This window comes from Stegostoma tigrinum, chromosome 7 (assembly GCF_030684315.1).
Source record: "Stegostoma tigrinum isolate sSteTig4 chromosome 7, sSteTig4.hap1, whole genome shotgun sequence".
NCBI lineage: Eukaryota > Metazoa > Chordata > Chondrichthyes > Orectolobiformes > Stegostomatidae > Stegostoma > Stegostoma tigrinum.
In genome coordinates, this window is record NC_081360.1 from 2,738,521 (window position 1) to 2,810,609 (window position 72,089).

General features: G+C 44.2%; 1 protein-coding gene across 4 annotated transcripts; it reads right to left on the reverse strand.

The window, feature by feature from the left end:
• Window positions 1–3,315: 3,315 nt before the first annotated feature.
• On the reverse strand, window positions 3,316–28,566 carry LOC125454268 (gastrula zinc finger protein XlCGF8.2DB-like). Of its 4 annotated transcripts, none has more exons than XM_048534866.1 (4): window positions 28,499–28,566; window positions 27,500–27,588; window positions 19,837–19,936; window positions 3,316–4,704 (listed from the first exon to the last, which is right to left on the reverse strand). In XM_048534866.1, the coding sequence occupies exon 4, from the start codon at window positions 4,541–4,543 to the stop codon at window positions 3,638–3,640; it is 906 nt and encodes a 301-aa protein (XP_048390823.1). In that variant the 5' UTR covers window positions 4,544–4,704; window positions 19,837–19,936; window positions 27,500–27,588; window positions 28,499–28,566; the 3' UTR covers window positions 3,316–3,637. The 4 variants fall into 4 exon arrangements, with proteins under 4 accessions (XP_048390823.1, XP_048390826.1, XP_048390824.1 ...); XM_048534869.2 differs by lacking the exon at window positions 28,499–28,566 and adding an exon at window positions 28,434–28,460; XM_048534867.1 differs by lacking the exon at window positions 28,499–28,566 and adding an exon at window positions 27,697–28,009.
• Between the last annotated feature and the right edge of the window lie 43,523 nt (window positions 28,567–72,089).

Below are 72,089 nucleotides of genomic sequence, written 5' to 3' on the forward strand. Positions count from 1 at the left end.
TAGCCAACTGCAGCTTGGCCTTGGCTAGAAGAGCGGCAGCAACGTTGGAGGAGCCCAGTTTCAGAAACAGGCTGATTTTCAGCATCAGGAGACAGAGCCAAAGAGATTGCAGCTGAGTCGGCAAACTGGATCTGAGCCATCGTAAACTGGACTAAACAGGATAAAATTCAAATCTGCTGCTTCAATTTCTTATTTTTGTTTAGAAATCCAGGACAGAATCAGAGAGTGGTGACTTTTTGCACCTTTCGCTATATACCGGTATGCATGGCAATAAAGCTCACCTAATCCTTCCTTTCTTTATGTGCCACCACTTTGCCTGCTCAACTAGCTTAGCAAATCTCTTTTGGACTGCATTTAATCAGCTTATCTTTGTTTAATACAGAGATCACAACTGTGAATAATACACGGGGACTAGCTTCATCAACACTCTGTACAGGGCATAGAACAGTACAGGCCCTTTGGCCCACAATGTTGTGCCAAACTTTTACCCTAATCCTAAGATCTATCTAACCTCCACCCCTACCTTACACGATCATCCATATGCCTATATAACCGCTTAAAAGCCCCTAATGAGGTTGACTCCACTACCCTCTCTGGCAACACATCCCACGCCCCCACCACTCTGAGTAAAGAACCTACCTCTAACGTCTCCCCTGTATCTACCTCCACTCACTTTAAAACTATTCCCCCTCATAATAACTACATCCACAAGTGTCTCTGGCTTTCCACTCTATCTATACCTCTGATCATTTTGTACACCTCTATCAAGTATAGTTGCAACAAGATCTCCCTATTTTTAAGCTCCAACACTCAGCAATTACGGCCACATTCCATTTTCTTTCTTTCATAATTTTTCTGCATCATGAATTAAAACCTGTGTTCGGGGACTTACAAGATAACACTGGAGAGAGCAATGTTTGTTGAGAATTGTCTCGCTACCAATATCCTCATTGACAATGCAGACTGCATCACAGAGTATGTGGAAGGGGAACAAAAATGAGGCTTTCTTCTCTGACTGATCTATGAATCACCAATCTCTTGGTTAACCGGGTTGACCAATTATGCTGTTCAAGCACATCACTTCTGGCTTATCCAATTTGGCTCATCATTGGCAAATGGAATTCAATCTGACCAGCCCATCTGTAATCAAAAGCTGTCCTCATGATTTGCCACCCCATCAGTTTTGCATCATCTGTGAAAATAACTGAGCAATCCTTTCACATTAAAGTCTAAATTATTTTTATAAATAGCGAGGCCCCTAATACTGACCACTGTCAGACCCTACTGGACACAGCTCCAGCTGGAAAAAAAACACTTCTCAACCATTACCCTGTGATTCCTGCCTGTCAGTGAAATGTGCATATAACTTGCCAAATCTCAATGGATCCCATGGGCTTTTAATCTGTTATCAGTCTCCCATGCAGGAACTTATCAAAAGCCTTGTTGAAGTCTATGGAGATTACATTAAAAGTATTGGCCTCATTGGACACCTCTTCAAATTTTTAATCAATTTGGTCAGACGTGATCTCCCCTTCAGAATTCCCTGCTGCCTGTTCTGAACTAATCCCAGCTCTTAACTGCAAGTTAATTCTGTCCCTTAGAATTGTTTCCAATAGTTTCCCCACCATCAAGGTGAGACTGATTGGCCTATAGTTTCTTGATTAATCCCATGTTGAATAAAAGCACTACTTTGGCTGTCCTTCAGAGCTCTGGCACCTCTGTGGCCAGAGAGGAATTGAAAGTTTTTGCATGTGCCTCTGCTATTTCATTCCACAAACCTGGGATATCTTTGATCTGACCCTGGATATTTATCAACTTTTAAGCCTGCCAGGCTACTCAGAACCTCCTCTCTTCTTTAATTTAATCACAGACCTTCTTCCTGATCTCTGCACCAATATTATCTCTCTCAATAGTGGACCCTGCCGCAATGTATTCATTTAGAACACTATCTACATCCTCTGCCTCCACACACAAATTACTGCTGTGAACCCTTAATGGGCTTTACTCTATCCCTCATTATCCTTTAACTATCAATGTACCCAAAACAACCAAAGATTTTCCTTTATTTTGCCCAGCTATCGATTCACGATCCTTTGTAGCTCTCCCTATCTCCCCTTTTAAGTTTCTTCTTGCACATTTATCGGAAGTATTTGCTCTCAGTCCACTCAGACAAAATTGCATTTGTTCTGACTAAATACATCAGTTAAGAGCTGTGATTTCAGGTGCTTCCTTATTCTTTTCCACACAAATGTGAATCAAAGAGTGATAATAATTGTTTGAAAAATGCTCTTACTGATACTTCAACTAATTATTTGCCTTCATTACCAAAACGTCCAGGGCATACCCCTTCTTTGTTGGGGACTTTTGCATACTAGCTTCAAAAGCTGTGCTGGATGTATGTTAAAAATTCCCTTACTTTCATACCATGCTGACCACAACTAATGTTGGGAAAATTCTTCAATATCATGACACATGACTTTTACACTTCCCTGAAATTTAGCTGCTTACCTGCTCCTCTATTTCTCTCAATTTAAAGAGTTTTCTAAGATGTGATCCCTTATCACTGTCACAATGGATTCCCTCAACAGTATTGCAAACCCCCTCCTTTTTGCATTCCTTAGCTGTTTCACATGAAGACCATGTAGCCTGGAGCACTCAGCTGCCAATCCTGCTTCTCTCTTACGGACTGCAATGTCATTGTACCCCCAGGTTTTACTTTGAGCCCTAATCTCTTCTGACCTGTTTGTCAGACTCCTAGTATTAAAATAATTATCATTCAACCTTGTCAAACTCGCTATTACTGTAGTCGTGATGCCTTCCTGACTCGCTTGTTGTTTCTTCTCTTTTTGGCCATCCTCACTCTTTTGAGCATTCTCTCTAGATCCCACACCCCTGCCCTGTTATTTCACACACACCCCAACAGCACTCAAAATGCACACCCACACCCCATCTCTCCAGAAGGATGCTGCTCAAATTCCAGTTCAGGTGCAACCCCATCCACCTTGAATAAAACGTGAACAAAAAGGGAAAAAGAAACTTCTTCCCTGTGCACAGAATACCAATGGTGCACAGCAATTCTAGGATTACAAGCTGTCCCTCAATGTAGATATGTCTTGTCCCACCAGCTCATGTGAAGCGAACTGATTACTGGTGACTCAGAATGAGACAATGTCCACGGGTTCTTTGCATTTGTTGGAGGTGAGGATAGAGGAGGTGGGGAGCCCTTCAAAATAAATGAACCTGATTTAGAGATAAAATAAAGACTTGATGTACAATAGTTTTAACAAAAAGCTGATTTATATCATTTTTCTCCAAAATTGCAAACACCACATGCCTCATTATCCAAGAACATCCGAACCAGGCCCAGAAAACATGGTTTGTGTATAAATAACAATAGGATCAAAAAAACAATTTCAACAGTTCCTCAGAAATTCATTGGTGGTTAACTAGTCTTGATGGACCAGGAAATCACTCTTCACACACTGGGCAGGTGGACAATGTTTACTGAAGATGTGATCATTTCCAAAACCTACCCTACAGATTACAGATATGTTATTACCATTTTAATCAACAATATCAGTGCCTTTCATTGAGCAGGGATTAATAACATCAGTACAAATAGCCCAAAGACCATGGTTCATTCCTTGGTGGGAATAAGATCAAAATCTTTTGGCTGCGGTTTGTGGTGAATTCGCTGGTGCATTAACAGTCCAGATGACCGTGCGAATTCCTTCCCACACTCACAGCAGGTGAATGGTCTCTCCCCAGTGTGGACTCTCTGATGTGTCAGCAAGTTGGATGATCTAGTGAATCCTTTACCACACTCAGAACAGGTGAATGGTCTCTCTCCAGTGTGAACCCGCTGGTGTGCCAGCAGGTTGAATGACCAAGTGAATCTCCTCCCACACTCAGAACAGGTGAATGATTTCTCTCCAGCGTGAACTCGCTGATGTAATAGTAAGTTAGATGAGTGTGTGAATCCTTTCCCACATTCAGAGCAAATGAATGGTCTCTCCCTGGAGTGAACTCGGTGGTGTCTCAGCAGGCCAGATGGCCGAGTGAATCCCTTCCCACACTGGGAGCAGATGAATGGTTTCTCACCAGTGTGAACTCGGTGATGTCTCAGCAGGTTAGATGAATGAGTGAATCCTTTTCCACAATCAGAGCAAGTGAATGGTCTCTCCCCAGTGTGAACGTGCTGATGTTTGAGCAGGCTGGATGACTGAGCAAATCTCATCCCACAATCAGAGCAGATGAAAGGTTTCTCTCCAGTGTGAACTCGCTGGTGTCTCTGTAGGTGAGATGAGTGAATGAATGTTTTCCCACATTCAGAACAGGCAAATGGCCTCTCTCCAGTATGAATTCGTTGGTGTTTGAGCAGGCTGGATGACTGAGTGAATCCCTTCCCACAATCAGAGCAGGTGAATGGCTTCACTCCAGTGTGGCTGCGCTGATGAGTTTCCAGCTGGGATGGGTAAAGAAATCCCTTCCCGCAATCCCCACATTTCCATAGTTTCTCCCCAGTGTGTTGGTGTTTGGACATTTCAGATGAATCTTCACAGACTCTTCCAAACACAGTTTCTTCCCAGTGTGAATTGTGATTTTTCTTTCAACATTCAAAATCTTGAGATAAGTAGGTTGTGATAAATAGTGACTGCCATATCTGGATGCAGTTTCATTTGAATTTGTTCACTGTACATCAAACTGTCAAATAGAAAACAAAAGTAGTGAGAGAAATCAGAAGGACATACACAAATTGTGAAACTGAAAGAAATTAATCAAATTATTTGTGGAGCTGACATTTGGGGAAACCGCTGGATTATCATTAAAACCAAACTGGTTTATAAATGTCCTTCAGGAAAGTGAACAGGTCAGTGTTTGCAAAGAAAAAAACGACAAAAAGAGATAGAGGTGGGGGGAGGATATGCATTTTATAGATCAACAATTCAAACCTGTTCCTGTTTTCTCCTCACAACCTTCGATCCCACCAAAGGAATAAGAGTACATGCAGCAGCAAAATGGTGAATATTTGAAATAAAACAAAATACTGGAGACAAGCAGCAGGTCTGTCAGTATCTGAAATGGTGGTAGATGTAGGAACCTTTGCAATCTTGAAGAATTATTTATATGGCCACATGAACCTCTAAACTATAGGTTACAGGCTAAGTGCCGGAAAATGGGACTACAGTAAATAGCTATTTGATGACATGCATTAGAACACAGAACATAGAAAAAGTACAGCACAGTACAGGCCCGTCGGCCCACGATGTTGTGCCGTGGAATAATCCTAATCCAAAAATAAAATAACCGAACCTACATTCCTCTCAATACACTGCTGTCCATGTGCATGTCCAGCAGTCGCTTAAATGTCACTAATGACTCCACTTCCACGACCACCACTGGTAAACTATTCCATGCGCTCACAACTGTCTGGGTGAAGAACCTCCCTCTGACGTCTCCTCTGTACCTTCCTCCTAACACCTTAAAACTATGACCCCTCGTGGCAGTCAATCCTGCCCTGGGAAAGGTCTCTGGCTATCGAGTCTATCAATGCCTCTCATTACCTTGTACACCTGTTATGATGGAGACATTGTGTTCAACAATTTTGTATCAGAGCTTCTGACCCCATTTTGTTTCATGTTTGTCTTTGACTCTCTTTCAGTAAGCAAGTAGGTGCAGCAAGTAGGGAAGAACGCAAATGATATATTGGCTTCCATAGTGAGAGAATTCAAGTACAGGAGCAAGGATGTCTTAACAAAGGACAAAGAAACCTACAGCACAGGAACAGGCCCTTCGGCCCACAAAGCCTGCACTGATCAAGATCCTCTGTCTTTCCTTAAGGGCCTTGGTAAGCCCAAACCTGGAGTACTGTGTGCACTTCGGTCACCCTTCCTGAAGGAGGATGTCTTGGTGACAGAGAGCACGAAGAAGGTTCACCAGGCTGATTCCGCGGATGTCATAACTGATGTATGAAGAGGATCTCAATCCTTAGTTAATCCTGATTTCTTTTGTCTCTGAGGTACTGACTACATCACTAATATTCTACCTCCCGTTTCCTTATCTGAATCTGACCCATCTAAGCCTACGCTTTGATTCCCAGCCTGTTGCTGTACTAGTTTAAATCCTCATCAACCGAACTAGAGAAAGCTGTGATGAGGATATTTGACCTAGCTCTACTCAGATGCAACCAATCAGGCTTGTACAGGACTCATCTTCCCCAGAAATGCGCCCAATATCTCAAGAACCCAAACTCCTCTCTGGTACACCATTTCTCCAGCCACACATTCACCTGTTCTATTCTCCTATCCCTGCTGTCACTCACACATGGCAGTGGGAGCAACCACTCACTGTTCACCCTTCCTCTCCAGAATTTCCTGCAGCTGCTCCAAAACATCTCTGATCCTGGCACCACAGAGGTAACGTACCATCCTGGATTCATGACTGCAGTCACACAAGAACCCATCTGTACCCCTGACTTTGAATTTCCTATCACCATAGTCCTGCTGCTCTTTTTACTCCCTTTGATGCAGCACAGACACCTGTGGTGCCATGAACCTGGCTCTTGCAGCTTTCCTCTCAGAGGCCACCTCTTCTCCTGCAACCTCCGAAACAATATCCAAGTCAGTATATCTAGGGATGCCCACTGGGGACTTCTGCACTTCATTCCTGAATCTTGTACTTTGTCTAATGGTCACCCATTCCCTTTCTGCCTGAGTAATCCTCACCTGCATTGTAGCTAACCTGTTAAATGTGCTGTCCACAACATACCGATGCTGGACAGTGAGTTTATCCTCAGTCCCAATGCTGAAAATCAGTTAGCCAGTAACCGCAGATGGATACACTTCCTGCAAAAGTAGCCATCAGGGACATTGGAAGAGTCCTTCATTTTTCCCACAGTGTGCAAGAAGAGCACACCACAGGTTTGGGGTCTCCTGTCATGATTTCTCTCTCGACTAGTTAATCCTTTTAAAAGAATTTAATTAAGCTAGGGACCTTACATCTTTTCAAACAGCTGTTTTATAATCAAAAGCCTATACCTTTCTTTAAGTTGATATATTGTACTTCTAAAAACTAAGAAAATACTGTGGGTTTCGCTTGTGAATTGGCTCTCTCTGTGGGGACCATGTCAGTTTCTGAACTGCCCAGACTGAGACTGAGCACTGCATTCACTCTGGGTAGCTTCACTTTCTCCCTGTCTTGCCTCACTCTCCATTTTCCTCCAACTCCAAAGCGCACTCATTGAGCCAAGCAGCGCTCACAGTGCAGTCTTGATATTTTAACTGTCTGCTCACACCCACTGACTTCAACCTCCTGTCCCGTTCCAACGATGCTCAATGGGAGCTCAGGGAACAGCGTCTAATCTTTCAATCCAGCTTTCTACAACCCTCCACACTCGACATGAAACTACCTGGATCAAGAGTTCGCAATGATCTGAAACATTTCATCTGAAGGGGTGCTCGGGCCTGAGACCAGCAGGTATGTTAAAAAGGAGTTTCCTGGTATTTGAAAAAAAATAAGGAATTTATCAGGAACAAAGAACAATGCAGCATAAGAAAAGGCCTTTTGGCCCTCCAAGCCTGCGCCAACATGTTTTGCCTTTCCAAACTAAAAAAGTCTTCAATGGCAGGATCTGCATTCTCTTCCTGTTCATATATCCATCCAGGTGCTTCTTGAATGTTGCTACTGTGTCTACTTATACCACCTCCTCTGGCAGTGTATTTCAGGCACTTAGCACCCCTTGTGTGAAAGACCTGCCTCACACATCTCTTTTAAACTCCCCTCTGCATATTGAACCTGTGTCCCCCTCCACCCTAGGAGAAAGCCTCATACTTTTCATTCTATTCATGCCATTCACAGTCTTATCAAATTCTATCAGGTCACCCCTCAACTTGCTGTGTTCCATTGAAAACAAAGCCAACCTATCCAACCTTTCTTCATAGCTAAAATCCCCAATACCAGGCAACATGCTGGTAAACCTTTTCTGTACCCTTTCCAAAGCATCCATGTTCTTCTGGTAGTGTGGTGACCAGAAATGTACACAGCATTCACGTGGCCTAACTAAAGTTCAATCAAGTGCAGCAAAACGTGCCTATCTTTATACTCAATGTCTCTTCCAATGAACAGAAGTATGCCATAAGCCTTTTTTCACTAACATAGCTACCTGCATTGCCACCTTCAATGATCTGTGGACCTGCACATCTAAATCCCTCTGCATATCAATACCTATACTTAAGGGTTTTGTCTGTACTTATCACGTGTACTTAACCTTCCGAAATGCATCACTCTCATTTGTCTGGATTAAACTTCACCTGCCATTTTTCTGTCCATGCCTTCAACTGACCTACATCCTGCTGTACCCTTTGTCAATACTCCTCAGCATCTGCAATTCCAATCTTTGTACGATCCACAAACTTAATAACTGGGCCAAAAATGAGGTTGTAGACTGGTGCATTTGATTGCAGATGTTTCGTTACCCTGTTAGTTAACATTGTCAGTGTTCCTCTGGTGAAGCATTGGTGTTCTGTCCTGTTAATTATTTGTGTCTCGGTTGGCATATAAATAGCAAAACGGGACAGAACACCAACACTTCACCAGAGGTGCACTGATATTACCTAGCAAGTTGATGAAATGCTTGCAATCAAACACACGGGCTCAGCAAGAAAGCCCACAACCTCATTCACAACCTGAACCACAAAACTTCCCAAAAACTTTAGGTGAGCCACATTGTCCTCCAAGTCACTTATGTAGACCATGAACAGCAGAGGTCCCCACACTGATCCCTGTGGAACACCATTAGTCACAGCCCTCCATTACGAAAAGCATCCTCCCACTCCTACGACTTTGCCTATCCTGCCTCCATCTTGCCAGCTCACCTTGATATCATGTGACTCCCCATCTAAGTCAATTTTCTTCTAAATGCATATAGACCTTGTCATCGAGAATCTTTTCTCAGTTTCCCTATCAGTGACATGAGGTTCAAGGCATGTAATTTCCTGAATTAATCGCTGATACCCTTCTCTAACAATGGGACAACATCGCTATTCTCAAGTTTTTTAGAACCTCACCTGCAGCCAAAGAGGACACAAAGATGTCTGTAATGCTCCAGCAATTTGTGCTCTTGCCTCCCTAAATATTCTATGACAGATCCCATAGGGACTCAGCTATCTTAATTTTTTCAAGATGCTCAACACCTCTTCATTTTAAATAGCAACTTGGCTTAAAAATTCGACACTCCCCTCCCTTAGGTCATCCTCCACCAATTCCTTCTCTTTGGTAAATACTGGCACAAAATATTCATTTAGGGGCTCACATACCTTTTCTAGCTCCACACATGGATTCCCTCCTTTAACCTTGAGTGTGCCAATCCTTTCCCTGGTTACCTCTTACTTTTTACATTATGTGTAAAAAGCTTTGTGATTCCCCTCAATACTGATTGCTAATAACTTTTCACGACCCTTTTTAGCCTTTCTGATTCCTTGTTTAAGTTATTTTTGACTTTCCTTACATACTTCATGGGCTTCATCAGTTCCCATCCTCCTTTTTTTTTGACCAAGGCCATAACATAACATGGTTATCCAAGCTTCGCATAATTTGTCAAAGGAACTGCTCTTGAACTCTTATCAACTGCTGCTTGAAATACTCCCACACCTGATGTAGATTCACCTTCAAACAGCTGCCTCCAATCAAAATTCTCCAGTTCCTGCTTAATATTGTTGTAGCTCACCTTTGCCCAGTTTAATACCTTCACCCGAGTACTGCTGTTATCCTGATCTTAAAACCCACAGCATTACGATCACTACTGCCGAACTGCTCCCCCACTGAAACTTCACTTACCTGGCTGGGCTTACTTCCCAAAACCACGCCCAGTATAATCCCTTCCCTGGTTGGAGTGTTTACATACTGTGTCAAGAAACCATTCTGAATGGCCCTTACAAATTCTGCCCCATCTAAGCCCCTAACATGAAGAAAGTCCCAGTCAACACAGGGGTAGTTAAAATCACCCACCACAACAACACTGTTATTTTTATATCTTTCCAAAATCTGTCTACATATGCTCTCCTGTATCTCACATTGGGTGTTGGGTGGTCTATAGTCTACTCCCAAAATTGTGATTTCATCTTTCCTATTCTTGATTTTGTCCCATATTGTCTCACTGCATGGGTACTCTGATGTATCCTCCCTCTGCACAGTTGAGAGATATTCCTTTTCCACTAATGCAACTCCCCCAACACTTTTACATCTCCTTCTATAACACATGAAACATCTAATTCCTGGGTCATTCAGCTGCCAGTCCTGTCCCACTTTCAGCTAAGTCTCAGTAATCACAATAATGTCATAGTTCCAAATACTAACTAAAGCTCTAAGTTCATCGACATTGCCTATTATACTTCTCACATTGAAATACATGCATTTCAAACCACTTCATCTGCTCTTTTCAACGCTGTTTTCCTGCCCATTCTTAGTCACATTTGCCTTGATTTCAACCATTCCCTCAATTTCTGCACTGACTGCCTTATCCGTCTGGTTCCCATTCCCCTGCCGTACTAGTTTAAACCTTCCCCATTCACGATATCAAGTATCCCACCCAAGCACATCAGTGCCAGTTCCTGCCCATATAACCCCTCCAGTTTGTACAAGTCCTACTTTCCCCAGAATCAGTCCCAATGCTCCATGAATGTGAAACCCTCATCCTGTATCATCTTTCCAGCCATGTGTTCACCTTATATACCCTTTTGTTTCTAATATGACTAACTCGTAACACTGGTAGTAATTCTGAGATAACTATCTTTGAGGTCTTACAAACCAAATTTTTTCCTAGTTCTCTATATTCTGCTCTTAGGATGACATATCTTTATTTTTTCCAACTTATGTTGTTAGTACCAACATGTACAACCACTGGCTGTTCGCCCGCCACCTCCAGAATGTCCTGCTACTGCTCCAAGACATTAAAGGACCCTAGAGCCAGGTAGGCAACACACCATCCTAGGCTCTTTTTTGTGGCCACAGAAACCCCTACCTATTCCACTTATGATTGAATCCACTTCAACTGAAGCATTTCTATGCCTATTTCTCCCGCCCTCTGCAGAACAGCCAACCATGGTGTCATTAATTTGGCTGTGGCTGTTATCCCAAGAAGACATTCCCTTCAACATTATCCAAAACAGTATATCCGCTTTGCAGGGAAATAGCCACACGAGACTCCTGCGCAGCCTGCTTAGCCTCCTGCTCTTCCTGTAGTCACCCATTCCCTTCCTGCCTGTGGACTGAAGAGTGTGGTGTAACCATCTCTCTATGTGCTACTCACAACACTCTCCAAATTGTGAATGCTCCAGTGTCCGCAGATGTCCCTTTAACTCCAAAACTCAGGCTTCCAAGAGTGGCAACTGGAGACACTTTTTGCAGGTCCTGGGCACTAAAAACATGCCTGGCTTCCCACATCAAATAAGAGAAGCAGACTGCGATTTACAGCTCTCCGCCATGTCTCACCTCTTTCTCTGAATAATGTCAATATTTTTAAGATTACATCAAAACTGCTGGTGTGATTGAGACTAAATAATGCTTTGTCTTGGATGGTGTCAAGTTTCTTAAGTATTGTTGGGGCTGCACTCATCCAGGCAAGTGGGGAGTATTCCATCACCCACCTGACTTGTGCCCTGTAGATGGTGGAGAGGCTTAGAGGAGTCAGGAGGCAAGTTGCTCGCTGCAGTATTCCTAGTTTCTGGTCTACTCTTGAAGCCACAAAAGAGGTCAGAAGATTCAGATAAACAACGGTCAGCCCACAATAAAAATCCAGAAGCGTTGCTCTTGGTTTGACCTTGCGGCATGTAAAGCATCTCCAAGTCAGCCCAACACCCACCTAGAGATGAGAAGCATATGTACGTGTGCTGCTGCAACTTGTCCCCAGTAAAGACGGCAGTGGTAGCCCAGGGCATTTCAGCCCCAAGGCCTGCAGCCACTTTTCTGTTCGCTGCAAAAGTGGGATCAAGAATTTCTAGCTTGGGTCTAGTGTCTACACCTGTTTATAAAATGTCCCAATCCACAGTAACTCAATTTTTCTCTGTGTCTGCTGATCCTGCGCCCCCATTCATGTCACCTTACTTCTAATACTTACTCAGGCAGCAGTAACAGCAGCACTGCACTTGTAGAGTTGATAACCATGCATCATCCTCCGGACCCGTCCCTCACCCACTGATTGGTTGGAAGACACCCAAGCCCACATCGTTTGCCAGTCGTGCCTACTCTACTCCCGTTGGTCCCTGAACTGCCAATCAGCCAAGCCTCACAGTGAACTAAGTGGCAGGAGGCACCCTGTCTACTGTCCCGGGGTGAACTACATCATTCACAGCAAAGGGGTGGGGGCGCGGCACGCTGATGGCCATTCAGCCCATCGGGGCCATACTCTCTCACTCGAGAAATGCTATACCAACTCCTGTGCCCATTGCCTTGGCCTGAAAATCTTTCCTTGACAAACTAAATTCCAAATCTCTCTTGAGAACAATTGCTTCGAGTTGCTGTTCAGGCTGTTCAAGATCCTCAGAACTAATCCAATAAAATAACCTTATTTTCACCCCATATTATTTGCCAGTTATCTGAAAGGGCATGGAAGGGAACATAGGACTAAGATATCAAAGTGTGAAGCTGGATGAACACAGCAGGCCAAGCAGCATCTTAGCAGCACAAAAGCTTTTGTGCTCCTAAGATGCTGCTTGGCCTGCTGTTTTCATCCAGCTTCACACTTTGATATCTCTGATTCTCCAGCATCTTCAGTTCCCATTATCGCTAGGACTGGGATATCATGGCTGTTACAGAAAAATGGCTGAAGGAGGGCAAATGCTCCAAGGTATTGCTGCAATAGTATGGACAGAAGGGGAGGCCAGAGAGGAAAGGGGAGCCATGTTTTTGATTATGGAAAACATCATCTACTACTTAGGATGTTACCAAAGGATCATCCAATGAAGATAATATGGGTGGAACTGAGAAATAAAAAGGGATGATCACTTCGATGGGATTGTACTGTTAGCTCAAACAGTCAGCAGGAAATTGAGGAGCAAATATGCAGAGAGATCTCAGATAGCAGTAGGACAAAAAAAAGCGTTGTAATGGTATGGCATTTTAACATTCCAAACATAGATTAAGACTGTCATAATATCACAAGCTTGGAATGAGGAGGAATTTCTTTAGTCTGTTCAAGAAAACTTTCTCAATCAATATGTAGAAGGCCCTTTTAGAGAAGGAGCAAAACCTGAACTCCTAGCAAAAAAGGAAGCAGGAGTAGACTATCTGCACTATCAAGCCTACTCTGGCATTCATTAAGACCATGGCTGACTTTTTCATGACTCAGCTCCAATTACCCATCCGCTCACCATAACACTTAATTCCTTCACTGCTCAAAAATGTTTCTATCTTTGCTTTAAAAACATTCAACGAGGTGGCCTCAGCTGCTTCACTGGACAGGGAATTCCAGATTCACAACCCTTTGGGTGAAGAAGTTACTCGTCAACTCAGTCCTCAATCTGCTCCTTCTTATTTTAAGGCCATGCCCCTTAATTCCAGTCTCACCAGTGGAAACAAACTCCTTGCTTCTATCTTACGAATGTTATCTATCTTGTATAGTACTCTAAGGTTCCCCCATCCCCACAACTCCAACAGTCTTCTAAATTTCAATGAGCACAGTCACAGTCTACTCAACCTGTCCTCATTAGGTAAATATCTCAAATTTGGGATGACAAAGTGTGGAGCCGGACAAACACAGCAGGCCAAGCAGCATCTTGGGAGCACAAAAGCTGATGTTTCGGGCCGAGACCCTTCATCAGAAAAGGGAGATGGGGAGAGGGTTCTGAAATAAATAGGGAGAGAGGGGGAGGCAGATCGAAGGTGGATAGAACAGAAAATAGGTGGAGAGGAGACAGACAAGTTAAAGGGGCGGGGATGGAGCCTGTCGAGGGGAGTATCGGTGGGGAGGTACAGAGGGGATAGGTCAGTCCGGGGAGGACGGACAGGTCGAAGGGGTGGGATGAGGTTAGGAGGTACGGAACAGAGGTGCGGCTGGAGGTGGGAGGAAGGATAGGTTACGGAGGCAGGGATGGGCTGGGCTGATTTTTGGATGGGTGGGGGAGGGGAGATTTTGAAACCTGTGAAGTCCACATTGGTACAGTTGGGCTGCAGGGTTCGCAAGCAGAATATGAGTTGCTGTTCCTGCAACCTTTGGGTGGCATCATTGTGGCACTGCAGGAGGCCCAGGATGGACATGCCGTCAAAGGAATGCAAGGGGGAGATGAAATGGTTCGCGACTGGGAGGTGCAGTTGTTTGTTGCGAGCCGAGCGGAGGTGTTCTGCAAAGCGGTCCCCAAGCCTCCGCTTGGTTTCCCAGGGAGCCACAAGTACAGTGGTATACCACATTGGCAGATGTGCAGATGAACATCTGCTTGATGTGGAAAGTCATCTTGGGGGCCTGGGATGTGGGTGAGGGGGGAGGTGCAGGGGAAGTGCCGAGTGTGGTGGGATTGGATGAGTGCGGAGCAGACAAGGGAGTCACAGACAGAGTGGTCTTTCCGGAAGGCAGACAAGGGTGGGGATGGGAAAATGTCTTTGGTGGTGGGGTTGGATTGTAGATGGTGGAAGTGTCGGAGGATGCTGCGTCAAATCCGGAGGTTGGTGGGGTGGTATGTGAGCAAGAGGGGCTTTTCTTCTGGCGGTTATTGCGGGGATGGGGTGTGAGCGATGAGTTACGGGAAATGCGGGAGACACAATCGTGGGCATTCTCGACCATTGCGGGGGGGAGTGTGCGGTCCTTGAAAAACAAGGACATCTGGGACGTACAGGGGTGGAATGCCTCATCCGGGGAGCAGATGCAGCAGAGGCGAAGGAATTGGGAATAAGGGATGGAATTTTTGCTGGAAGGTGGGTGGGAGGAGGTGTAACCTGTAATCACACCTCCTCCCTCATCCACATCCCAGGCCCCAAGATGACTTTCCATATTAAGCAGAGGTTCATCTGCACATCTGCCAATGTGGTATACTGCATCCACTGTACCCATTGTGGCCACCTCTACATTGGGGAAATCAAGCAGAGGCTTGGAGACCGCTTTGCAGAACACCTCCGCTCGGTTCACAACAAATAACTGCACCTCCCAGTTGCGAACCATTTCAACTCTCCCTCGCATTCCTCAGACGACGTGTCCATCCTGGGCCTCCTGCAGTGCCACAATGATGCCACCTGAAGGTTGCAGGAACAGCAACTCATATTCTGCTTGGGAATCCTGCAGCCCAACTGTATCAATGTGAACTTCATAGGTTTCAAAATCTCCCCTCCCCCACCCATCCAAAAACCAGCCCAGCTCATCCCTGCCTCCGCAACTTGTCCTTCCTCGCACTTATCCCTGACTCCCACCTCCATTCGCTACCTCCTAACCTCATCCCGCCCCTTTGACCTGTCCGTCCTCCCCGGACTGACCTATCCCCTCCGTACTTCCCCACCGATACTCCCCTCGACAGGCTCCATCCCCGCCCCTTTAACTTGTCTGTCTCCTCTCCACCTATCTTCTGCACTATCCACCTTCAATCTGCCTCCCCCTCTCTCCCTATTTATTTCAGAACCCTCTCCCCATCCCCCTTTTCTGAAGAAGGGTCTAGGCCTGAAACGTCAGCTCTTGTGCTCCCAAGATGCTGCTTGGCCTGCTGTGTTTGTCATCCCAGAATTGAGATATTTGCTTTATGAGGTCAGGTTGAGTAGACTGTGACTGTGCTCATTGAAATTTAGAAGACTGTTGGAGTTGTGAGGATGGGGGAACCTTAGAGTACTATACAAGATAGATAACATCGATAAGATAGAAGGAAGGGGTTTGTTTCCACTGGTGAAACTGGAATTAAGGGGCATGGTCTTAAAATAAAAAGGAGCAGATTGAGGACTGAGTCGACGAGGTCCTTCTTCACCTAAAGGGTTGTGAATCGCCCAGCTCCACACTTTGTTATCCCGGATTCTCCAGCATCTGCAGTTCCCATTATCTCATCTCAATTCTGGAATCAATCTAGTGAACTTCTTTTGTATCCCATCCAGTGCCAGTACATCCTTTCTCAAGTAAGGGGGCCAAATTGTAATAGGTGTGGCCTGATCCAATACTGTGTACAGCTGCAGCATAACCTCCCTGTTTTTAAACTCCATCCCTCTGGGAATGAAGGCCAATATTCCATTTGTCTTCTTAATTACCTGCTGCACCTGCAAACAAGCTTTTTGCGATTCATGCACAAGGACACCCATGTCCCTTCGTGCAGAAGCACAGAAATCTACACTTGGGAAATAAACCTGGGCAAGTCTCTGGACATTTTTCGCCCAGTATCTAAAAGCATAACAGGATCTTGGTCAATAGGGCCAGTGGGTCAAGGATTGGCAGATGGAGTTTAGAAGTTTTGCATTTGGTGAAACAAGCTAATGGCAGGACCTTGGAGAATGTGTAAAACAAAGTGACCTAATGGTACAGATACTTGGTTCCTTGAAAGCGCTGTCACAAGTAGAAGTGGTCGTGAAGGCTGCATGTGGCACACTTGTCCTCCTCAGTCACAGCACAGAGTACAGGAATTAGGACGTTATGTTACAGTTGTACAAGGCTACATGTGAGGCCACATTTGGAGCACTGCATACAATTTGGGTTTCCCTGCCTTGGGGAAGATGTTATTGGACTGGAAAGGTGCAAAAAAGATACTTACAAGACAGTAGGGTTTGTGCTATAAGGAGAGGCTGGATAGGCTGGGACTTCTTTCCCTGGATCATAGGAGGTTGAGGAGTGATGTTATTGAGGTTTATAAAACCATGAGGGGCATAAATAAGGTGACTAGCCAAGGTCTTTATCCCAGTGTTGGGGAGTCCATAGCTAAAGGGCATCTGCTTAAGGTGGGAAGGGAAAGATTTAAAAAGGACTCGAAGTGCAATCTTTTCTCAGAGTGTGATCTGCATATGGAACAAGCTGCCAGAGGAAATGGCAGAAGCAAGTACAATTACAACATTTGGACAGGTACACAGACAGGAAAGGTGGGGGTGGGGGGAGGGCGGTGGGGGCAGGGTCAAATTCAGACAAACGGGTCTAATTTAGTTTCGGAAACCTGGTTGGCATGGATGAGTTGCACCGAAGGGTCTTTTTCCATGCTGAATGACAATAAAGACTGTGTTCTACGGTTACCAAAAATTGTACAATGTTAATAATTTCTCCCTCACTGCAAACGAAAACCATGGAAATGTTTCTACATGGACTAAATCACTGCTTAACCTTCTCAGCCTCAAGGTGGATTATCTGAGCTTCTGATAAATCTCCACAAAACAGAAATCCATCTTTATTTTAATTTATTCATGGGGTGTAGTCTTACCCTTGGAGGAAGTGGTGGTGAGCTGCACTCTCTGAACTGCTGTAGTCCATGTGCTGCAAATACACTACTGTGTTTTTTTGGACGATCATCTCCTCCAGCCTTACAACCCTCCCCATTTCTGGAATCTCCTCCAGCCTCACAAACCTTCCAATCTCTAATCTCCTCCAGCCCCAACAAAACTTCCTTCCTCTGTAATGTCCTTCAGCCTAGTGGTATTATCACTGGACTGTTAATCCAGAGACCCAGATAATGTTCCAGGGATCTTAGTTCGAATCCCACCATGACAGATGGTGGAATTTGAATTCAATAAATATCTGGAATTAACTGTCTAATGATGACCGTGAATCCATTGCCAACTGTCAGAAAAACTGATCTGGTTCACTAATGTCCTTTCGGGAAGAAAACTGCCATCCTTACCTCGTCTGGCCTCCATGCAACTCCAGACCCACAGCAATGTGGTTGACTCTTAACTAGCCACTGGGCAGCTTGGGATGGGCAATAAATGCTGCTAAACCAGTGATGTCCTCATCCCATGAATGAATTTTAAAAAAAAAACTCTAAACCTCCTCCAGCCTCATGACCCCCCCATCTCTTAATTGCACCAGCCCTTACCAACCATCCCTGCCATCTTCTACAGCCTCAGAACCGTCCCTATCTCTAATATTCTCCATGCTCACAAGTCCCTGAGATATGTAGAACATAGAACATAGAACATAGAAAATTACAGCACAGTACAGGCCCTTCGGCCCTCAGTGTTGTGCCGACCTGTCATACCGATCTCAAGCCCATCTAACCTACACTATTCCATGTGCGTCCATATGCTTATCCAATGACGACTTAAATGTACCTAAAGTTGGCGAATCTACCACCGTTGCAGGCAAAGCATTCCATTCCCTTACTACTCTCTGAGTAAAGAAACTACCTCTGACATCTGTCCTATATCTTTCACCCCTCAATTTAAAGCTATGCCTCCTCGTGCTCGCCGTCACCATCCTAAGAAAAAGTCTCTCCCTATCCACCCTATCTAACCCTCTGATTATCTTATATGTTTCAATTAAGTCACCTCTCAACCCTCTTCTCTCTAATGAAAACAGCCTCAAGTCCCTCAGCCTTTCCTTGTAAGACCTTCCCTCCATACTAGGCAACATCCTAGCAAATCTCCTCCGCACCCCCTCCAAAGCCTCCACATCCTTCTTATAATGTGGTGACCAGAACTGTACACAATACTCCCAGTGCGGCCGCACCAGAGTTTTGTACAGCTTCACCACCCTTTGCCCTAATACCATTCTGATGAGGATACCCCATTTTCATTACTCCACTTGATGGTAACACTTTCAGATTCCACATCCAGAGCTTCAGAATTTCTTTCTAAAGCAGTTTGCTTCTCTACCTTCCTTTCCGCCTGAAAACATTGGCCAATCATGTGTCATCTATTCTAATATCACCTTCTTTGACCTGGTTTCAACTTGTGCTTCTCATATTCCTACATCAAGTACTTCTGACAGAAAAAGGCTCAGAGGCCCATCAAGTCTGTGCTAGTTTAAAAAAAAAATTCTGATCACATTTTCCAGCACTTGGACCACAACACTGTCTGCTTTTGTATTGTAAGTGTGCATCAAAATAGATTTTAAATATTATCAGGGTTTCTGCTTCTACCACCCTTACAGGGAGTGAGGTACAGTGCAATTGTCATTGCATGATGATATCATACACAGGTTCACAGAGCATCCGAGTCTGTGGAAACCAGAGATCACCACAAGCTGGGAAGGCTGGGGGGGGCCCGAAGAAGGTGCAGAGGAGATTTACCAGAACAGTTTGTAGGATGAGGGATTTTAGTTACAAGGTTAGGGTTTGTTTAAAAGTATTATTCATTCATATGACATGGATGTTGCTGGTACACATCAAGAATATCCATCTACAACAGATGGACACTCCTTCTCGACCTCTCCCCTCAACTGCAGTGTGGTAACCTTCAGGTTAAACCACCATCAGTCATCTCTCTCTAATGAGACAGCAACCATTGTCTGGTAGGACAATGGTGAGGAGAGAGGCTATGCTGAAGATGGCAGATGGGACTCCACTCAGGTACAGCTCTTTGTCCTGGAATACTTTCACTTTCTTTCATATTGTTGGGGGCTACACTGATGCAGGCAATTGTTGGGGGCTACACTGATGCAGGCAAGTGGAGTATGTTCCAACACAATCCTGATGAGTGCCTTATACACAGCAAACATACATTGGGGAAATAAAGTGTTTGGAGAAACTGAGATTGTTCTCCTTGCATCAAAGGACATCAAGGGGAGCTTTGGTACAGGTGGTTACAGATGATATACATGAGGATGATAAAATCTACACTCATCAGCTGAGCATAAAATGATTACAGGATAGACCTTGACGGTTTTAGGGAAAATCTGAGAGAATGGGTGATTTAAGGGAGAAATTTTATGCAAGTGAGAATGAGCAGGAACACAATACTCACACACAATGCAAATATCCAAGTTCTGATGAATGAATTAATTCTGTCAGAGTTTGGCATTACAGTTATTGAGATCGCCACCTGCATGTTCACTTGTAATATCCTGTAACACAAGTTCATAAAATACATCAGTGTCAGACTCGGGTAAAAATTCCCAACATCCCCTCCTCCTGGCCCAGGATAACCGTACATTCTCCTTGCTGCACATTACCCGTTATGGAAGTCAGCAGTCAATTCAGAGGGAAAACTATGAGGGTTTCTACCATGGGACATCACGTGACTCTACTTTTTATTGTAAAGTTACAACAGTGCACTTATTTTGATTAGCTGTTTTGTGGAGATCTGTCTCGATTAAAATTTAAAAATAAAGAACAGATAATGAGCTTATCCTGGAAGTGTGTTTTGCAGAGCAGTGAGACAGCTGTTTTCAGGGTCTGTAAATTGTTAAGGTGCAAAGAGGGCATTTACTAGAGTGATGTGTTCTTCCTGTCTGATATGGGACATTAGGGAGAGTTTCCATGTTACTGATGATTATATCTGCATGAAGTGCGTTTGACTGTGAATTCTACCGGTTCGCATGAATCAGTTACAGGCAGTGAGGAATTTACAGAAGCCATTTGCCTACCATCTTCAAACTACCATCCATACCAATTAGCGCTAGGTTCATGACAGTAGCAAAGCCACAGATACAGTAAGATAGATGGGATACCTCCAAGAATGGTAGGAGAGGTAGGCAGGTGGTGCAGGAGTCTCCTGTGGCTATCCCCATTTCAAACAAGTATGCTGTTTGGAAAACATAGGCAATGAAGGAATCTCCAAAGATAGGTGGACAGGTAGGTAGTACTGAGGAGGTGGGGAAGCTGCAGAAAGATTTAGACAGTTTAGGAGAGTGGTCCAGGAAATGGCTGATGAAATTCAATGTGAGTAATTGTGAGGTTTTGCACTTTGGAAAAAAGAATACAGGCATGGACTATTTTCTAAATGGTGAGAAAATTCGTAAAGCAGAAGTACAAAGGGATCTGGGAATGTTGGTCCAGGATTCTCTAAAAGTTAACTTGCAGGTAGAGTCAGTGATTAAGAAAGTGAATGTAATGTTGTCGTTTATCTCAAGAGGGTTGGAATATAAAAGCAGCAATGTGCTTCTGAGACTTTATAAAGCTCTAGTCAGGCCCCATTTAGAATACTGCGACAAATTTTGGGCCCCATACCTCAGGAACGACATACTAGCCCTGGAGCGTGTCCAGCGGGCATTCACACGGATGATCACTGGAAATGGTAGGTTTAACATATGATGAACGGCAAAGGATCCTGTGATTGTACTCATTAAAGTTTAGAAGGTTGAGGGGAGATCTCAAACGTACAAGATAATGTATGGCTTAGAAGGGGTGGACGCTGGGAAGTTGTTTCCGTTAGGAGGGGAGACTAGGACCCGTGGGCACAGCCTTAAAATTAGAGGGGGTAAATTTAAAACGGAAATGAGATGACATTTCTTCAGCCAGAGAGTGGTGGGCTCGTGGAATTCATTGCCACGGAACGCAGTGGAGGCCGGGACGTTAGATGCCTTCAAGGCAGAGATCAACAAATTCTTGATCTCACAAGGAATCAAGGGCTACGGGGAGAGTGCAGGAAAGTGGAGTTGAAATGCCTATCAGCCATGATTTAAATGGCAGAGTGGACTTGATGGGCCGAATGGCCTTACTTCCACTCCTGTGTCTTATGGTCTCAGGGGAAACGTGGCACTGGCAGCCAAGTTTCTGGTTCTGAGACTGGCACTACTGTAACAAGGGGTATGTCAGGTTCCAAGCAATCAATTATGATAGGGGACTCTCTAGTTAGAGGCAGAGACAGACATTTTTGGGGCTGACTGTGAGACATCAGAATAGTGTGTTGCCTCCCTGGTGCCAGGATCAAGGGTATCTCAGAGAGAGTGCAGAATATTCTCAAAGGGGAGAGGGGCCAGTAGGACGTCATTGCACACATTGAAGCTAATGAAATAGGACAAGGAAAGGACAAAGTGCTAAGGAGAGAATTTCGGAAATTAGGCAGGAATTTAAAGCATAGGTCCTCAAGGATTGTAATATCCAGTTGGATGTGCAAGATTAGGGAGAATTTAAACGTTACTGATGATTATATCTGCAGGAAGTGTGTTTGGTTGTAAATCCAATCAGATCACACGGATCACAGCAAGCCAAGCAGCATCTTAGGGGCAGGAAAGCTGATGTTTCGGGCCTAGAAGGTTCTAAGCCCAAAACGTCAGCTTTCCTGCTCCTAAGATGCTGCCTGGCCTGCTGTGTTCATCCAGCTCCAAACCTTGTTATCTTGGATTGTCCAGCATCTGCAGTTCCTATTGCCTCGGATCACATGGATCAGTTGGAGTGACACTTAAGAGGTAATGAGGAATTTACAGGAGTATGGTGTGATGGATGGCAATTTCAGGATGGGAGAAAAAAAATTGAAGATATAGTCAGGGAGATTTGTTGCCTCCAGGAAAGGTAGGAGGGGGGTGGTGCCACGAGCTAGTCAGAGTAGGAATAGTAGGATACAGTAGATGAATACGTGGAGGAGCTGGTGTAGGGAAGAATAATTCACATTTTTGGGTCATTGGAATCTCTTCTGGAGTAGAAATGACTGTACAAGAAGGGTGGATTGCACTTGAATTAGAAAGAGACTAATATACTAGCAGGAAGATTTTCTAGAGCCATCCAGGAGATTTATAATTGTAAAGGGGAGGGTCGGGCGGGACTCATGGAGGTAGTGGGAACAGAGATCCGTCTAAGACAGGTGCAGTTTGAAAAAGGCGTAAAATAGTCAGGGCATGCAGATACAAAGCAGAGAAGAGGAATTCAGGAATGCGGCTCAGGGATGGACAGGACTGGTAGCTTAATGTTCCAGGTTACAGATGCCATAGGAAGAATGGAAATGGGGGAGAAGAGACTAAGTGCCATTTTTGATTTGGGATAAAATGTACTTAGGGAGGATATTCCAGGGCATATGTCCAGTGAAGTTATGTGGGTGGAACTGAGAATTAAGAAAGAGATGATCACCTTAATGTGATTGTACTATAGAAAACCCATTAGTCAGCAGGAAACTGCGAAGCAAATTTATGAGGAGATCTCAGTTAGCTGTGAGAATAAGAGGATGGTAATGGTAGGGGATTTTAACTTTCCACACATAGAGTGAGAGTGCTATAGCGTTAAGGCTTAGATGGGCAGTAATTTGTTAAGTGTGTACAAGAAAATTTTCTGATTCAGAATGTGGATGTACCTACTAGAGAAGGAGCAGAACATTATCTACTCTTGGGAAATAAGACACGGCAGGTGGCTGAGGTGTCAGTGGGGAGGACTTTGGGGTCGGAGATCATAATTCTATTATTTTCAAAACAGTGATAGAAAAAGAATAGATCAGATCTAAAAGTTAAAAGTTTTAATTTGGAGAAAAGCCGATTTTAGCAGTACGAGGCAAGAACTTCCAAAGGTTAACTGGGGGCAGGCATTTACAGGTAATGGGATGGCTGGCAAATGGAAGCCTTCAAAAATGAGATAATGAGACTCCAGAGACAGGACGTTCCTGTTAGGGTGAAGGGCAAGGTTGGTTGGTATAGGGAATGCTGGATGACTTGAGAAATTGAGGTTTTGATCAAGAAAAAGAAGAAAGCATATGTTTGGTACAGACAGCAGGTATCGAGTAAATCCCCACAAGAGTATAAAGCCAGTAGAAGTATACTTAAGAGGGAATCAGAAGGGCAAAAAGGGGATATGAGATAGCTTCAGCAGATAGGATTAAGGAGAATCCAAAGGGATTTGATAAATAGAATTACGGACAAACAGGTAGCTAGGGAGCTGATAGGGCTCCTTAAAGCTCAGCACAGCTGTGTATGTGTGGAACCACCGGAGATGGGAGAGATACCAAATGAGCACTTTGCACTAGTGTTTATTATCGAAAAGGATATGGAAGATAGAGAATTTTGGTGAAATAAATAGTGACGTCTTGAAAAATGTCCATATCACAGAGGAGGTAGAGCTGGATGTCATAAAATGCATAAAGGTGAATAAATCCCACCTCAACAGATAGTGTAACTTGAATTCAATTAAAAAAACTGGAATTAAGAATCTACTGAGCGCCACGGAACCATTGCCAACTCATGAAAGAAATACCTGATGTCCGTCAGGTAAAGAAATCTGCTAACCTCACCGTGTCTGGCCTACGTGTGACTTCAGTCACAACAACATGACTGGCACTCAACTGCCCTCTGAAATGGCCCTGCAAGCCACTCAGTTGTATTAATCATCATGAAGTCTAAACAATGGAATGGAACTTGAAGGACCACTTGGTATCTACAAAGGCACCAGAAGAGATGATTGCAGAATCAGCTCAATGAACAATGCAAAGTCTCCCTTACTGACATCTGGGGGCTAGTGCCAAAATTGGGAGAGCTGTCTCACTGACAGTGAAGCAACTGACATGGTCATACTGATAGAATCATACCTTGCAGACAATGATCCAGACACATCATCACCATACTTAGATTTGTCCTGTCCTACCAGTAGGACAGACCCCACAATTTTGTCCTGTCCTACCAGTAGACCAGACCCCACAAAAGTGGATGGACAGGAAGAATTTTATGGTGGGATTCCTCAATATTGATTCCCGACCTCATGAAGTCTCATGGCTTCAGTTTTACCATGGGTAAGGAAACATCCTGCTCATGAACATGAACCATTCTTCCTCAGCTGATGAACCACTACTCTGCCATGTTGAGCAATCCTTGGAGGAAGCACTGAGGGTAGCAATGGCACAAACTGTATTGAGTGGAGGATTTCAAATGTCCAACACCAAGAGTGACTCTGCAGCAGGACTACTGATTGAGCTGGTTATATTTTATCTGCAACTGGGTGTGCAGCCGATAGCGAAAGAGCTAAAAAAAAGGGAAAAACATACCTGACACAATCAAAGAACAAGAACAAAGAACAATACAGCACAGGAACAGGTCCTTCAGCCCTCCAAGCCTGCGCTGCCACACTTTGCCCTTCCATACTAAAACTATCTTCGTTACAGGATTCATATCCCTCTATTTCCTTCCTTTTTACATATTCATTCAGATGCTTCTTGAATGCTGCTATTGTGTTTGCTTCCACCAGCAGTGCCTTCCAGGCCCCCACCACCCTTTGCGTGAAAACAAACTGCCTCGCACCTTGCTTTTAAACATTCCCCTCTGATACCTTGAACCTGTGTCCCTAAGTGATTGACCTCTCCACCCTGGGAAAAAGTCCCATACTTTCCTCTATCCATGCTATTCACAATCTTATAAATTCCTTCAGGCCACCCCTGAGCTTCCTGTGTTCCAGTGAAAACAAACATAGTTTATCCCACTTTCTTCATAGCTAAAATCCCCCATACCAGGCAACTTCCTGGTAAACTCTCCAAAACATCTATGTCCTTCTGGTGGTGTGGCGACCAGAATTGTACACAACATTCCAAGTGCAGCCTAACTAAATTCTATGAAGCGGTAGCATAACTGGTCTATCCTTATAATCAATGCCCCTTCCAACGAAGGCAAGCATGCCATAAGCCTTTTTTACTTACTCTTATCTACCTGCAGTGCTACCGTTAGTGTTCTGCGGACCTGCACACGCAGATCCCTCTGCATATTAGTACTCTTAAGGGTTCTTCCATTCACTGTATAACTTCCACCTGAACTTGACTGTCCAAAATGGATCATCTCAAATCTGAGTGGATTAAACTCCATCTGCCACTTTTCTGCCCATGTATCTGACTGATCTATATCTGCTGTATGCTCTGATAAGCCTCCTCACAACCCGTCTTTATATCAACTGCAAAATTACTAATTAGATCAGCTACATTTTCCCCTAAATCACTTATGCAGACCACAAATGGCAGAGGACCCAGCACCAATCCCTACGGAACACCACTAGTGACAGCCCTCCAATCCAAAAAGCATCCTTCCATCACTATCCCCTGTCTCCTCTGACTTAGCCAGTTCTGTATCCATCTTGCCAGCTCACTCTGTATACCACGTGACTTTACCTTTTGTACCAGTCTACCAAGAGGGACCTTGTCAAAGGCTTTACTGAAGTCCATGCAGACATCACCTGCTTTTCACTCATCAATTCTTTTCATCAGCTCCTCAAAAAACTTGATCAAGTTAGTGAGGGATGACCTCTCCCACTCAAAGCAATGTCGTCTACAATTAATAGAAACATTTGATTCAAAATGAATATTCAAAATGAATAATTCTGAGAATCTTTTCCAATAAAGCTCACAAGCCTGTAATTTGCTGGATTATCCCTGCTCCCTTTCTTAAACAATAGGACAACATTGGCTATTCTCCAGTCTTCTGAGACCTCACTTGTGACCAGTGATGGGCAATTAAACAATTCACTGGAGATGGCACCACAATATCGTCATCCTTATTGATAGAAGAGTTCAACACATTCACGTAAAAGATTAGACTACTCCATTTGCGGCAATCTTTAGCCAGAAGTGCCAAGTAGATTGTCCCTCTCAGCCTCCACCAGTGGTCCCCAGCATCGCAGATACCAGTCTTCAGCCAATTCAATTCACTTCACAATGTCAAGAAATGGACAAAGGCACTAGATAGTGGAAAGGCTATCGGCCCTGTCAACATTCTGGCAACAGTACTGATAACTTGTGCTCCAGAACCTGCCACCTACCAAGCCAGGCTGTTCCAGTAATGCTATGGCACTGGCATCTATCGACAACATGGAACATTGCCCAGGGATGTCTGGCACAAAAATGCAGGACAAATCCAACCCGAACAGTTACCATTCCATCAGTCTATTCTCGATCATCAGTAAAGTGATGGAAAGTGTCATAATGAGTGCTATCCAGCAGCACCAGCTCGACAATAACTTGCTCAGTGATGCCCAGTTTGGATTCCATCAGGGCCACTCAATTCCTGCCGTTGTTGTGGCCTTGATTCACAAATTGACAAACAGCTAAATTCCAGAGATGAGAAGAGAATGACAGCCCACTCCTGCACAAAAACTATCTATTGTCATTTCAGTGGCATCACCCAACTCCTTCCTAGTATCAGCATACCTGCTGTGACATGCATCCATTCCTGCGTTACCTCTGGATTTAACCTTCAAAGTACATTCCCAGCCAGCTTCCCACATTCAACACTTTTCTAATCTCAAAAATAATTAAACTTTGCTGCCAACATGCTCATTTGTACCAAGACTTGTTCATTCATCATCCCTACACTCCCTGCCCTACTAAGGCTCCTATTTATAAGCAACAATTTAAAATTCCCACATTTGATTTAATTCCAAGTTATGATCCTCCCTGTCTCCCTGCCTCTACAACTTACCTAGTTTTAGACTCCAACAATGCAATAATTCATTGCTTCACCATTGGGGGCTGTTTCTACAGTTGCCAGGCAACATGGTATGGAATGCCCACCACGAACCTTGTTTTCCTCCTTTAAGATAGTCCTGAAAATCTGCTTATTTGGTAATGCTTTTGGTCACCTGACCTAATGTATACAACTGCGGTATTATGTCAAAAGTTCCTTAATAATGTTTCTGTGAAATTATAAACATGATAAAAATACAAATTGTTTGTGAATTTGGACACATGCCGTCAACTGTTCATTATCGTTGATGGTGATCCGTTAACTTCTTACCTAACCGCATTGTGGGAGCACCTTCGCTACACGAACTGCGGCAGTAGAAGAATGTCAAACGTCACCTTTTCCACAGGCAAATCGTATCTCTGGAGGAAGAAACAGAGATAATGTTTCAAGGAGTGCAATTTGAATTGCAGGGAATGAAAATGGTGCAGAATTTCACGATCAGAAACTGAAGTCAAATGGACTCTCACTGGAAAAAGAATTGCTGACTGTGAAAGACACAGTGGGGAAAATTAACCTGGGAAGAGAGCAGTGCATGGTCGGGGGTGAGCAAAGTGGAAAACTCATTTACAAATTTTACAAGAAAGTAATAGTAAAATACGAAACAAAGCTAAAATACACATTATTAGAGACTGAGAAAGCTAGGTATTGCCAAAGACGTGATCAGAGTACAGAGGTGAATCAGGCCAGTGTTAGTTGTTACGATCCCACAATCTGGGAAAGAAATCCAAACGAAACAACGATTTCTCTTTGTTTGAAATCGCCGTGTAAATCCTCCCCTTAACGCTGTCTAGCGGGGAATGCTGGGTATGCATCCCGCTGAAACTTGACCCGCCTGAAATGCACAAAGTTAGCGGCCACGCACGTACTCCGCAAATCATTGCCCCCAATAAAGATGGCAGCGGTCACCAGGCCTATCGCCATCTGAGATATTTTACCATTTGCTGCAAACACGGGTCTGGGAGTTATACATAACAAGGTGTAGACCTGGATGAACACAGCAGGCCAGGCAGCATCAGATGAGCAGGAAAGCTGACGTTTCGAATCCAGACCCGAAACATCAGCTTTCCTGCCTCTCGGATGTTGCCTGCCCTGCTGCGTTCAATTCCAGCTCTCCATCTTGTTATCTCAGACTCCAGCATCGGCAGATTCTACTATCACTGGGAATTTTAAATGTATGCTTTCCGACTTTAAGTTTTTGTATAACCTCTCAGCTCACGCCAGCGACATTACCCTCCCGCTTGCTGCTGTATAACTCTTTCTTTACCGTACCCAGCAACTTCCGCACACTCCCGACCCTTAATCCCTACGATGGTGCGTTGTGTGGTGGAACAATCACGTGGTTTACTTGCGTCTTGCCCCTCATTCCTTGTTTGGTTGGAGGACCCGCAACCACTGTCCCGCCCTCTAGCCTCCTATTGGTCATGCCCTGACATCAAACCCCCGGATGCAAATACGAGCCGGAGCATGCGCAGTTTTTCCTGCTTTTGCTGCCGTTAGTCGGTCCAAGTTTGATGGTTCATTCTGAGTTCAGGGAGGAATGTGTTTCTCCTGATGTACAGCAATAACAATAACTAATTGCATTCAGTGGAACCTTTCGCATTGTCACATCCATGAAGGTGCTTCATGGATGATCGAAACGTTGATTAAAAGGATCAATTTTAAGACACATCTTACAGGAGGACAAAGAGGTTTAGGAAGGGAATTGCAGAGGGTAGTGTCTTCGGCAGTTCCAGTCATAGAACATAGAACATAGAAAATTACAGCACAGTACAGGCCCTTCAGCCCACGATGTTGTGCCGTGGAATAATCCTAATCCAAAAACAAAATAACCAAACCTACATTCCCCTCAATTCACTGCTGTCCATGTGCATGTCCAGCAGTCACTTAAATGTTACTAATGACTCTGCTTCCACGACTACCACTGGTAAACTATTCCATGCGCTCACAACTCTCTGGGTGAAGAACCTCCCTCTGACGTCTCCTCTATACCTTCCTCCTAACACCTTACAACTATGCCCCCTCGTGGCAGTCAATCCTGCCCTGGGGAAAAGTCTCTGGCTATCGACTCTATCCGTGCCTCTCATTATCTTGTACACCTTGATCAGGTCACCTCTCTTCCTCCTTCTCTCCAGAGAGAAAAGTCCGAGCTCAGTCAACCTCTCCTCGTAAGACAAGACCTCCAGTCCAGGCAGCATCCTGGTAAACCTCCTTTGCACCCTCTCCAAAGCCTCCACATCTTTCCGATAATAGGGCGACCAGAACTGGACACAATATTCCAAGTGTGGTCTCACCAGGGTTTTGTAGAGCTGCAGCATAACCTCGCGACTCTTAAACTCGATCCCCGTTAATGAAAGCCAAAACATCATATGCTTTCTTAACAACCTTATCCACCGGGGTGGCAACTTTGAGAGAGCTATGCACTTGAACACCAAGATCCCGCTGTTCCTCCACACTGCCGAGAATCCTGCCTTTAATCCAATACTCAGCATTTAAATTCAACCTTCCAAAATGCATCACTTTGCATTTATCCAGGTTGAACTCCATCTGCCATTTCTCAGCCCAGCTCTGCATAAAGTCAGTGTCTCGCTGAAGCCTGCAATAGCCCTCAATACAATCAACGGCACCTCCAAGCTTTGTGTCATCAGCAAACATACTAACCCACCCCTCAACCTCCTCATCCAAGTCATTTATAAAAACTACAAAGAGCAGAGGCCCAAGAACAGAGCCCTGCAGGACACCACTCAGTACTGAGCTCCAGGCAGAATACTTATCGTCTACAACCACTCTCTGCCTCCTGTCAGCCAACCAATTCTGAATCCAGACAGCCAAATCAATCTGTATCCCATTCCTCCTGACTTTATGAATGAGCCTGCTGTGGGCAACCTTATCAAATGCCTTGCTGAAGTCCATGTACAGCACATCCACTGCTCAACCCTCGTCAACCTGTCTCGTGACTTCCTCGGAGAACTCAATAAGATTTGTAAAGCATGACCTGCCCCTCACAAAGCCATGCTGACTCCCTTTAATCATGCTATGCTTTTCCAAATAGTCATAAATCCTATCCCTCAGAATTCTTTCCAAAACCTTGCTGACCACAGACGTAAGACTGACTGGTCTGTAATTTCCAGGGATTTCCCTATTCCCTTTCTTGAAAAGAGGAACAACATTTGCCTTCCTCCAATCTTCCGGTACGACTCCCGTGGAGAGTGAGGAAGCAAAGATCTTCGCCAGCGGCTTAGCAACCTCCTTTCTCACTTCCCGGAGCAACCTAGGATAAATCTGGTCTGGCCCTGGGGACTTATCAATCTTAACGTTTGCCAAAATTTCCAGCACATCAACTTCCTCAATCTTGATCTGTTCAAGCCTGTTTTCCTGCTGCTCAAAGTTCTCATTCACAACAAGGTCCTTTCCTTAGTGAAAACCGAAGCAAAAAACTCAGTTAGAGCTTCCCCTATCTGCTCAGCCTCCACACACAAGTTCCCTATGCTATCCCTGATCGGCCCTACCTTCTCCCTGATCATTCCCTTATTCCTAACCTATGAGTAAAATGCCTTCAGGTCCTTCCCAATCCTTCCTGCCAAGCCTTTTTTGTGCCTCCTCCTGGCCCTCCTCAGTCCACTTTTGAGCTCCTTCCGAGCAAGCCTGTAATCCTCTAAAGCTGTGCTAGACCCTTGCTTCCTCCACCTTACGTATGCTGCCTTTTTCTTTTTGACCAGAAGCACCTCTGTACCCATCATCCAAGGCTCCTTAATCTCACCCCTACTTACCTGTCTCAGAGGAACAAATTTATGCATCACTCGCAACAACTGCTCCTTAAACAGCCTCCAGATGTCTGCTGTGCCCTTTCTGTGGAACAATTGCTCCCAATCTGTACTTCCCAACTCCTGTCTGATAGCATCATAGTTTCCTTTACCCCAGTTAAATATGTTCCCCTGGTAACTGCTCTTTTCCCTTTCCATTGCTATGGTAAATTTGAGGCTGTTGTGGTCACTGTCACCAAAGTGTTCTCCCACCGTGAGATCTGACACCTGTCCTGGCTCATTGCCAAGCACCAAATCCAAAATGGCCTCCCCCCTCATCGGCCTGTCCACATACTGAGTAAGGAAACCCTCCTGAACACACCTGACAAAAACAGCTCCAACAAAACCATCAGCACCAAGGAGGTTCCAATCTATATTGGGAAAGTTGAAGTCACCCATAACAACAACCCTGCTATGTTTGCACTTTTCAACAATCTGCCAGCCATTGAGTTCTTCGATCTCCCTACTGCTATTTGGGGGTCTGTAGAAAACCCCCAGTGAGGTGACTGCTCCCTTGCCGTTCCTAACTTCCACCCATACTGACTCAGTCGACAAACCTTCCTCGGCAACCTCAGCCCATACCACCTCAGTAGACGACTCCTCATCAAAGGTTCTTTCGGCTGCCGTTATACTGTCCTTGACCAAAGCCACACTTTTCCCTCTTTTACCACCTTCCCTGACCTTAATGAAAGATCTAAACCCTGGAACCTGCCAGTCATGGAAAGGGAACACAGAAAAGGGAATTAAAGTAGTGCAGGGAATGCATGGGGTCTCCACAACAGAGGAGTTTCCACAGTCTGAGATAACATGGTGTGAAGCCGGATGAACACAGCAGGCCAAGCAGCATCGGAGGAGCAGGAAAGTTTGACATTTCAGGTCGAGACCCTTCTTCAGAAAAATGGTTCCAGAGTCTGTCAGAGATACTTTGGCTGCCTCATGAGCCTTGAAGCATGGCACTGCAATGGGTGCATGCAAGCGTGACAACAGCGCTCGAGGAGATTTCTGCTGCCTTAAACGGAGTGACAGGTCTTGTATCTGCAAACTTACAAAATGATACTGAATTCCACCAAACAGGTGTGAGATAGAGTTGGGCTATGATGAGATGCTGCTCCGAGGATTGGAGGGGAAAGAAGTGGCAAGAAAGTGCAAAACTGCCCCCCCGCTCACTATTTTCTCCCCCAAACCGAGGGAGTACCAACCAAAGCACCTCTGTATCCCACCACAACATTCTGTGCTACAATAGCTGTGGCTGACCATGCACAAGGAACAATGAAACAGTCTTTACCGGGACCCATTGCAGCTCTGAAACTCTGGATGAAGACCAAAATCATCTGAGCAGTGAGAACGGGAATTTGAGAAGACATCTCCACCTCTACTGCATCCTCCAGGATACGTCAGATAGAAACAATTGGAAGCATGTAGACTACAAACTGTAACTGATCATAGGTGTGTGCTAGTTGTGCAGGGGAAGGGTTTGACAAAATATTCGGTTTCTTTTTTAAGTAGACAGAAATGTAAGGATTGGAACTACTTTCAGCCTTGACCATTCACACATCCCCATGGCCAGCTCCCACTTTCACTGGCTTCATGCGCAATTTTGCAAGGTTGACCAACAAGATAAGATTTAACATTTAATTTGATTGTTGGAAGCTAACGTAGATTGTCTTTAGAATTTTCCATTTGCAGGACAGTAGATAAACAAACCTTAAAAAACAGATCATAAAGATGCCAAGTTAGAGGTCCTGGATTTTAAGTCAAGTTTGAAAAGGCTTCCTGCAGCTGAAAGACAAAGATAACGACTGAACCTGTTTTATTAGCAAAACAGTGAAATATTGGGAAATGAGTGACAGCAGGTGTAGTAGCACTGGGGAAATAGGAAAACAAAATAATGACTAAAATGCAGACCATCACATGGTAAGTGAGGTGAGTGTTGTTCATATGAACAGTGACTGGGCACAGAGTGGAATTATTCAGATAAGAACAAGGATGTTTTTTTAAAAACTCAATTAATGACTGTGCAGTGGAGAGTAACCAGAATCAGAAAATGGAGACTGAAGAGAGAAAGAGCTTGAAAACTGAGGCTGCAAAAGCTATGAGAAGTCCTTTTAGCAATCTGCTATCTAGTTATTGGCACAAGCAGCACAGCCCAAGTAAACTACTGTCTGACTTTATCAATGTCATTTGCCTGACTGCACGTAACCGTCTACTGACTTTGTCTCAATAAAGCTGATAGTTGATTCAGAACCCAGCCTTGCTGCCAAGTCTGCTTGTGCCTGAAGAGGTTTGCAGATCACAAAATAAGACAATGCCAAATGTTGGTCCAGGCTGGGAGCTATTGGTGGATGACTAGTTCAAGGAATTTTCAGTGCACAGGGAGGGGTACAGTTCTTATGGGTGTTGGGAAGCATTCATTCTGAAAAATTCAATCTCAAACAGTGACAATTAATTTACGAATTTGTTGCTATGCCTTTGCCTGTTTTTAGTTTTTCAAATGAAACTGAGTGTGCAGATCATAGTGCCATAATATATCAGAGCATAATTAGGCCATTCAGTCATGGTTAATTTGTTTCTCAACTCTATTCTCCCCATAACTCCTTGATCCCCTTACTAATCAAGAACCAGTCTATCTTAAAAACACTCAATGACTTGGCATCCAAAGCTTTCTGCAGCAGAGTTCCACAAGTTCAGCACACTCAGGCTGAAGAAATTCCTCCTTACCTCAGTTCCAAAATTGTTGTTCTTTCACCCTGAAGCTGTACCTTGGGATTCCAGTCTGTCCTAGTGTGGAAACATCTTCTCCACATCCACTCTATCCAGGCCTCTCTGTATCCTCTATTTCAATGGGATTCTCACTGATACTTCTAAACTACATTGAGTACAGACGCAAAGTCTGCAAGACCTTCTCAATTGACAAACTCTTCATCTCTGCGATTATTCTTGTAAATCTCCAATGACAACACATCATTCCTTAGAAGTAGAGCACAAAACTGATCACAATATTCCAAATATAGTCTGATCACAGCATTATACAGCCTCTATTCTCAACTTCATCTAGTGTGAGGTTCTCATGGAATTTATTTGTCATTCAGTCAGACAATCAGTTCCCTCTAGCTGAAGATATCCACACTCTCTCAATTGTAACGTGTTCTTCTTTCATGCAGAGGCTGTACCCTCGGGTTCTAGTCTCTCCTACTCAAAAATATTAGAACATAGAACATAGAACATAGAACATAGAACAGTACAGCACAGAACAGGCCCTTCAGCCCACAATGTTGTGCCGACCATTGATCCTCATGGATGCACCCTCAAATTTCTGTGACCATATGCATGTCCAGCAGTCTCTTAAATGACCCCAATGACCTTGCTTCCACAACTGCTGCTGGCAACGCATTCCATGCTCTCACAACTCTCTGCGTAAAGAACCTGCCTCTGACATCCCCTCTATACTTTCCACCAACCAGCTTAAAACTATGACCCCTCGTGCTAGCCATTTCTGCCCTGGGAAATAGTCTCTGGCTATCGACTCTATCTATGCCTCTCATTATCTTGTATACCTCAATTAGGTCCCCTCTCCTCCTCCTTTTCTCCAATGAAAAGAGACCGAGCTCAGTCAACCTCTCTTCATAAGATAAGCCCTCCAGTCCAGGCAGCATCCTGGTAAACCTCCTCTGAACCCTCTCCAAAGCATCCACATCTTTCCTATAATAGGGCGCCCAGAACTGGACGCAGTATTCCAAGTGCGGTCTAACCAAATTTTTATAGAGCTGCAACAAGATCTCACGACTCTTAAACTCAATCCCCCTGTTAATGAAAGCCAAAACACCATATGCTTTCTTAACAACCCTGTCCACTTGGGTGGCCATTTTAAGGGATCTATGTATCTGCACACCAAGATCCCTCTGTTCCTCCACGCTGCCAAGAATCCTATCCTTAATCCTGTACTCAGCTTTCAAATTCGACCTTCCAAAATGCATCACCTCGCATTTATCCAGGTTGAACTCCATCTGCCACCTCTCAGCCCATCTCTGCATCCTGTCAATATTCTCCAAGTCCACTCTGTCCGGGCCGGGCCTGTCAGTATCATTTACATTTCAATAAGATTATCCACTCTAAACTCCATTCTCTACTCAACCACTTTCTTTCTAAACTCCATCAAGTACAGACCAGATTCATCAATTGGTTAGGCTGCTTTTGGAATACTATTAAACTTGAACGAGCGCAGAGAAGGTTTACAAAGATGTTGCTGTTGCTGGAGGGCTTGAGCTTGACATGGGCTGAATAGACTGGGATTATTTTCCCAGCAGCAGAGGTTGAGGGATGACCCTACAGAAGTTTAGAAAATCAAGAGGGGGTGGAAAGGGTGAATATTCAAGGTCTTTCCCACAGGTTCGGCAAGTCCAACTCAAGAAGGGATAGGTTTAAGATGTGAAGGGAAAGATATAAAAGGGACCTAAAGGCCAGCTTTTTCACGCAGGGGGTGGTACAAACATGGAATGAATGGCCAGAGGAAGTGGTGGAGGCTGATAAAATTACAACATTTAAAAGGCATCTCATGGCACACCTGTGGATACAGCAACAAGTCCATGGGTGATTTCAGGAGCTGTAATTTGTTGTTAATTACATTCAGGTTATAACCATGTTAAAACATCCAGCCTAGCTTTAGGTGATAATACAATAGGTAAAGATAATTATTTGTATTTTGCATTGAACACAAAGTCTACTGAATCTATTAAATATCCCAAACAACTGGCAACTAGTTGACCTAGGATATCGATGCTTCAGGCGGGATAGAGAGGGAGGTAAAAGGGGTGGAGGAGTTGCAGTACTGGTCAAAGACTATATCACAGCGGCACTGAAGGAGGGCCCCATGGAGGACTCAAGCAGTGAGGCAATATGGGTAGAACTCAGAAATAGGAAGGATGCAGTAACAATGCTGGCGTTATACTACAGGCCTCCCAACAGCGAGCGTGAGATAGAGGTACAAATATGTGAACAGATAATGGAAAGGTGTAGGAGAAACAGGGTGGTGGTGATGGGAGATTTTAATTTTCCTAACAGTGACTGGGATTCACTCAGTGTTAGGGGTCAAGATGGAGCAGAATTTGTAAAGTGTGTCCAGGAGGGTTTTCTAGAGCAGTATGTATGTAGTCCAACTCGGGAAGGGGCCATACTGGACCTGGTGTTGGGGAATGAACCCGGCCAGGTGGTTGATATTACAGTAGGGGACTACTTTGGAAATAGCGACCACAATTCCGTAAGTTTTACAAAACTCATGGACAAGGATAGGAGTGGTCCTAAAGGAAGAGTACTAAACTGGGGGAAGGCCGACTATACCAAGATTCGGCAGGATCTGAGGAATGTAGATTGGGAGAAACTGTTTGAAGGTAAATCCGCATTTGATATATGGGAGGTTTTTAAGGAGAGGTTGATTAGCGTGCAGGAGAGACATGTTCCTGTGAAAATGAAGAATAGAAATGGCAAGATTAAGGAACCATGGATGACAGGTGAAATTGTCAGACTAGCCAAGAGGAAAAAGGAAGCATACGTGAGGTCTAGGTGTCTGAAGACAGACGAAGCTTTGCAAGAATATCGGGAACGTAGAGTGAATCTGAAATGAGGGATTAAGAGGGCAAAGAGAGGACATGAGATCTTGCTGGCAAACATGGTTAAGGAAAATCCCAAAGCCTTTTGTTCATATATAAAGAGTAAGAGGGTAACTATAGAAAGAATTGGCCCACTTAAGAACAAAGAAGGAAAGTTATGCACTGAGTCAGAGAAAATGGGTGACATTCTTAACGAGTACTTTGCATCGGTATTCACCAAGGAGAGGGACATGACAGATGTTGAGGTTAAGGACAGATGTTTGCTTACTCTAGGTCAAGTTGACATAAGGAAGGAGGAAGTGTCAGGTATCCTAAAAGACATTAAGGTGGACAAGTCCCCAGGTCCGGATGGGATCTATCCCAGGGTACTGAGGGAAGCGAGAGAGGAAATAGCAAGGGCTTTAACAGATATCTTTGCAGCATCCTTAGACACGGGTGAGGTCCTGGAGGACTGGAGACTTGCTAATGTTGTCCCCTTTTTTAAGAAGGGCAGCAAGGATAATCCAGGTAATTATCAACTGGTGAGCCTGACATCAGTGGTAGGGAAGCTACTGGAGAAGATACTGAGAGATAGGATCTATTCCCATTTGGAAGAAAATGGGCTTATCAGTGATAGGCAACATGCTGTTGTGCAGGGAAGGTCATGTCTTACCAACTTAATAGAATTCTTTGAGGACGTGACAAAGTTGGTTGATGAGGGAAAGGCTATAGATGTCATATACATGGACTTCAATAAGGCGTTTGATAAGGTTCCCCATGGCAGGCTGATGGAGAAAGTGAAGTCACATGGGATCCAGGGTGTTCTAGCTAGATGGATAAAAAACTGGCTAGGCAACAAGAGACAGAGAGTAGTAGTAGAAGGGAGTTACTCAAATTGGAGACCTGTGACCAGTGGTGTTCCACAGGGATCTGTGCTGGGACCACTGTTGTTTGTGATATACGTAAATGATCTGGAGGATGGTGTAGGTGGTCTGATCAGCACGTTTGCAGATGACACTAAGATTGGTGGAGTAGCAGATAGTGAAGGGGACTGTCAGAGATTACAGCAGAATATAGACAGATTGGAGAGTTGGGCAGATAAATGGCAGATGGAGTTCAATCCAGGAAAATACAAGGTGATGCATTTTGGAAGATCAAATTCAAGGGCGAACTATACAGTAAATGGAAAAGTCCTAGGGAAAATTGATGAACAGAGAGATCTGGGTGTTCAGATCCATTGTTCCCTGAAGGTGACAATGCAGGTCAATAGGGTGGTCAAGAAGGCATATAGCATGCTTTCCTTCATTGGACGGGGTATTGAGTACAAGAGTTGGCAGGTCATGTTGCAGTTGTGTAGGACTTTGGTTCGGCCACATTTGGAATACTGTGTACAGTTCTGGTCGCCACATTACAAAAAGGATGTGGATGCTTTGGAGAGGGTGCAGAGGAGGTTCACCAGGATGTTGCCTGGTATGGAGGGTGCTATCTATGAAGAGAGGTTGAGTAGATTAGGATTATTTTCATTAGAAAGACGGAGATTGAGGGGGGACCTAATGGAGGTCTACAAAATCATGAGGGTATAGACAGGGTGGATAGCAAAAAGCTTTTTCCCAGAGTGGGGGACTCAATTACTAGAGGTCATGAGTTCAAAGTGAGAGAAGGAAAGTTTAGGGGAGATATGCGTGGAAAGTTCTTTACACAGACGTTGGTGGGTGCCTGGAACACGTTGCCAGCAGAGGTGGTAGATGCAGACACGTTAGCGTCTTTTAAGATATATTTGGACATAGTACATGGATGGGGCAGGGAGCAAATGGACACAGACCATTAGAAAATAGATGACAGGTTAGACAGAGGATCTTGATCGGCGCAGGCTTGGAGGGCCGAAGGGCCTGTTCCTGTGCTGTAATTTTCTTTGTTCTTTGTTCAATTCCTTTTAAATATACGGCATAAAAATAGATGACCCTGTAATATGTGTAATGCAGTAATAATGGATAACTTCAATTCCAATACACACTTGGTGAACAGAACCAGCATGAATTATATGAAAAGTGAATTTCTGCAGTTTTTACAAGCATTTCTGATTTACATTTTAGGTTGAGTATGCTGTAAAGTGAAGGGTTATTTATAACCTTTCTGTCAATGAGCCTTTGCTATCTAGTGACCATAATGTGGAATTTTAAACAAGTTTGCAAGTGATATAGTTCATTCTGAAATTATGGTCTCAATCTGAACAGTGGAAACCATGGTGTGGCAAGTTGGCCCTGAAGAATTGGCAAAATAGAACATAGAACATAGAACATAGAACAGTACAGCACAGAACAGGCCCTTCAGCCCACAATGTTGTGCCGACCATTGATCCTCATGTATGCACCCTCAAATTTCTGTGACCATATACATGTCCAGCAGTCTCTTAAATGACCCCAATGACCTTGCTTCCACAACTGCTGCTGGCAACGCATTCCATGCTCTCACAACTCTCTGCGTAAAGAACCTGCCTCTGACATCCCCTCTATACTTTCCACCAACCAGCTTAAAACTATGACCCCTCGTGCTAGCCATTTCTGCCCTGGGAAATAGTCTCTGGCTGTCAACTCTATCTATGCCTCTCATTATCTTGTATACCTCAATTAGGTCCCCTCTCCTCCTCCTTTTCTCCAATGAAAAGAGACCGAGCTCAGTCAACCTCTCTTCATAAGATAAGCCCTCCAGTCCAGGCAGCATCCTGGTAAACCTCCTCTGAACCCTCTCCAAAGCATCCACATCTTTCCTATAATAGGGCGCCCAGAACTGGACGCAGTATTCCAAGTGCGGTCTAACCAAAGTTTTATAGAGCTGCAACAAGATCTCACGACTCAAACTCAATCCCCCTGTTAATGAAAGCCAAAACACCATATGCTTTCTTAACAACCCTGTCCACTTGGCTGGCCATTTTAAGGGATCTATGTATCTGCACACCAAGATCCCTCCGTTCCTCCACGCTGCCAAGAATCCTATCCTTAATCCTGTACTCAGCTTTCAAATTCGACCTTCCAAAATGCATCACCTCGCATTTATCCAGGTTGAACTCCATCTGCCACCTCTCAGCCCATCTCTGCATCCTGTCAATGTCCCGCTGCAGCCTACAACAGCCCTCTACACTGTCAACGACACCTCCGACCTTTGTGTCGTCTGCAAACTTGCTGACCCATCCTTCAATTCCCTCGTCCAAGTCATTAATAAAAATTACAAACAGTAGAGGCCCAAGGACAGAGCCCTGTGGAATTCCACTCACCACTGACTTCCAGGCAGAATATTTTCCTTCTACTACCACTCGCTGTCTTCTGTTGGCCAGCCAATTCTGTATCCAAGCAGCTAAGTTCCCCTGTATCCCATTCCTCCTGACCTTCTGAATGAGCCTACCATGGGGAACCTTATCAAATCAAAATATACAAAATGATTTGAAAGTACACTGGTAATAGTGAGTATTTGAATAAGTATCAAATGGTTTAGGACAATTATGCATTTCTTAAAGACAGAGGTACACAGCGGGTAAAATATATCAGGTTTGGTTAACAAAAGGATGGATAAGTTACTTTGGATCAAAGGAAGTGGTTTGTAAGGTTGCAAGAAAAAAAGTGAAAAACCAGGGATTTGGGAATAATTTATAACCCAACAAAGGATTGTCCAAAAATTGATGGAAGGGGAAAAGAGAAGATGTATAGAAGCTCACAGGAAACACAAAGATGGACTGTAAAAATTGCTTTGGTATGTGAAATGCAAAAATGCGAAGGTCTACCGGATTGGCACCCCATCCATCAGCTCCAACTTTCATTACATCATCACAGATGCACAGTTGCAGAAGTATGTGCCACCTCCAAGATACACTACAGTAATTCTTCAAGGCATTGGAACAACACATAATGTAACTCCTCTCTCAACACATACTGCACTGTGAGTTGGAACAAAATCAGCTTCTTTCACCATAACTGGGTCAAGAATACAGAATTCTGTTTCTATTAGCACTGCGGGTGCCCTGACATCAACATTCAAGAAGGCAGTTCCCCACCACTTTCTCCTAGGCAGTTGTAGTTGGATAATATATGCGAGCAAAACCAGCAGCACCCATATCAAATGGACAAATAAAAAATGATATGAGCGATACTTCACTGAGATTGAGCATTTGTAAAGGATATTGCTTGGAAAGTGGAGTCAGTAGCTGTTTATGTTAAAGTCTTTCAAAATTGTCACATATATACAGGGCCTGTTTTCTCTTTGGCGGAATGAACTTGTGCTGTTTTAGTGAAAGAACATTGGCAATCTCATATGAATATGTCTGGTGAGTAACCATCATCCTAATTAAATTTTAAAAATAAATCATATGTCCTATCAAGCCAGATTTCACTCTGAAATTTGGCTTGCGCAGTATTACCATCAACTGGGATCATATTGTTTGGAGAATAGGCAGTGAACTCATTGAAACTTCAAAGATCCTTACAGTATGGGTGTTGAGTGTAGAACCAGGGGAGATTGTCTCAAAGTAAGGCGTAGGCCATTTAAGACCAGGGTAAGGAGGGCATTTTCACTCAGATGGAATTGTCTTTGGAATTCTGGACCCTGACCTTCATGGAAGGTCAATCATTGAGGATGTTCAATCACAAAACAATAGATTCCTGGAGATGAATGGCATCATGCAAAATGGGAATATGGTAGGGAGTAAAAGATCAGCCATGGTCTAATGGAAAGGTGGGCTCGTGCTGAATGGTCCATTCCTGTTCCAAATTGAAGGACATTCCCCATCTCCTCCATTCTCAAGGCTAACAAGTGAGGATCTGATGGGCTTTGTCACTCAGAGTGAGACTGCCTGAGCAGTTACCTCTCTTGTGTTCCTCCCTTCCCCATGTTCACCAGCCAAACTGCCTCTAAAGTTCTTGTTTGAATCACAACTCGTGTTATTCTCCATTTTTATCCTTTCTCTGTCATGCCTGGTCAGTGCTCAACTTATCCACTTGACCCACTTCTGATTCCCTGAACCCAATTCCTAGAATGTCCTCCAAGGATCTATCTACCTATGACCCCTCACTTTTCATCCACTGGGCAACATTATCAGAAAACAGTCCCAGATGAAGAATTAGAATTAAAAGAGGGAAGAGCACATGAAAACCTGTATATCCAAGCCACTCACCTCAGCAAATACCACCTGCCTCACCAATGCCAGGGATTGTGGGAACCCATATTGAACTATCTAGTTGAATTTCAGAACCCACAACTCTCGAGTGAAAGAAAATCATTCTCAATTCCTAGTGACTGTTCAAGAGAAGGAAAGATTTAACAAAAAGCATCATTGTAAGTACAAGAAAAACGTTCAGGACACATTATTCTGGATTCTGTGAATATAGTTCTCAGTCTAAAAGTGTAAATCACTATCTCCCATGTACTTCCTCATTGTCCAAGTTTGGAATCCTAATCCATCTGACTTTCTGCTTTTTGTCAAAATCTCTTCCAGTGAAGATACTGATTTTTCGGGTTCAGCTGCACAATCACTTAATGTAAAAGCATAATGTAAAAACAGTTCTGAAGAAGGGTTACTGGACCCAAAATGTTAACTATGTTTTTTTTTCCTCCTTTCCAGATGCTGCAGACGTGCTGAGCTTTTCCAGCAACTTTGTTTTTACAAAAAAAACAGCATTGGGAGCAGGAGGATTCAAATCAGCCCTTTGAGCCTGTTCTACCATTTAATACGATGATGACTGAGCTCAGTTAAACCTCAGCTGGATTTTATTGTCCACTCCCTGACACCCTTCAACCCATCATGAATTAAAAACCTGTATTCCTTCATTAAAATTTGCTCACTGTCCTGGCATCTGCAATATTTCAAAATGTTTAGTGAATTCCACAGATTTACAACATTTTGAGTAACATGTTTCTTCTCATTGCTGGTTTAAATCTGCTATCTCTTATTCATCTTCCTGCCTCACAATTGGCTGAATCTGTATTCCTTACGTTAGAAATCTCATTGCCTAACCGTGTGTCTCAGTAAAGTCCAATGACAATCCACACGTCCTGTGTCTGAACGGGGATCCTACCCTGACCACACTTTTCATCTACTTTCCAGAGGCAGGGCACCAGTAGCTTCAAGGAGACTCGAACTCCCACAATCCCTGGTGGAACTATGTGACCTTGGAGATTGTATTCCCCCCCACGTGATTCTCACAAGCCATGGAAGTGGTGAGACCATATTTTCAACCCACAAACAGTCCTTCAGCCCAAAAAAACCCGCCAAATTATATTAGTCCCACTTACCTCGAAGTCCATACTCGACCAAGCACTGGCATTTTAAGTGCTCATCCAGCTGTTTCTTAAATGCTATATTATCTGCAAACTGCGCTGTCAGTTGTTTTTTTTAATTTATGCACGAAATGAGTTCTGCAAATCAATGACACAGTTTCGAAGACAGCAATAAGCTCATCGGTCAATAAAACTTTCTGTCTTGTTCAATAATTGTGAGAAAATTGGATTTTGTGTTTAATTAATTTAGAAGTTTAAAGTAGCGGGACCAGCGGTAATTGCCCTTTTAATTTCGAGTCGAGTTCGTGTTGATTCATCCAGTGTTAGGAGCGAGTCCATGCAGTGCATCTTGCATAGCAGTGTCGCCGAGATGAAGTATTACAGGTGGTAGAATTTAAAATGTTGTTGCAACTGTGCTCATCCAGCTATCAGAGGATCTCCCGTCACATTCCTGCTTGGTGCCATGTAGATAGTTGATAGGCTTTGAGGAACTTTAGGAAGTGAGCTACTTGCCACTGAATTACTAGCACCTGATGTGTTTATTTACGTGGCTGGTCTAGTTGAATTTCTGGTCAATATTTACGCATGGAATGTTTGCTGTTGGAGATTAATTATGCCACTGAATATCAAGGTTTTTGCATTCTCTGCTGTTGGAGTTAATTACTGCCAGATCATGGTAATAAAATGTGAGGCTAGATGAACACAGCAGGCCAAGCAGCATCTCAGGAGCACAAAAGCTGACGTTTCGGGCCTGGACTCTTCATCAGAGAGGGGGATGGGGAGAGGGAACTGGAATAAATAGGGAGAGAGGGAGAGAGGGGGAGGCGGACCGAAGATGGAAAGTAAAGAAGATAGGTGGAGAGAGTATAGGTGGGGAGGAGATAGGTCAGTCCAGGGAAGACGGACAGGTCAAGGAGGTGGGATGAGGTTAGTAGGTAGTTGGGGGTGCGGCTTGGGGTGGGAGGAAGGGATGGGTGAGAGGAAGAACCGGTTCGGGAAGCAGAGACAGGTTGGACTGGTTTTGGGATGCAGTGGGTGGGGGGGGAAGAGCTGGGCCAGTTGTGTGGTGCAGTGGGGGGAGGGGACGAACTGGGCTGGTTTAGGGATGCAGTAGGGGAAGGGGAGATTTTGAAACTGGTGAAGTCCACATTGATACCATTAGGCTGCAGGGTTCCCAGGCGGAATATGAGTTGCTGTTCCTGCAACCTTCGGGTGGCATCATTGTGGCAGTGCAGGAGGCCCATGATGGACATGTCATCTAGAGAATGGGAGGGGGAGTGGAAATGGTTTGCAACTGGGAGGTGCAGTTGTTTGTTGCGAACTGAGCGGATGTGTTCTGCAAAGCGGTCTCCAAGCCTCCGCTTGGTTTCCCCAATGTAGAGGAAGCCACACCGGCTACAGTGGATGCAGTACACCACATTGGCAGATGTGCAGGTGAATCTCCGCTTAATGTGGAATGTCATCTTGGGGCCTGGGATAGGGGTGAGGGAGGAGGTGTGGGGGCAAGTGTAGCATTTCCTGCGGTTGCAGGGGAAGGTGCCGGGTGTGGTGGGGTTGGAGGGCAGTGTGGAGCGAACAAGGGAGTCACGGAGAGAGTGGTCTCTCCGGAAAGCAGACAGGGGTGGGGATGGAAAAATGTCTTGGGTGGTGGGGTCGGATTGTAAATGGCGGAAGTGTCGGAGGATGATGCGTTGTATCTGGAGGTTGGTGGGGTGGTGTGTGAGAACGAGGGGGATCCTCTTAGGGCGGTTGTGGCGGGGGCGGGGTGTGAGGGATATGTTGCGGGACATACGGGAGACGCGGTCAAGGGCGTTCTCGATCACTGGGGGGGGAAGTTGCGGTCCTTGAAGAACGTGGACATCTGGGATGTGCGGGAGTGGAATGTCTTATCGTGGGAGCAGATGCGGCGGAGGCGGAGGAATTGGGAATAGGGAATGGAATTTTTGCAGGAGGGTGGGTGGGAGGAGGTGTATTCTAGGTAGCTGTGGGAGTCGGTGGGCTTGAAATGGACATCAGTTACAAGCTGGTTGCCTGAGATGGAGACTGAGAGGTCCAGGAATGTGAGGGATGTGCTGGAGATGGCCCAGGTGAACTGAAGGTTGGGGTGGAAGGTGTTGGTGAAGTGGATGAACTGTTCGAGCTCCTCTGGGGAGCAAGAGGCGGCGCTGATACAGTCATCAATGTACCGGAGGAAGAGGTGGGGTTTGGGGCCTGTGTAGGTGCGGAAGAGGGACTGTTCCACGTAACCTACAAAGAGGCAGGCATATCTGGGGCCCATGCGGGTGCCCATGGCCACCCCCTTAGTCTGTAGGAAGTGGGAGGAGTCAAAAGAGAAGTTGTTGAGGGTGAGGACGAGTTCAGCTAGGCGGATGAGAGTGTCAGTGGAGGGCGACTGGTCGGGCCTGCGGGACAGGAAGAAGCGGAGGGCCTTGAGGCCATCTGCATGCGGAATGCAGGTGTATAGGGACTGGACGTCCATGGTGAATATGAGTTGTTGGGGGCCAGGGAATTGGAAGTCCTGGAGGAGGTGAAGGGCGTGGGTGGTGTCACGGACGTAGGTGTGGAGTTCCTGGACCAAAGGGGAGAAAATGGAGTCCAGATAGGTGGAGATGAGTTCGGTGGGGCAGGAGCAGGATGAGACGATGGGTCGACCAGGGCTGGCAGATTTGTGGATTTTGGGAAGGAGATAGAAACGGGCCGTGCGGGGTTGGGGAATAATGAGGTTGGAGGCTGTGGGTGGGAGGTCCCCTGAGGTGATGAGGTCGTGAATGGTGTTGGAGATGATGGTTTGGTGCTCGGGTGTGGGGTCATGATCGAGGGGGCGGTAGGAGGTGGTGTCGGAGAGTTGGCGTCTGGCCTCGGCGATGTAGAGGTCAGTGCGCCATACGACCACTGCGCCACCCTTGTCTGCGGGTTTGATGGTGAGGTTGGAGTTGGAGCGGAGGTCTGCCCGTTCTGCGGGGGAGAGGTTGGAGTGGGTGAGAGGGGTGGAGAGGTTGAGGCGGTTAATGTCTCGACGGCAGTTGGAGATGAAGAGGTCGAGGGAGGGTAGGAGGCCTGGGGGTGGTGTCCAGGAGGAGGACTTGTGTTGTAAGCGGGTGAAGGGGTCAGTGGAAGGAGGGTTAAGTTCCCGGGTGAAGAAGTAGGCATGCAGGCGAAGACGGCGGAAAAACTGCTCTATGTCCAACCGTGACTGGTATTCGTTGATGTGTGGTTGTAGGGGGACAAAGGTGAGCCCCTTCCTAAGGACTGACCGTTCATCCTCAGTCAGTGGGAGGTCTGGGGGGATGGTGAAGATGCGGCAGGGCTCAGTGTGGCTGTCTTCTCTGGGGTTGCTGGCTGTGGAGGTTGTGGGCGGAGCGATGAGGTCGTCGGCCGTGGGCGGGGTTCCGTCGGCCGTGGGCGGGGTTCCGTCGGCCGTGGGCGGGGTTCCGTCGGCGTCGGCCGTGGGCGGTATTCAGCCCAGTTCGTCCCCTCCCCCCACTGCACCACACAACCAGCCCAGCTCTTTCCCCCCCCCCCCCCCCCCCCACTGCATCCCAAAACCAGTCCAACCTCTCTCTGCCTCCCTAACCGGTTCTTCCTCTCACCCATCCCTTCCTCCCACCCCAAGCCGCACCCCCATCTACCTCCTAACCTCATCCCACCTCCTTGACCTGTCCGTCTTCCCTGGACTGACCTATCCCCTCCCTACCTCCCCACCTATACTCTCTCCACCTATCTTCTTTACTCTCCATCTTCGGTCCGCCTCCCCCTCTCTCCCTATTTATTCCAGTTCCCTCTCCCCATCCCCCTCTCTGATGAAGGGTCCAGGCCCGAAACGTCAACTTTTGTGCTCCTGAGATGCTGCTTGGCCTGCTGTGTTCATCCAGGCTCACATTTTATTATCTTGGAATTCTCCAGCATCTGCAGTTCCCATTATCTCCTCTACTACCAGATCATGTTTGGAAGAACTTTTCTTGTTAGCCACTCATCAGCTAAACCTGAAAGGCGTCCACATATTTCAGAAGAAGGACATTGACTGCTGCAGTACCTAAGGGTTGTGAAGTGCTGAGGAATGAGTTTCAGTTCAGTTGGTTGCTAGTGTTTTCTTCACTTTTCAGTGTGATCTATTAGTTTGAGAGTATTCACAGTCCTAGTTTGCACACAATAATTCTCTTTGGAAATACATCTTTCCATCACAGGAACGTGGAACAGGGTCATAGAAACAGTCAACAAGGTCAATAGCACAGCAGGACAGGGGAGAGTAGAAACAATTGGCTGGAAAACTAAGCCATTTTCAAAGTGAGTACCTGGGAAGAAGGAGTTTATTCTTTTTCAGAATATTAAAAATATTACAGCTATGAAAATGTTGATCTTAGTGGCACTGAAATTGCACAATTAATCCTGTGGAAGTAACTTTTAAAAATGATGGGGACCGTAATCTCAATGTAATGTTGTGTTCCTCAAGACATTTGGGGTCACAAGCACAAGTCTTACCTATGTGAGACATGAAACCAAACTGTGAAAACATAAAATGCCTTGATATTTTGAACAAGACATATTCATCCATGGGATTTGGAGGGCACTAGCAAGGGCAGACTTTATTTGCCCTCTCCAGTACCTTTACAGAAGGTGAAAGAGAGCTGTTCTTGAATGTCTTCTATTCAAGTGGTGCAGTTTACACACACAACTGTTTGTAAAGTGATTCCAAGATTTCTAACAAATGATAATGAGAGAACAGCAAATTGGTCCTCAATCAGGATGGCATGTGTCTTGGAAGACAACTTGCAGGGATTATTATACCATTGTTCAGTTGAGGACGTTACCAGGTCAGAATTTTCTCCAAATCACACTAATCACAATTTTCCTCAGGAACCTCCATGCTACACTCAGTCAAGTATTACTTTGATGACATGGAATGCACTCTGATCTCACCTCAATTGACATTGGAACATCAGCTGAAACAATAAAGTGCAAAAGGACAGAACACAGATTGTTTAAACAATGTACTCACTATCCTCCCAATATTCAAAAAAATTTTGTTGTCTGGATTGCTGATTCTGTGAGGAGACATTTGCCCTATTTGTGATGAGGCAGTTTGGTTAAGCACTATGTCAGAGGGACAGGAAGAAGCTCCACTTGGAACAAAACCATCCCGATCCCAGTGTATCAAACAATGGCAAGCACACTATTATCTGCTCTATTGGACATCGAGCATTTCAACATCATCATTCACTGATAATCAATAGTAATACAGAAAGCAACATTGCAAATGGACAATGCAACAGAATAATCTTGCCTGCAAAAAGAAAACATCCATCATTCTCCCTCACAATGGAACTTCACTAAAGCAAGTGGCACTGGGAGATAAGACCAACATCCAATGCATCCCAGTTATTATTATGAACTGAATATACTGTATTGAAAGGATTTAACAGGAACTGTTTATTCAGTGACTGTGATTGATGTCAGTCTCCAGTGATTCTAGTTCTGTCACCAGAGGCTTTCCCTCCCCTACTTATAAAGGGGCTTCATTCAATGTATTATTCCATAATAGCTGCACTGCATCACCTATTACAATAACAGGATCAGCAGCTGCAGAGACAAGTTGAGGAGAGATCAGAATCTGAGAACAATGGAGTGGAATGTCACAACAATGGATCAGAACCTGAGAATGATAGACTGGAATGTTTCTACAGTGGACAGGAGTTTATCCTGGGGTCTTTTGTATCTTTCCTGGAATCGGTTAAAATTACCGTGGAGGATATTAGGTGTGCTGATGATTATTCAGGCGGGTTACTATCCCGTCCTCACTATTGTTGGTGTTCCGGGTAAGTCTCTCTAATTTTGTCCATTTATTCATTCCATGTTGAACTTCATTGTTATTTCAGTCATCTTTATTTGGCAAAGACAGAAATTATTGGCTTAATTTTCAGTTACAAACTCCATTCATTAACCCCTCCCTCTCAAACATCTGAGAACAGTACTGTTCACAACCTTGAGGAAGCTTTTGGCCCTGAACTGACTTATGTTTCTATCTTCTCTCCATCACCAAACCTGTCCACTACCAGCTCCTTAATATCCTCAGTCTCCAAATATTCTTAAGAGCTGTCGCTGAATAAACTATCGTCTACGCCTTAGTAAAATGCAGACTTTACTTTTCCAGCTCTCTTGTGACTAATCTTCCTGGGTTGCAAATATTTCAAACACTAACTTGTTTCTGTCTCAAATTATTTCATGATAGGATACCACATCAGAGTGATAATTTTGCTGGACAGATAATTCAGAGACACAGGTTATTACACTAATGACACTGTCTCAAACACTACCACATCTGATAGCAAAACTTAAATTCAAATGATAAGATTGGAATAAAAGTAAATTTCATTAATGTCAACCATGTAACCAGCAAAGGCCTAGCTGTTTCACTGATAACCTTTAATAAATAAATCTTTCATCAGTTCTGAGAAAGGCTTACTGGACCCAAAACATTAACTCTGACTTTTCTTCACGGATGCTGCCAATCATACTGAGCTTTTCCAGCAACTTCTGTTTTTGTTTCTGATTTACACCATCTGCAGTTATTTCAGTTTTTTAATCTTACATTATCACCTGGTCTGGTTGAAGAGTGACTTCAGACCCTCAACAATGTGTTTAGCTCAATACTCCCTTTAGGATTGGCCTTACAGTCAAAGGCAGTTAGTGATGGTCAACAAATGCTGCACTTGCCAGCGATGCCAAACTCCCATGAAATAACAAAATTAATGGCTAAATCAAACCAAAAAAGATGCTGGAGGTTTAAGCAAAAAGAAACAATGTGTTGAGGAAACTGAGCAGATTTGGCAGCCTCTGTTGGGCGTAAAACAGCATTAGCATTTCCAGTACACTTATCATTCATCAGAACTGAGGCAGCTGGGAAATAGTATGATTTACGTTGATAACACAGATGCTTCTTTTGACAGGAAGAAGGAGTGAGTTGAATAGATGGAGAGAAGGAGAGAGATAGAGGGAAAAAAACGACAAAAAAATTGTTGATGATCAGCTGGGATGCAAATAAAATGTGAGGGTAATCTGATATAGGGCCAAATACAACTTAGCAACATTGGGCTGAGGAGCACGAGTGTGTCATTAGACACGTTGACCCTGCTCCAGCAGACACTACGTTCTAGTGGCTTATCTAGTTGTGGTCTCAGCCACACTTTCCTATCTGCAGTTCATTGTGCTTTACTCAATTTTCTATCAACTATCTGGAGAACACAGCTTTGAACAAGTGCAAACATACAGGCACCACAAAATCCTGGGAAGAGAATTCCTGCTAAGTAGCCCTTTGAGAAATTCTCCTTATCACAATTTTGATGGAAGTTGGAGAGTCATTATTTCCTATTCTAGTCCCGCTCCTCTATTGGCCACAACAAATTTTAAATGTCACCAGGTTGGTGATATGGCCACTGACATAGGCTTCAGACTGGATTTGGTTCAGCATTAGGGACAAGTCAGGCAGATGTTTTAAATTTGCAGAAAATAATAAATCTGTTTCCAAAGCAAAGTTACTCAAGCTGTGATGGAAAAAGGTAAATGACAAACAATTTGGACATTGAACATATGCTTATCAATACGTATCTTTCTGTGAATACTGAGACACACAGAATTGCACACATCCTCCGGTGCACGCGTGCGAACATACACACAAGCAGAGTTACACACATAGACACATACATACACACGTCTGAAGACAATCAGGAAAAAAAAATAAAACTCTGCAGAATATCAGAATGAAAGAGCTTTGCCTAACCAATAGCCAAACTCAAGGCAAAAGGAAAAATGAGATGTCCCATGTAGAATTTTGTCGCTGAAGTTATTCTGTTCCCACAAGCTGCTGGCAATGGGGCATCTTCCTGGATGCCCTGTACAGATGCAGTAAAGTATCCTGATGATTATTCCTGATAATCCTTGCATGAAACATCATCATTGTGATTTTGCTGAATTCCTTTTACTTCAGCTGGAGAGAGATACCAATGGATCCTCATCAGGCATCTTCCACATGATGAAGATGATTTATAGGTTTTCAAGTCTCATAAATCACTGAGGAGGGAGATATAGGCCATTGCCCCTCAAGCAGGTTACACTTTCTCCTTCTCTGACCTTGAAGCATACAACATGTTAACGGACCACCAAACTGGACCATGTGAGGTGTGTTGAGCATTGTCCACACTGTATGATTCCATTCCTGTTCCCTTCTCCATATAGGAGAAATTTATAATCTAAAGATATGTTCACATGTGACCTCATAATTTTCATACAATAAATTTGTGTCTTCATAATATTTGTGTTAAAATGAAGACACTTTTTCTGAAAATAAAATCTTTAGTTCCAGTCCCCCATCCAACAGGAAATGTTCATCAGATATGAACCTGATCAACTGTCATGCAGATCTTATATGGTTTAATACGAAAATCTCTCATTCTTAGGCCAGAAGTGTTATGACCTTGCAGAGGTTTATAAAATCACGAGTGACATGAATATGGTGAGTAACCAAAGCCATTTTCCAAGGATGGGAAGAGTCCAAAACTAGAGGGCATAGGTTTAAGATGAGAGGGGAAAGATTTAAAAGAGGCCTGAGAGTTTGGTTTTATCTCACAGAGGGTGATGCATGAATGTATTAAGCTGCCAGAGGAAGTGATGGAGGTGGGTACAATTACAGCATTTAAAAAGGATCTGGAAGTGTGCATGAATGAGAAAGGTTTAAAGGGATATGGTTCAAATGCTGGCAAATGGAAGTAGATCAGATTGAGATTTGTAGTCAGCATGAATGAGTTAGAATGAAGGGTCTGTTTCCATACTGTTTGAGTCTATGAGTCTATAAAGCCTTCATGCCAGAAGCAACTTAACTGAAACATCTTTGAAAAACTTGTAAAGTATTTACATAGAGAGAGGTAGTAGGAACTACTGATGTTGGACAATCTGAGATAACACGGTGTAGAGTTGGATGAACACAGCAGGCCAAGCAGCATCAAAATCTAATTCTTCAGAATTTCTGAAGAAAGGTCCAGACCCGAAATGTCAGCTTTCCTGCTCCTCTGATGCTGCTTGGCCTGCTGTGATCATCCAGCTGTCCACCATATTATCTCTTAAAGCAGTTGCATTTTTTTTTGTCCAGTTTAGAGAATCATGACTGCTTATGATACCTTAGATGTGGTTTCAGCAATTCCTTGTCCAGATGCAGTAAGGTATCCTGACAATAATCCTTGCATGAAACACCATCATTCCATATACTTCTCAATCACTTGCTGTTTCTGCAGACTAATTTTATGTGATTCGTGTACCAGACACATAAGTCCTTTTGTATCACCAAGTTCTGTGATCTCTCTTCATTTAAATATGTTACTGTTCTTTTATCCTTCTGTCACAGCACAAGCTTCCCATAACCTATATTTACTGTTTCTGCCAAAAGTTTGTACACTAACCTCCCCTGTCTATATCCCCTTGAAGATTCTATCCTCAGTTTGACATCTTATTGAATGACTAACTTGGTGTATAAGTGAACTGAGCTCCAATCCAATCAGTCCCTCATTGAGATGTTAATGGGTTAACATCTCATGAATTTTTATGCTCCTCATACAGGGGTATGTGAACACTGTCTCAACTTCCTGCCCGAATAGGATTGGGTGTGAAACATCTGTAGGGGTATGAAACATTTGTTAAAACAAATGGAATTAAGCTCTGTAATCTTTATGGCTCTACCCACACTGCTGCCTCTGTTTCTGGTGAAATAGCCAGGTCAGTGACCTTTGATCAAGCCAAGCAGTTGTCACCACTTGAAATCGCATTCTGTCGGTAACCCACACTTCATGACGATCAAAGCTGTATCCTGTTTTCATTATAGCGGCGTAACCACATACTCGTGATGTTTCAGATGTAGTAATTGTTTTATGTATCTGCCAATTCCAAGAGTATAAAAGCAGGGAGAATCGCTCACGATACTCAGCATTCTGTGTTGGGTTGCATATAGCGATGCTCCGCAGCTTGCACTCGCATAATAATAAAGGATTGTGTTTTTGTCATCAGGTGTGTCTTCCTTTTACATCAAGTCCATGAGGGTCTCTGAAAACCAAACCTAACATGATCCAAGTCATTAACATAGATTGTAAATCATTGATGACCTCACACTGATTCCTGAGGCACTCCACGAAGTTACAGCTTTACAACCTGAAAATAAACATTAAACCTCATGTATATATTTCCTGACAGTTAACCAGGGCACTCCTGTTCCTTTGTAGCAGCATAACAAGGTTGCATGGCCTTGTCCTGCGCTGTATAATGTACACAAAGGCCTGAATGCCTTCATTATATTGCTGTTTACATCCTTAGAAGGATCATTGTAACGATCCTGAATGGGGTCTGCCTCTACCTCTGTAACAGTGTTGAGGGATTAAGTGAGAGAACAACACAGGAGTTATAAGCTGCAGTTGGCCATTCGGTCCCTCAAGCTTACAGCATGATTTAGAATGGCCGTTGTTGATGTGATTGTGGGTGAACACCCCTTTCTTGTCTGTTCCCATTAAAATATTGGTTCTCTTGTTCATCAAAGATCTTGAACTCAACCTTGCAAGTTTTCAGTAACCAAGCCTTCGCTGCTCTTTGGGAATGATAACACCACAGATCACACAACCCTGAAGAGAAAGGTAAATCCCTATCTCAATCTGAAATGGGAAGACCCTTATTCTCAAGCCAATCAACACTCTTGTGAGACACAAGGACAGGACAATTTGGAACAGATACAAACCACTCACTCCCTTTGTCTATGGGAAGTGGGTGGAATTGATGGAGAAGTTGTTAAGGGTGAGGATGAGTTCAGCTCAGCGGATGAGGGTGTCAGTGGAGGGGGACTGGTCGGGCCTGTGGGACAGGAAGAAGCAGAGGGCCTTCTGCATGGAGAATGCAGGCGTAAAGGGACTGGATGTCCATGGTAAAGACGAGGTGTTGAGGACCAAGGAAATGAAAGTTTTGGAGGAGGTGGAGGGCATGGGTGCTGTCACAGACCTCGATGGGGAGTCCCTGGACCAAGGGGGAAAAAATGGAGTCAAGATAAGTGGAGATGAGTTCGGTGGGGCAGGACCAGGCGAAGACAATGGTTCGACAAGGGCAGTCAGATTTGTGGATTTTGGGAAGGAGATAGAAACGGGTGGTGCGGAGTTGGGGAACAATGAGGTTGGAGACTGTGGGTGGGACATCAGCTGAATTGATGAGGTTAGTAGGCCTCATCCACTCACTGTGTGACAGACTTGGCTGTCTGAATGGCCTCCTACTGATCCCCCATAACAGTCTCAAGAGTCGAAATGTTCTGCTCCTTTTCCTGTGTAACAAATCAAGGTTGAATGTCCTCATTTTGTTCCTATGGAACACATCCAAGAGACTAAATGGACACTTGCTGGTCCTGCGAAACAGACTCAAGAAATTGAATGGCCTTCTCCTGGCCCTTGCAAACAGGCTTGCAAGGTTGAATGGCACCCTCCTGTTCCTGTTTAAAAGCTAGCGAGGTTGAATCGCCTCACCCTGTTCCTTTGAACATGCTCAAAAGGCGGAATGGCCTCATTTTGTTCCTGTGTAATAGACTTCAGAGGTTGAATGGCCTCATCCAATCCCTGTGGAACACACTCAAGAAGCTGACTGGCTTCCTCCTGAGTAACAGGCTCCAGACCTCAGACTCCAGGCTTCTCTTATTCCTGTGTGACAGACTGGAAAAGCTGAATGGCCTCCTCCTTTTCAACTGTAACAGAGTTGAGCAGCTGAATGTCCTCTTTCTGTTCCTGTGTAACAATCTCAATAGGCTGAAAGGTCTCCTTCTGTTCTTGTATGACAGTCTTGAGAGGCTGAATGTCTTCCTCCTGTCCCTGCGTAACAATTCGCGAGGCTGAATAGCCTCATTTTGTTCCTATGTAATAGACTCCAGAGGTTGAATGGCCTCATCCAATCCCTGCAGAATACACTCAAGAAGCTGAATGGACTCCTCCTGCTCCTGTGTAACAGGCACAAGAGGCTGAATGGCCTCCTCATATTCCTGTATAACAGACAGGAGGGGCTGAATGGCCTCTTCCTTTTCCAATGTAACAGTCAAGCAGCTAAATGTTTTCGTCCTTTTCCTCTGTAACAGTTTTGAGAGGCTAAATGGCCTCCTCCTGTTCCTGTGCAACAACTTGATAGACTGAAAGGGCTCCTCCTGTTCCTGTGTGACAGACTTGAGAGGCTCAATGGCCTCCTCATGTTCCTCTGTAACAGACCAAGAGGCTGAATGGTCTCCTCCTGTTCCATTGTAACAGACTTGAGGAGCTGAATGACCTCTCCTGTTCCCATGTAACAGACTTAAGAGGCTGAATAGCTTCCTCCTGTTCCCCTCAAATTGAGTTTTGAGGCTAAATGGCATCCTCCTATTCTTGTGTAACAGGGTCTAGACTCTGAATGGCCTCTCCTGTTCCTCTGTAACAGAACTTGAGGGACTGAATGCCCTCCTCTTATTCCTGTATAACAGACTTGAGAGACTGAATGACCTCCTCCTGTTTCTGTGAAACAGACTTGATACATTAGTGACGCAGCATCCCATTAAACTGTATCCAATTGTTTCAGAAACACAAACCATACAAAGTTCTCCAGGTGCCCTCGCACTAGTGAGATGCCCTCTCACACAATTGCAGTAGCCCTTCGCTGTGTTTTGAATGATTCTCTTTGCAAAGTGTACCAACATTCCAGATTTCCATTACCTCAAGTGGTGATGGGTTAAGTGGAGTGAATGGCCTCCTTCAACCCATCTCTGACAGGCCCATGGGGACAGATTGCTTCCCCCATTCCTGAGTGGCAGCCTCAATGCTCTGAATGATGTCTGAAGATTATCAAGCAATTGATAACAGGGCACATAAAAATAGGAGAGGCATCATGCAACGTCAGTGAGCAATAAATATTGTTATCCTGGTGTATGGTCTATAGAAATTTCCCCAGCAGTAATTTTATGCAGTTTGTCTGTTATTCTACCCTGTCTCTGTTCATGGATGAGTTGGGGCATATACAAACTTGCAGTGTTCTGCCAGTAATTCCACATACCCGGGGGAAGTAAGGTTAAAAAGATAGAAAGAATTATGCAACCCTCACATTCTATTCAGATTGAGTAAATGTCCTCATTTATTATGACATGAAAAATATTGTCAGTGAGGGGTTATCTGAACCTGTTTTATCGGTGACTGTGATTAATGTCAGTCTCCACAGATTCTAATTATCCCAGTGGAGGGTTTCCATCTTTTGATAATAAATGGGCTCTGTTCACCATGTTATCCCATAGTGTGAGCAGGAACATCACTTGTAGCACCAACAGGGATCAGCAGCTCCAGAGGGAGGGGTAGGAGAGATCAGAATCTGAGAATATTAGACTGGAAAGCTCCAGCAATGGAGGAGAATCTGAAAACAATAAACTTGAGTGTTGTAATAATGGTCAGGGGTTTATCCGAGGATATTTCGTCTCTTTCTACATTTTATGATCAATTGCCATTATCACTGTGAATCCAATATGCGCTTTGCGTTATTCATTGTTTTTATTTTCCTATCCTGGCTACAGTTGGTGTCCCTGGTAAGTTTCACTGTCCAGTTATTATTTCTATAAACCATTCTTAGCTGCATTACTGTTCTATTCATTTACTCTATACTCCATGCTACTTTTATTGGTCCCACTGAGACACTGCAATTAGTAGCTCACTCTACATACCAATACTAACTCCATCAATGAAGTTATTTGTTCACTCTCTCCCTCTTTGCTTCTAGCATTGGACCTCTATGTTCACCTACTCAGTTTCAGTGTGAGCCAAGATACATTGCATCACTGACCTTGTTATTTCTACATTTGGAGCACGGAGGTCACTGTCTTCTGCTCTGGTTTCAAACTCCATTTCCTTCCGCTGACTTCATCCCCTCCTTGGCCAAATCTGAGACTGAAACAGACAAATCACGACTGTGATGATCCCTTTGGCCATGAACTGATTCCTGACACCATACTCTGATCATTCCTAATTTTAACCATTACCACCTCCAAAATATACATCATTGGCTGAACCCACCTGCTATGTGAACCTTGAGCTTTGAAACAGAGCCTTATTGAAGCCAATAATCTGCTGCTGACATTCCCAGCTTCAAATCCACATAAGCAAACCTTTGCCAAAACTCCATTGCTTGCCTGCAAACTCACAACAAAATCATATCCATCTGTCATTCATGTGTACAGTGATCTTTATTGTTACAAGATCTGACAATGCCTTTATTTTAATATCCTCAAGCATGCCATCACATCTGCCCGTGAAATATTCTGCAATCTCTCTCTGTCAATTGACAAAACTCCTGCTATTTGTTCATTGTTCAACTGGTTTTCTCTACGTGTGTTTTCTCTCAAACAATGATTTTCACATCTACCACCATCCCCTTCCCCTCTCCCCTCAATCTCATGTGCATACACACAATGCCCTTGCCTTGCAAAGGTGCAAGGAAACATAAATTTATTGGACCCCGTTTCCTGTCATCCACAATTATCTGGTGGGATTAAAGTACTGATGTACTACAAATATTTGCTATGCTCCCCATCCTGGGCAGATAGTCCAGTGAACTAAACAATACATATGCATAGTCTGCACATCTACCCGTGCCTTTCTTGAATGTTCTCATTCTTGTGATTGGACCATACAAAGTCTCAGTTCTCCAGTTAGTCCCACTCCACTGCATGCTTCTCCGTATCTCTGCAACATTTTCTCCTTTAATTGAATGTCTGTTTCTATCTTTAATATGAATCTTTCTATTGCTCTGTATCTTTCTCTGTTCTTGGTTTTTAGCTCCCTAGTGTTTCAATGTGCACTTAGTGAATATCAGAACCAATGAAATAGTGTGTGTCAGGCCAATGTTCATTTCCTAGTATGTCACAAGTGGAACTCAGTGTTGGACAGGGAGCTTCAGTAGCTTTAAAATATGATATTGAAACTTCATCAATGCCTGTCCACTGGATACCTGAGTTGTATCATAGGGGCTTTTGACTGATTCCTTTTATTTAAACATTATTGGAGGTGTTGGGGATGATTTGCTGGAGGTTGTGTTGTGAGCTGCCTCAGACATTCAGAGAGACCTGAGGATTTGGTGACCCAACTCTGGACAGAGCATGGGGATTGTAGTTACAGCATCTGGGTCGACAACATGAACAAAAGATGGAGCTGCAGAGAGGGGAAGCTCTGAATACACAAAGTAAGTGTATGTTGGGAAATACCCCACATACACTTATCTCCCCCAGTTTTTCAAAGAGTAGCTTCCCAAGCTGCACTGAACCAAGGAGCAATGTATGAGGGGACGCTAACTGAACAACTGTTTCGTCACAGAGCGATGTTAACTCCTTTAACAAGATTTGTAGCTTCACACCAGAGTGTGGATTATGTTGCCAGTGACTGTTCAGCTGGTCTGGAAATTTCCAGCCAGGAATGCGGAACATATGCGTCATCTTCCCGTATGTTGTCATCTATGTCAAAATTCATTAGTGGAGAGATATGTTGGATGAGGTGAATAGAATGTTTTCGCCTTCAGCAGGCACCTGCCAGGTGTATCCTTGTTTTCCCAATATAGCAGGATTCCTGATGTTACCCATGACTCTGTGGGAACCCATGTCAATGGAGAAAGGCGGAAGAATTGAAGGAATTCTCACTCCATTAATTTTGCAGTGTGATTACGCACAGTACAACCTGTTTGTGAATGCCCACTCTCCTGGCAGCAGTCACAACTTCTTCATTCAGAAACAGTCCGCCATTCCCATCGCCTCGTGTCTCCACGTAGAAAGAAAGGATGGCCTCTCAGAAAAAGGCCTCCCACTTGATAAACCCTCCCTCTCACCACTCCCCACCACCAACCAACAACATCAAAATATCCCATGAGTATGAGAGCAGTGGAGCCACTGGGAACATTAGGGAGATGGAGCAACACTTCCGATGCCTGAACTGGTTCTCCTTGAAAAGAATTGACAGGTTCACACTCAGTCACATTAAAGTCCAACTGCCAAACTATGATCCATTGACTTTACCTATTAATATCCATTTGCAGACTCGCCACCTTCTCCTGATAATTTAATTTCCTGATTACCTGAGTGTAAATGCCAAACTTAGTTATGGTACCTTTGTCCCACTCTGCCATTTCGTCGATTTCAATTGTGAACAGTTGAAGATCTAGCACTGGCCACTGTGTGACTCCACTGGTTACGTTCTGTCAAGCTGATCAAAACTGATTTGTCCTGAGTCTCTGTTTCGTATTTCAAGGTCCGTCCTCTTCCATTTGCGTGCAGCACATTCAATGGGCTTGATTTTCCTGGAAGAGCATCTGTAAGCAAATCAGCACCTCCAGCCTGCTCCACTGTTAAATGTTTTTTAGATTAGATTAGATTAGATTCCCTACAGTGTGGAAACAAGCCCTTCGGCCCAACAAGTCCACACCACCCCTTGAAGCATCCCACCCTAATCCCCTATAACTCACACACCCCTGAACACTACAGGCAATTTAGGATGGCGATCCATCTAGCCTGCACATCTTTGGACTGTGGGAGGAAACCGGAGCACCCGAAGGAAACCCACGCAGAAATGGGGAGAATGTGTAAGCTCCATACAGACAGCCGCCCGAGGTTGGAATCAAACCCAAGTCCCTGGAGTTGTGAGGCTGCAGTGCTAACCACTGAGCCACCAATGCAATCATGACTGAGGTTATCTTGGGCTCAGTTCCACTTTCCTGTTCTCCATGACCCTTCATTTACTCAAAATCCATACAGCCACTGAACTCTGGGGTAATGAATTTCACAGGTTCACAATGCTTTGATCAGAGTAAGTTCTCACCTCTTTTTTTAATCTGCTCTGCCTTATCCTAAAATTATAATCTATTGGTCTCGAGTTCTAGAGGAAATATCCACTCCACATATACATTATCAATCATGTTTAGTATCTTATGTACCTCTTTGAAATCTGCTCTCATTCTTCTAAACTCCAGAAAGAATAGACCTGAACTGCTCAAATTCTTCACAAGATAAACTCCTAATTTCTGGACTCAATCTAGAAGATCTTTTCTGAACTATATCCCATGCAATTACATCCCTTCTCAAGTCAGAACATCAAGAGATAGTCAACATGGATTCGTCAAGGGCAGGTCGTGTCTCACAAACCTCATTGAGTTTTTTGAGAAGGTGACCAAGCACGTGGATGAAGGCAGGGCAGTTGACATGGTGTACATGGACTTCAGTAAAACTTTTGATAAGGCTCCACATGGTAGGCTATTGGAGAAAATACGGAGGCATGGGATTGAGGGAGATTTAGCAGTTTGGATTAGAAACTGGCTTCTGTAAGAAGGCAACAAGTGGTGGTTGATGGAAAATATTTAGCCTGGAGCCCGGTTACTAGTGGTGTGCCTCAAGGATCTGTTTTGGGACCACTGCTGTTTGTCATTTTTATAAATGACTGGGACGCAGGCATAGATGGATGGGTTAGTAAGTTTGCAGATGACACTAAAGTCGGTGTTGTGGTGGACAGTGTGGAAGAATGTTGCAGGTTGCAGGGAAACTTGGATAAACTGCAGAATTGGGCTGAAAGGTGGCAAATGGAGTTCAATGCGGATAAATGTGAGGTGATTCACTTTGGGAAGAATAATAGAAAGGCAGAATACTGGGTCAATTGAAAGATTCTTGGTAGTGTGGATGTGCAGAGGGATCTTGGTGTCCATGTACATAGATCCTTGAAAGTTGCCACCCAGGTTGATAGTGCTGTTAAGAAGACTGTGTGTTAGGTTTTATTGGTAGAGGGGTTGAGTTCCGGAGCAGTGATGCCATGCTGCAACCGTTCAAAATGCTAGTCTGGCCTCACTTGAAATATTGCATGCAGTTCTGGTCGCCGCATTACAGAAAGGATGTGGAAGCATTGGAAAAGGTGCAGAGAAGATTTACCAGGATGTTGCCTAGTCTGGACTGGAGGCCTTATGAAGAAAGGCTGAGGGACTTGGGTCTGTTCTCATTGGAGAGAAGAAGGCTAAGAGGGGATTTAACAGAGACATTCAAGATGATCAGAGGATTAGATAGGGTGGACAGTGAGAGTTTTTTTCTGAGGATGATGATGTCAGCTTGTACGAGGGGGCATAGCTACAAATTGAGGGGTGATAGATTTAAGACAGATGTCAGAGACAGGTTCTTTACTCAGAGAGTGGTCAGGGCATGAAACGTCTTGCCTGCCAATGTAGTGAACTCAACCACATTAGGGGCATTTAAACAGTCCTTGGATAAGCATATGGTTGATGATGGGATATGTATGAGGAAACCCAAACCCCTCTGCACTTAAGCATCCTGAAGTTTCCCTCCATTTAGATATAAAATTGTCTTTCTATTCCTCTGACAATAATGGATAACCTCATCCTTTCCCGCGTTAAATTTCATCTGCAAAATGCTGTCTCATTCACCCAATCTATCCATATCCATTTGTAAAATTTTCTGAAAATTTGGCTATCATATTTTCTCTCCTCTCATCCAAGTAATAATCTCGATTGCAAATAGTTGGGCCTGAGGATCAAACTCTATGGCATCCTAAACGTTGCCAATCAGAAAATGACCCATCTATTTCACCTCACTGCATTTTGTTGGTCCACCAATCCTCTATTCAAGCTAAAAAAGTACTGCTAATTGGATATTGCAGATTAATCTTTTGTGTCGCACCAGATTCAATGCATTCTGCAAGTCCTACATTTCCAGGATCCTCATTTTCCACCTTGCTTGTCTCATTTTTAAAAAAATTTGTGTAAATAAATCAAAAACAGTTTATAAATGTAAATCAATGATTTAGGAAGGGAAGTGGCAAACTATGGAGCATCTAACATGTCATCCACATGAAGAATCTGTAGAAATCCAGATTAAGGGAGGTGATACTGGATATTTAGAAAGTAATAACAAAGTTTGGGAAAATGATAAAGCATGTATGAAAGGAAAATTATAATTGACAAACTTTTAAAAAATTATTTAAAGGTGTTTCTTGTAGGCATAAACGATGGAAAATGACTCAATGTGGCATTTAAGATTACGAGGGCATCGCCAGAGTGAATAGACAGCAGCTATTCCTTTTAGTCAAAGGGCCAAGAACAAGGGAACACACTGTTAGAGTGAAGAGTTTGATGTTTTGAGAGGATCTGAAGATTGGTTTTCACACAGAGAGTGTTGAGGTCTGGAATGCACTTCCCCAGAAGGTAGTTGCTCTGGGTAATATTGTCAAATTTTTCAAAGAGCGCGCAAAGAATCATAACATTCTCAGCTATGTGCCTTGTGTAGGGAAGTGGGACAAATGTAGATCGGTATGTATTTCTGACCATACAAAGTCAATGCTTCTGTGATTGTGGAAGGTCAATCACTTAGCAGGCTAAGACAAGAATTGATAGGTTTCTAAAGTGTACATTAACACAGGTTATACATGTGAACTGTACTAGCTTCTAAAAATATGCGAATGGGATGTGTCATCGGTGCCAATGGATGTGGCACTGATGGGTAATCAGGAGGGTTATTTTAAGAACCCCCACAGTGACTTAGTCAATAAAATTAAAGCGAAAATTACTGGGAGGAATAAGTACAAATGGAAAGGTAAAAGCGAGGTCTGCAATCATTTAGAGATAATCAGAATATAGAAATAAAGATGTCCTGCTCCAGTTGCATTGGGTATTGTTGAGACTATACCTGGATGACAGCATACGGTTTTGGTGTTCCAACCTAAGAATGAACACAGTGACCAGTGATGAATTGGGATCTGGACATTCTCCAGATTAACCTCTCAAATGGCAAGATTACCTGATGAGGAAACTTGGCCTGTGTGCACTAGATTCTCAAAGACTGAGAAGTAATCACAGTAAAACTTAGAAAATTCACACAGGGGCACAGAGAAGTGCAAGCAGGCAAAATTCGCAAGAATCCAAAGATGTTCCATAAATACGTCAAACAGAACAGAATAACCAGGGCACAATTAGGGCCAATTAAAAATCAAAGGGACAATCTGTGCATGAAGCTGGAGAATATTGAGAGGTTGTTACATGAGTGCTTTGCATCTCTTTTTATTGAAGAAAATGAGGTTGGAAATCCAGAATTTGAGAAGAGATAGTAGAAGCTACAGATGCTGGAAAATCCGAGATAACAAGGTGTGGAGCTAGATGAACACAGCAAGCCAAGCAGCATCTTAGGGGCAGGAAAGCTTTTGTTTCAGGCCGAGACCCTTCATCAGAAATGAGGGAGGAGGAGAGGGTCCTGAAATAAATAGGGAGAGGGGGTGGAGAGGATGGATAGAGGAGAAGATAGGTGGAGAGGAGACAGGCAAAGTAAAGAGGTGGGGATGGAGCCAGTAAAGATGAGTCTAGGTGGGGAGGTAGGGAGGAGATAGGTCAGTCCAGGGAAGACGGACAGGTCAAGGAGGTGGGATGAGGTTAGTAGGTAGGAAATGGGGGTGCGGCTTGAGGTGGGAGGAGGGGATAGGTGAGAGGAAGAACAGGTTAGGGACGTGAGGGCACCCAACCATCATCTCCCAAACCATCCACAACCTCATCATGTCAGATGAAATCTCACCCACAGCCTCCAACATCATCGTTCCCCAACTCCGTGCTGCCCATTTCTATCTCCTTCCCAAAATCCACAAACCTGACTTCCCTGGTCAACCCATTGTTTCCACCTGCTCCTGCCACACCAAACTCATCTCCACCTATCTGGACTCCATTTTCTCCCCCTTGGTCCAGGGTCTCCCTACCTACGTCTGTGACACCACCCATGCCCTGCACCTCCTCCAGAACTTCCAATTCCCCGGTCCCCAACACCTCATTTTTACTATAGACGTCCAGTCCCTATACACCTGCATTCTCCATGCAGATAGCCTAAAGGCCCTCTGCTTCTTCCTGTCCCGCAGGCCTGACCAGTCCCTCTCCACTGACACCCTCATCCACTTAGCCGAACTCGTCCCCACCCTCAACAACTTCTCTTTCAATTCCTCCCACTTCCTACAGACAAAGGGGATGGCCATGGGTACCCACGTCAGCCCAAGCTATGAATGCCTCTTTGTAGGTTACGTGGAACAATCCCCCTTCCACACCTACACTGGCCCTAAACCCTACCTCTTCCTCAGTTACAGTGGTGACTGTATCGGCGCCACCTCTTGCTCCCCAGAGGAGCTCAGACCAGTTCATCCACTTCACCAACACCTTCCACCCAACCTTAAGTTCACCTGGACTATTTCTAACACCTCCCTCACTGTCCTGGACATCTCTGTCTCCATCTCGGGCAACCACCTAGAAACGAATATCCATTTCAAGCCCACCGAGTCTCACAGCTACTTTGAATACACCTCCTCCCACCCACCTTCCTGCAAAAATGTCATCCCCTATTCCCAATTCCTTCGCCTCTGCCGCATCTGCTCCTAGGATGAGGCATTCCACTCCCACACATCTCAGATGTCCTTGTTTTTCAAGGACTGCAATTTCACCCCTCCCCACCACCCCGCGCAGTGGTCGAAAATGCCCTTGACCGTCTCTCCCACATTTCCCGCAGCTCATCGCTCACAGCCCATCCCCCATCACCAAAACAGAATCCACCTCATCCTCACATACCACCCCACCAACCTCCGGATCCAACGGATCATCCTCCGACACTTCTGCCATCTGCAATCACCCCACTACCAAATACATTTTTCCCTCCCCACCCTTGTCTGCTTTCCAGAGGGACCACTCTGTCTGTGACTCCCTTGTCCGCTCCACACTCCCCTCCAGCCCCACCACACCCAGCACTTTTCCCTGCAACCTCAGGAAGTGCTACACCTGCTCCCACACCTCCTCCCTCACCCACATCCCAGGTCCCAAGAAGACCTTCCATATCAAGCAGAGGTTCACTTGCATATCTACTAACGTGGTATACTGCATCCACTGTAACTGTTGTGGCCTCCTCTACATTGGGGAAACCAAGCAGAGTCTTGGGGACCGCTTTGTAGAACACCTACGCTCGATTCGCAATAAACAGCTGCACCTCCAAGTCATGAACCAGTTCAACTCCCCATCCCATTCCTCAGATGACATGCCCATCCTGGGCCTCCTGCAGTGCCACAAAGGTTGCAGGAACAGCAATTCATATTCCGCTCGGGAACTTTGTAGCCCAATGGTATCAATGTGGATTTCACAAGCTTCAAAATCTCCCCTCCCCCACCGCATCCCAAAACCAGCCCAACTCGTTCCCACCGCCCGAACCTGTTCTTCCTCTCACCACTTCAGGCCACACCACCATTTCCCACCTACTAATCTCATCCCACCCCCTACCTCTTCCCTACAGTCACCTTTACTGGCTCCATCCCCACCACTTTAACTTGTCTGTCTCCTGTCCACCTATCTTTTCCTCTATCCATCTTTGATCTGCCTCTCCCTCTCTCCCTATTTATTTCAGAACCCTCTCCCCACCCCCCATTTCTGATTAAGGATCTAGGCCCAAAACATCAGCTTTCCTGCTCCTAAGATGCTGCTTGGCCTGCTGTGTTCATCCAGCTCCACACCTTGTTATCCAGAATTCGAGAAGATGGACTGTGAATCTATTGAGCAGATTGATAAAAGATGCAAGCAGGGATTGATGATTTTGGCTGGTATAAAATTAAACAAATGCCCAGATCCTGATGAGTTGTATCTCAAGCTACTGATGGAGATAAGGGACAAAAGGCCCTGACCCATTGGATGTGCCAGAGGGCGAGAGAACAGTCAATGAAGGTTCAGTTTACAGAAAGGCTGGTGGAGACAGATGAGGAAGCTAGAGACCATTGAGTATTAGATCAGTTTTCGGGAAGCTATTGGGGAAAATAGAAAAGAAGAAAATTGATTTTCATTTAGAGGCAATGGTTGATCAGGGATTGTCAGGATCACTTTATCAGAGGGAAATCATGTTTAATTAATTTTGTTGTTTTTTTCATGGAAATAATTGATATAGTTTTTCGGCTAGGTCATTGACAAAGTCCCACATGGGAGACTGATAAATAAAGTAAGATCTCATTGTGTCAAGGGTAACTTGGCAATTTATATCCAAAATTATCTTAGCATCAGAAGACAGAGGATAGTGGTTTGTGTGACTGGAGACCAGTGCCTGGTGGTGTACCACAGGAATTAGTACTGTGTCCATTATTCTTAGTGGTGTTCATAAATGGTGTAGATGTGAACATTGAGAGGTTAGCAACTAAGTTTGTGTTTGACACAAAGATTAGCCAGGTGGTTAGCAGTGAGGAGGAATGTCTCACGTTACAGGAAGAGAGATGGAATGTTCAGATCACAGATCATTGGCAGATGGAATTTAACTTTACGCAGAGAGTTGTGAGAGCATGGAATGCGTTGCCAGCAGCAGTTGTGGAAGCAAGGTCATTGGGGTCATTTAAGAGACTGCTGGACATGCATATGGTCACAGAAATTTGAGGGTGCATCCATGAGGATCAATGGTCGGCACAACATTGTGGGCTGAAGGGCCTGTTCTGTGCTGTACTGTTCTATGTTCTATGTTCTATGTTCTAAATATGAGGTGATGTACTTTGGAAGAAAGAAACAGACACAGGAGTACCTAATAAATGGCAGCACACTAGTAAGCTCAGAGGGTTCCTCGCCACAGATCCTTGAATGTAACTGGACAGGCTAATAGTCTAGTTAAGAAGGCATAGGGGACTGTAGGCATAGCCTTTATTCATTGAGGCATAGATTATAAGGGCTTTCATTAGGCCACAGATCGAATACTGTGTGCAGTTCTGGGTGCCACATTGCAGGAAGAATTTGATTGCACTGGAGGGAGAGTAGAGGACATTCAGCAGGATGTTCCCTAGGATGAAGCATATAAGCTATGAAACGAGGCTGGATAAGCTCATCTTATTTGCTTTGGAGCAGAGAAGGCTGAGGGGGAACATATTTCAGAAGTATAAGTTAACGAGAGCATCGATAGAGTGAATATACAGCAGCTGTTTCTTTTCGTCAAAGGGCCAAGAGCAAGGGAACACACTTTTAAAGTGAAGGTTTTGATGTTTAGAGAGGATCTGAAGATTGTTTTTCACACAGAGAGTATTGGGGTTTGGAATGCACTTTGTCGGAGGTAGTTGTTATGGGTAACTTTGTTAAATTTTTCAAAGAGCCACTCAAAGTGTCATAACGTTCTCAGTTACGGGCCTTGTGTAGGGAAGTGGGACAAATGTAGATCGGTATGTATTTCTGACCATACAGAGTCTATGCTTCTGTGATTGTGGAAGGTTAATCACTTAGCAAGATAAGACAAAAATTGATAGGTTTCTAAAGAGTATATTAACACAGGTTATACATGTGAACTGTACTAGCTTCTAAAAATATGCCAATGGGAATGGTAAAAGAAAACAAGTGCACCTTCCTTCCAGTCTGAAACCAGAGAATGGAAAATGAAGAACAGGGACATGACAGAACTATGAGGCAACGACTTCAGTTCTGTCCTCGTAGAAGAAAGAAAAGCAAAACAAAACAAAAAAAAATCTTCTCGGTAAGGTAAGAAAACCTAAGTCTGGTGAGAAAAAGGGAATAGAATGAAATTAGTAAATAAGCGGTCTTGGAAAAAATATTGGGACTGAAGGTGATGGGCACAGACAAAGTCAACATAGGTTTATGAAGTGATAATCATATTTGAGAAATCGACTGGTAGATAAATTAAGGAGAAGCAATGGATGCAATGCATTTGGATTTTCTGAAAGGTTTTTGATAAAGCCACAAGCCGAGTGTGCAAAATCTTATGGGATTGGGGCTTATGTATGGACATTGATTTAGAATGGGAGAGTTGACATGAAACAATGAGTGGAATAAAATGAACTTCGTTTGGAGTGGAAGATTGGTGGGGTGTCACAGGAATCGGTGCTTGGACCCAGCTATCCACAATGCATGTCAAGCATTTGGTCAAGGGAATCAAATGCAATATTTCCAAGTCTGCTGATGACACTGAGCGATGTCGGATTGTAAGTGGTGAGGAGGACGTAAAAATGTTCCAAGGTGATTGAGGCAACTGGAGGCAATGGGCAAATATGCAGCAGATGAAGAGCAATGTGGATCAATATGATGTTGTGCACTTTCGTTGAAAAAACAGAACATAGCTAACCATTTCAAAAGGGATTGGTTGAAAAATGTTTGTCTATAAAGGAACTTATGGTCGCTGTTTTTTTGTTTTCTTCTGAACAGACCTCCAAGGTCCTTCCAGGGCAGTGACTTCTGAAGCTAGAATTCAATAATGGGAATGGTGTTGGCACACCAATCCGTGTACAAACACCCACAAATGGGTAACAGTAACATTGAAAAGGATGTCGATCACTTAGTACACCAAACATTGAAAACAGTTAGGAAGATAAAGGTTTATTAACCTTAATTTCAAGGGACATTTCAAGTACAGGAGTAACATTGTCTTACTACAGCGGTACAGGCACTTGGTGCGGCCTCATCTTGAACAATGTGCAGTATTGTGTGCAGTTTTGGTCTCCGTCCCTAATAAAAGACAAACCTGAATCGAGGGAGGGCAGCTAAGGATGACCAGACTCATCTCTGGGATGACTGGCTTGTTGTAGGAGCAGAGTTTTGGTCCACTGGGCCTGTATTACATGGGGTTTAGGAAAGTGAGTGGAGATCGCTGTGAATCATATAAAACTCTGACAGAGTGAAGCAGACTGGAAACAAGTGATGAATTCCCCTGGCTGGGATGTCTAAAAGAAGGAGCCATAGTGTTAGGTACAGGCTGGTGACCCTGCACTGAGAGAAAATAAATGTCTTCACTTATAGACTGGTGGACCTAGGAATTCTGTCCCACGTAAGGCTTTCAAAGCTAAGGCACTGAATATAAATAAGGATTTCTAGACACGAAAGGGACAGGACAAGAGCAGGAGTATTGTGTGGAGATAGAGGATCAGCCATCATTATAATGAGAGGGGGAAGAAATTGGTGGACTGAATGGACTACTGCAGTTCCTATTTTATGTATTTAACATTCTGGCTGAGGATGGTGCAGATTTTATGTCCTTGTCTTTTACACTGACATGCAGAGCTGTTCCATTACTTAGGACGGGGATATTTGTGGAGCCCTCTCCTCCAATGAGTGTTTAATCATCCTTTGGCATTTATGACTGGATGTGACAGGACTGTTATAGAACATAGAACAGTACAGCACAGAACAGGCCCTTCAGCCCACAATGTTGTGCCGACCATTGATCCTCATGTGTGCACCCTCAAATTTCTGTGACCATATGCATGTCCAGCAGTCTCTTAAATGACCCCAATGACCTTGCTTCCACAACTGCTGCTGGCAACGCATTCCATGCTCTCACAACTCTCTGTGTAAAGAACCCGCCTCTGACATCCCCTCTATACTTTCCACCAACCAGCTTAAAACTATGACCCCTCGTGTTAGCCATTTCTGCCCTGGGAAATAGTCTCTGGCTATCAACTCTATCTATGCCTCTCATTATCTTGTATACCTCAATTAGGTCCCCTCTCCTCCTCCTTTACTCCAATGAAAAGAGACCAATCTCAGTCAACCTCTCTTCATAAGATAAGCCCTCCAGTCCAGGCAGCATCCTGGTAAACCTCCTCTGAACCCTCTCCAAAGCATCCACATCTTTCCTATAATACGGCAACCAGAACTGGACGCAGTATTCCAAGTGCGGTCTAACCAAAGCTTTATATAGAGCTGTTGGTCTGTTGATCTTGGGACCATTTTGTTTTCTCGATCAGATGCTTGTTCTACTGTTTGCAATGCAAGCAGACAAGTGTGGTAGCTTAATAGGTTGTCATCCACTTTGCTTCTGATTCTGCTGTGTTCACCCACAACCGGCACTGAACCATAGGTCGTTTTGATGGTAATGGTAAACTGAGGGAATATTCTGTGCAAAATAGTCACAGATTGTGGTTGTTGCTGCTGTGGCCTATAGTACCACATAGATGCCCAGTTGGAGCTGCAATATTTGCAATGCAATTCTGCAGCCTGTTCCCCGCTCCCACACTCCCACCCCCAGTTCACACCGAGATCCATTTACCCATCACCCCTGTACTCAGTGAGATTCTGTGTTTCTGATGTGGTAACACTTCTGTTTTAACATTCTCATTCTTCTGAGGGTCTCTCCAATGCTGTTATGCCTCCAATTTGTCACATTCCTCAAAACCCTTGAACACAGTCATCTGAATCTTTACCCTTCCAGTATTGCCATTTTCTGTGTTTAAAGCGAATGTGTTACCCTTTGTTTCTCTCCCTAACCATGATTAAGAGCTGTGTAGTGTTAGTGATGCTAGCCTAATGTAGTTACAGAACAAATGAATTTTTACACCTTGCAATCGTTCACTTCCTTGCATGTTAGTCAAGGAGTTTGGGCAGCTTTGACACTAATCTTTGAAACTGTCCAGAAACGGAAACTGCTGAAGAAACTGTGTAGATCTGGCAGCATCTTTGGAGTGAATACAGAATTAATCCACTGATCCTTCTTCGATCCTCCAGCAATTTGTGGTTTTGCTTTAGATTTCCAGAATCCACAGTTCCTTCTTTAACTGAAAATGTGTTCTGTGCCTGTTCATTTCTGGAGAAACTCAGCAGATCTGGCTGCATCTGCAGAGACAGAGAAACAGAGTTAACATTTCAACTCCAGCATGACCCTTCTTCAGAATTGAATAGGATTGTAAAATGTGATTATTAATCCTTGACAGAGCTGGAACAGCGGTGACAGGAAACAGAATCTGTGGAGGCCCAGTACAAAAGACAAGCAGGCTTTTAATTGTGGTGAAAGAAGAACCAATGTAAAATAGTGTGAGTTAAGGTGTGAGATAGTAAGAACTGCCGATGCTGTAGAATCTGAGATAACATGGTGTAGAGCTGAATGAACACAGCAGGCCAAGCAGCATCAGAAGAGCAGGAAAGCTGACTTTCGGGTTGCGACCCTTCTTCAGAAAAAGGGTAATATGTGTTTGTTGGTGCTGTCTGCTTGATTTGGTGGAAGTGATGGAGGGTCATTCTGTGAGTGTGGATTCTAGTGCAGTGGAAAGTAAGGACAAGGGGATCCCTACCATGCTTCTGAAAAGGAGGGGAAGCAGTGAGGACAGAAGTGAGGGAGATGAGTTAGTCACAGCTAAAGGGCCTGTCCACCTGAACTGGGGAGATTTGAGGGAAAATGAGATCTTGTCGGAGGCTTTCCGCTGGAATGTGCATCATTGATCAGAAATGACAGACAGTGACAAAATGGAAGAAAAGAGTCGTTCTCAGCTGATCATCTGTAGAGCCACATGTGGAACTGCCCCCTGAATGATTGAGAAAAACCAGGCATCGAATTGCAGATTTTTGTCTTCTATCTTGTCGATAGCTGGATGTGAAAATAAATCGAGGGGAAGGTTAGTGGATGTACAAGGGCAGACATTTAAACAGATATATCATAATATTCAGCAATGATTGATTCTCGTCAAAAGGAAGGACTTGATCAGGAAATGAACCACTTATGGTTCACAAAGGCTGACAAGGATACCATTCAATCACAAACTAAAGATTTGAAATTGGTGAGCATGACTGAGGGCCAGATTTGGGTGCTTATTTCAGGAATCAAAAGCAGGTGATGTAAAGTCAAAAACAAGGAAGAAAAATTTTATGAAAGTAAGTGGGCAAGTAGGTACAAACAAGCAGCAGGAGCTTTTCCACTATATAAAACAAATCGAGGAGAGTGTGTGACCTCTGGAAGAAAGAAAGTCTCAAATGTATACGTGGGACACATGGGACACATGGGAGATGCGATTGAGGAATTGGTTACAGGGAACAGGCAGAAAATTTGCACCAGTACTTCACATTGATCCACACAGGGAGCAACACTAAGTATTTCAATGATTTAAGCAAGATTGTAATAGGAGGAGAGTTGAATTGTCTGTGACAAAAGGAACAAGGTGTTTGACAAACAGACAGCACTGAGGATAAACAAATCAGCAGCAACAGACACACAGTATAAAAGAAGTGGTTGCAGAGTGACTGGCAGCATTCTTTGTAATATTCCATAATTCTCTGGATTTCAGGAGTGTTCCAATACAACTGGATAACTTCCAATGGCGCACCTATATTCAAGGAGGGGCCGGAACCTGTAAGGCATTTAGCCTGACAATTATTACTGGGAATCAGCCGGTATCTGTTATTAAGGAAGGAATTACAGAACATTTAGAA

Coding starts and splice junctions, on each gene's coding strand:
- LOC125454268 (XM_048534870.1), bottom strand. CDS start 4,543: ATGTCCAAACACCAACACACTGGGGAGAAACTATGGAAATGTGGGGAT.